The sequence below is a fragment of the Podarcis raffonei genome, chromosome 1, assembly GCF_027172205.1.
Source record: "Podarcis raffonei isolate rPodRaf1 chromosome 1, rPodRaf1.pri, whole genome shotgun sequence".
Classification (NCBI taxonomy): Eukaryota; Metazoa; Chordata; class Lepidosauria; order Squamata; family Lacertidae; genus Podarcis; species Podarcis raffonei.
Window position 1 is genome coordinate 18,454,789 of NC_070602.1, and position 72,089 is coordinate 18,526,877.

The 72,089-nt window shown below is 43.6% G+C and overlaps 1 long non-coding RNA gene across 1 annotated transcript; it reads right to left on the bottom strand.

Annotated features, from left to right (window-relative positions):
- Positions 1-18,020: 18,020 nt before the first annotated feature.
- Positions 18,021-42,415, bottom strand: LOC128407324 (uncharacterized). Its single transcript, XR_008328768.1, has 3 exons — positions 42,203-42,415; positions 40,323-40,446; positions 18,021-18,289 (listed from the first exon to the last, which is right to left on the bottom strand). It is a non-coding gene; the product is annotated as an uncharacterized LOC128407324 (long non-coding RNA).
- Positions 42,416-72,089: the final 29,674 nt, after the last annotated feature.

The following is a 72,089-nucleotide window of genomic DNA, read 5'->3' on the forward strand; positions in this document are numbered from 1 at the left end:
AATATATTAGAATAGATAAAGATGCAAGAAGCAATAATTCCCCCCACAACCTACCACCTTGCCAGGATTTTCCCTTGAACTAGCAATAATTAATGGGACTTGAGGAAGGGAAAAAGAAAAAGAAAGTATTCCACCCATTAACTAAGGCTCCAACATTGGCTGAGAATAATTGTAATATTGAATAATAATATATCACAGCAGATTAAGCCGTTTAATTTTTCTTCTAATGAAATATAGAGTCAAATTTGGAAAGCCGGTTGGGGAGTGGGTTCCAAGCGACGGTGTCCACATTTCTGTTCAGCTTTAACAGAGAGAGGATTCTCAACTTATCATGACCCTCGTTTTGTGATACTGCCAAGTCTCCTACAATCGCTCACTTAGTTTAGCGGTGAGGAGATTTACACCATCACTTGTAGAAACTGATGCTTCCCATTCCCCCAAGAGTCTCTGATATATCAGGTAGTATGCACCCTTGTTTAATTTCCACCATCCTCCCATGTATAAAAGGTTGAGTAGGATTGCAAAAAAGTGGGCATGATGCACATGCCGTCTAGCGCATCCTTGGTGTGGAAAGCACATCATGCAATCCATTCGGTATCGCAGCATCAGCCGTTCTGTCTTTGCAACCCAACACCAGGTACAGAACCACACATTCGGCTCTGAGATGGATTGTTTTATAGCAGACTGACCTGCTGGTCGATAAATCACCACCAGGTCAGGGGGCAAGAGGACAAGCCTACCCAAGATTTGCTGGTGGGATATGAGTGGGCTGAGAGAGGATGAGACCTTTTAGCTCTCTGTTACCTCCTCTCCGCTTCTGACCTTCCCATATCATACTCTTCCCTGCTCATGACCCCGTCAATGGCAGTCTCTTGTACCTTTTCCTGTCTTCTCCTTCCTAGGAACATAATTCAGTATTTGCCCACACGATCCATTTGTCTTTTCCAAGCAGATGCTAATTACTATGCCCCCCACAATGAAGAAGTGCTTTGAGCCAAACTAGATTTGGTAACCCACTGGGAAAATATGGGGTATATGGATTTAGGGGATTCAACCATTTTCAAGACAATTTGGGGGGAATGAACTAGGGCGCAATGGAATGGCTGAGGGTATCCTGGCTGATTTCATAGATCTATGATCAGAGCTTTTCAATTGATAGACTGTGGCATTGCATTGCATGTTGGATAAATTAAGATGGTGGGCAGCCACCATAGGTGGGAGCCAGGTTTTGCTCCCATTCCAAAGTGGCACTGCCCACCCAGAGCTAAAACAGCCACCCAGAGGCTCAAATGGACTTGGTGGAGAGTGACAGTATGGCCAGGTCAGTCTGGCCCTCAGCCAGTGTCCAATCTAGTTGACCACCGGCCCCAGGTCCAAGCCTGAATTCCTGTTATCGGGGCTGCCAAATCATTGCGCTGTCTGCATTTTGCAGAGAAGAGCGAAGAAAATAGAGGCAAACCTGAAAGGTCTTTCAAACTTAGGCAAAAAATGCAGGAGAGCCAGTCAGAGGTCCTGTAGGTCTAAACAGGGCAGCCAACAGAATGGCATCATGCAGGAAGCATCATGCTGTCTGCTTCAGCCACCCAGCTAATTGGAGAAGTCGCTCCGTCAAGAAAATGTTGAAAAACTGGAGAGCTGACTACTGTTCAAAGTGCTTGTTCAAAACTATTTTATGCTTGCAATTTGTTGTCCAGGTGCTCTTCTCCTGCAGGCTGGCGTAAGGATCCCTTTCCATTTGAAGAACAGAAAGTGATTAATGGGATGATTTCTCTCCTGGCATGCCACGAACCCTTTCACAATTTGGATGCGGTGGTCGGGGAAATGAATAGGAAATTCAGATGAGCCTTCACAAGCTCAGCATAGCAGCCCAGGATAACATGACCGTGGCTGGTTTATATTTAATGACTCTAACATTACGGTACTATTTGTTTATTTAAAGCTGAACTTCTGTGCTCAGTCAAACTTTAGACACATTATTTAAACATAAGTCAATTTGCCAATTGCGTAGCTATGGCTATTTCCTTCCATAAGCGGTTAATTATTAAAGAGAAATGTTTGTAAACAAGAGCTTTTCCTCTCAGCATTCATATTCTTCTCCTGCTCGCTCATACTGAGATGTCAAGGCACACCTCAGTTCACTGTGACTTAAACAATTCTTTTCTGGTTTTGCTGGTTGTTGTAGCTTTGGCAAGGTCAGCATACAAATGTCAGAAGGAATGGGTAACTTTTGTTTAGTATGAAGCAGGAAAAAAAACCTCTCTATCACTGGGTTGGGCAGAGTTTACACCGAACTGATTAAGTAACAATATCCTGAGGCCTGGTAAAGTGTAATAAATAAATAAATGTCGAGGAGCATTTTGTCTATGTATTATCTTTTTCAGCACTGTTCACTTCTCTCACAGTCAGTACCAACCCATTGGCAATATTACCCCCTCCCTGGTTTTTTTATTTATTTTTAAGATACATGCCTTTTTGTAAATACTCAAGCTTAGGAATCGTACTTTAAAAAATTCTTTGACTTCTACATTGTTTCCCATATATTGGCAATTTGCTGAAGTATCTGGGAAAGGAATAGTGAGACTGCGCTAATGCTTTTAATATTAACCTTTAAGCATGGTCTGAAATGAAATGAAAACATAACATTCGTATGTAAATCCGGCTACATTTCAACTTGTCCCTTTCATTCCATCTGGTTCCCCTCTTTTTGCGAGACAAAGAATAGCAGGTTATTAAGAATAATGTCTATATGTTAGGTGTGCGTGTATATGTTGGACCAGGGAAGAAGGTGAAGATCTATTTCCCTTGTTAAAGTCCTACGGAATTTAATAGGACTTAGCTCATCTACGGTACATTATGTTATTCTCCAGAGGATTATTCTGCTACTCTGAATTTCTAGACCATGCTTCCAACATGCAAAGGAAGTGATTTGAATGAAACTTTCTTGAATTTTCTAAGCTTTTTTTTAGGGGGAGGGGACAAGGGAACCTATAGAAAAAATGTATCATTTTCACAACCCAAGAATGATCTCAGGGAATCAAGGGCAAAGATGGCTGCTCTGAAATACTAGCATACAATAAGTATGGACGGAGCCTATAGCCTTCCAGATGTTGTTGGACTCCATCTCCCATCCACCCAAGCCATCATGGACAATGGTTGGGGTGATGAGAGCAGAAAATCCATCAACATACAGATAGCCACAGTTTCTGCACCCCCTGCTATAGCAAATTTTGAACGGGTTCGGTTGAGTTCACTTAAAATAATAATAATAATAATAATAATAATAATAATAATAATAGGCCTCAAACTGCTGAACGAGAAAGAGTTAACCATTTGTCCCTAATTTTCTTTCACGAATGTGTGATTATTAGTCTGAATTATTGCGAAGACACAATGTCTTTATTCTTCCTGTCAACTCTGTGTGAGGAAGAAGTCAGGATTAGCGATTCCTAGGGATCAGCAGCAGATTTGATGCAGGCAAGCAGGGGGACAGCTAACTTTTTGAACCTAAGAGGGCTTTCCCGGGCAAGGGTGACAGTTGTCGTGTCTTTAGCCTGGATTTGAATTTGAATCCTATCTGCCAGAGCAGCAGACGCTGTGACTTGGCAATATAATATAATAATCTTCACGACACAAATGTCGGGCGTTTTTGTTGTACATCCTAAAAGAGATTTAGGTAATTAATGTTAAATTGATGATATTTTTTAAAAAACCCACCCCATTCTCTCTCTCTCTCTCTCTCTCTCTCTCTCTCTCTCTCTCTCTCTCTCTCTCTCTCTCCATACCCACGTAGGCCTACTGTACTAACTAATTCGTATCTGCAATAAATATGAGCAAATATTCAGAGGACAATCTGCTTGCGGCTGCCTGGAGAAGATTTGGATCTGTATTAACAGCCGCTGCCCAATCACGTCAACTTGTATTCCTACACACTTACTTAAGGATGTTTCATTGGATTCATTGGACGTACTTCTGAGCAATGTGCTTCAGAAACTATTGCAAAAGACCACTTCCTTTCATTATGGGTGTCAGAGAATCATGGGAACTGGAAGGGAAATTGATCATGTTCGCTTATTCGTCCCATGTCCAGAGCAGAAATTAATTCAGCAAATCTGAAAATGATATCTCGTTTATTACATCCCTCCTCCTGCATTTGCATTGTACTTCTTCTGCATTGAGATGAATGGGGTGGAATAAAGTAATAAGAGCACAATTTATATAGTTAATTGTGCAGGTTGTGCAAGTTATGTAATTATGGTGGACATAGCTTTTGGCAGAAGGCAAACTGCAGCAGATTGGAAACAGTGCTGCATGCGAAGAATACAGGGTAAAACGGAAAGCCTTGTTACATCTCTTATTGTGGGAATGTCTAGGGTGAACCTAAAGGGGGACATCTATGTCTGTCTTCTAGTCCTTGTCAATTCTGCATGTGCTCATGTGTAAGTCCACTCCTCCCAATTTCCGAGATATTTTTTTTAAAGACCCATATTAAGATTCATATTTAAGTATCTGTGTGCATATTTTATCTCAAAATACTTATTTAAGTATGTGTTTTATCTCAAAGTACACAGTTCTAAATGTATTTTGTTCAGATATACACTTTTTTTATTTAAAAAAATGTATTATGGTTCCCCACCACTGCATTAAAGTAACTGAAATGGGAAGGGGTGGACAACAATCCTAAGGATTTAGGACTTTCAACTAGTTGAAGAATTTTCAGTAAATGAATTTGAGGAAGGGTCATAGCTTGAAGGGGAGGGTCTGGAGTTTTGCATGCAGGGTTTTAATTCCCTAAATGCCCAGGTAAGGCTGGAAAAGAACTCTGTCCGAAAATCTAGAAACTCTGGAGAGCCAGGAAGTGTAAGGTAAAGGTAAAGGGACCCCTGACAATTAAGTCCAGTCACAGACGACTCTGGGGTTGTGGCGCTCATCTCGCTTTAAAGGCTGAGGGAGCCGGCGTTTGTCCGCTTCCGCAGACAGTTTTTCTAGGTCATGTGGCCAGAATGACTAAGCCACTTCTGGTGATACCAGAGCAGTGCACAGAAACACCGTTTACCTTCCCGCCGGAGTGGTGCCTATTTATCTACTTGCACTGGTGTGCTTTCGAACTGCTAGGTTGGCAGGAGCTGGGAAAGAGCAACAGGAGCTCACCCCGTCACAGGGATTTGAACCGCTGGCAAGCCCAAGCAGCACAGTGGTTTAACCCACAGCGCCACGTACCTTCCTATGTTCCCATGATTTCACAAAGGACAAAAACTCTACATGTGTGCTCTTTTGCTATATTGAAGGGTGTGTGAGATCCCTTTGAAGTGCCTTTTATTTATTTATTTTTTAAAAAAATCTTTATTATTATTATTACAGTCATACCTCATGTTACATTTGCTTGATGATATCTTTTTTCAGGTTGCATCCCGTGGCGACCTGGAAGTACCGGAAAGAGTTACCCTCGTGCATGTGCAGACGTACAAAACAACGTCCCGTGCATGCGCAGAAGCGACAAATCGCAACCTGCGTGTGCGCAGACACGCCGCCGTGGGTTGGGTTCTATTCATGTTGCGAATGGGCCTCCGGAATGGATCCCGTTTGCAACCAGAGGTACCACTGTATTATTATTATTATTATTATTATTATTATTATTATTATTATTACTACTACTACTACTACTACTATTATTATTACTATTATTTGAATTTATATACCACCCTATACCCTGGGGTCTCAGGGCGATTCACAGAATAAAATCAAGATATAAAACCACAAAATACCTAATAAAAATAAAACAACAACCCAGTAGTGCCCCCCACAATTAACAACAAACAAACAAAAAATCCCTCCCCCAGTTTAAAAGGCCACAGATTCCTGGAAGAAGACGAATGTTTCTGCTTGGTGGCTAAGGATACATAATGAAGGCACCAGGTGAGCTTCTCTGGGGAGAGTGATCCACAAGTGGGGAGCCACTGCAGAAAAGGCCAATTCTCATGTTGCCTCTCATGGAAGGTCTATTGATATGGGGAGAGGCCATCCTTGAGGTACTTTAATCAACAGATGCCACCACTAATTGATGGAAAGGATTTATTTAATATTTTATTTTTCAGCCGAAAATGCTTCAGTAAACAAATAAGTGTTCATGGCATAGGGGGACGTTACATCACCCAAGGAGTTTATGTAATAATCCGAATATTCCACTCACAAGTATTAGAGGCAAAATGCACCAATCCATCCAAGCACAAGTTCCTCTCAGCACTATATCTATTTTTTCCCCTTCTTTCCCCTTATATGCTGTTGTAAGAGTGGCCTGTTTTCCATTTGATCTCAGAAGCTAATGAGTAAACTGATTAGGTAAAGGTAAAGGTAAAGGTACCCCTGCCCGTACAAGCCAGTCTTGACAGACTCTAGGGTTGTGCGCTCATCTCACTCTAGAGGCCGGGAGCCAGCGCTGTCCGCAGACACTTCCGGGTCACGTGGCCAGCGTGACAAGCTGCATCTGGCAAGCCAGCGCAGCACACGGAACGCCATTTACCTTCCCGCTGGTAAGCGGTCCCTATTTATCTACTTGCACCCGGAGGTGCTTTCGAACTGCTAGGTTGGCAGGCGCTGGGACCGAACGACGGGAGCGCACCCCGCCATGGGGATTCGAACCGCCGACCTGACGATCGGCAAGTCCTAGGCGCTGAGGTTTTACCCACAGCGCCACCCGCGTCCTGAGTAAACTGATTAGCTGTCTGCTAATCTAGCATATATTAGTTCTATCATTTCCAGTTATCCTGTTGTAATGCTTATTTCGGCTGCCTTCCGTCTTATACTGCTTGTCTGCTACAATAGACTATTAAAGTTCCACGCTGCATCTAAACCTAAATTCTTCCATCTCCTGTGTGTCAGATCTCGTCCTACATTCAACATATTCTTCTGTGGTTTGTAATTCTATAATTTGCGTTAATAACTTTTAAAAGCACATCTCTGCCACCTCAGTCTTCGCTGGTATCTCTGTTTTATCAGCCGTGACCAGGCCAAAAACTGGAATTTATTGATCTTTATAATATTGATCTTAATTAGGTTTATGGTCAGGAAACTTTTCTTGCTATGTTTAGGAGCAAAGGGACACAGGAAGCTGTCTTGTGCTGAGTCAGACCATCTGTCCATTGAGTTCAGTATTGTCTACAGCGATTAGCAGAGGCTCTCCAAGAGTTTAGGTAGGAGACTTTCCGATTTCCGACCTGGAGGTGTGTGATGGCCTGGGATTCGGACTTGGATGCTGAACCTGAGGGATCCCAGCCTGCACAGGATTCTCCACCTCCAGAACCAGCTGAGCCGGGGCTGGGGCTTGAGCCTGAAGGGTCCTCACCTGTGCTGGATCCTCAGGTGCAGGCATCAGCTGAGTCTGCTCTGGCTCCTGAGGTGATGGAGGACCCATTGCCTGCAGGTGCTCCACTCTCAGCCCCGTCAGTACTTCAGCTACTATGGACTGCCTCCATGTTGCACTGAGAGCCAGTGTGGTGTAGTGGTTAAGAGCGGTAGTCTCGTACTCTGGGGAACTGGGTTCACGTCTCCTCTCCTCCACATGCAGCTGCTGGGTGACCTTGGGCCAGTCACACTTCTTTGAAGTCTCTCAGCCCCACTCACCTCACAGAGTGTTTGTTGTGGGGGAGGAAGGGAAAGGAGAATGTTAGCCGCTTTGAGACTCCTGAAGGGGAGTGAAAGGCGGGATATCAAATCCAAACTCTTCTTCTTCTTTGACCACGATCCGGACTCGGACCTCACCTCTCGGGTAACCCACGAGACCAGCACAAGGACCGTCAGCATTCAGAGCAGGTGCTCTACAGCTGGACTACAGCCCATCCCCTCAAATTTAATACCACAACTTGCTATTAACTTTAACTGGAAGTTCCTTAGGGCATAGACCTGTCTTTCCTGCATTTCCTACTTCTACTCAGTTTTATTATATAGCACCTTTCCTGTTACGACACCTACTATTAATCGTGACCAACTGATCAACTACTTTTGTGATTCCTCCCGTCTTGCTCCAAGGCCTCTTGATTTTATGAGAAACATTGCATTGGGATTGCTGTTGTGTTTTTTTTTTTTTTTTAATAAAAATGTTAAAAGCTGCTATCATGTACTCATTTACCTGACATGGCAAAACCCCCCTGTATACCTCCTTGAATAAAAGATCCCTCTGTGCCAAAGAGGGATTGTCAAAGAGAACAGCTCTGGTTTACCTGGTCTCCCAGGACAACAGACTTGATGGCAGCCAAAGAGATCCAAATGCAGTCAAGCGTGACAGCCAACATCAAAGCGGGAATGCCACACCTTGATCCAGAGTTTGCTCTACCTGCCAGGGCAAACCTATTAACATGACCACCCTGAGAATTCAAAGGAGCACACACACACACACACATATATATACACGCATACAGTCCTACCCTTCAAGTCTTGAAACAATTTTTAATTTTTTAAAAAAATCCCAGTCTAGACAGACTTTTCTTCAGAAATCACCTACACTGACCTAATTATTCAGATCATGGGCTTTAAGCTTTGCTCTTTCCAAAGTCCCAAGAAGAATAGCTAATTTCACTTAATGGAATAATTGAATGTCATAATTACGTTCAACCCCCACCCCCTTTTCCAACAATAAGGTTTTAGCCAAGTTGCTGTCCCTCTTTGTAAATCTGTTAATAAATAGGCGGCTCAAACAATATGCTGGCTCCTTTATTGTTTCCTCACTTGGCTATTTGGACTAGCTTAGGCTGACAGGGCGTGTGTGTGTGTGTGTGTGTGTGTGTGTGTGTGTTTGTGTGTGTGTGTGCATGTTTCTCTGATGACTGTTTTTGTCTGCAATTGTCTGGTGGGATAAGGGGAGTAAGGCTTTTGTTTTCATCCGCGAGTTCGTTTGCCACGATTGGGAAAGCAGGGATAGTCCAGGTTGGTGTCTAGAGATAGGTCTTGAATGGGCAGAAATGCGATTGTGGTCTTAAGTTTACCGACCAGTCAGTGCCAAGCAGAAAAACTGACATTGCACTAGATTCACCTTTGAAGCGAATCAGGTCTGGGTGTCAATGGGAGAGCACCTAGGAAGATCATGTAGAGCTCCCTCCCCAAGCTTTATGGATGGAGAGCTCAAGAAGCTGTGCTGTTCTGGAGGTTCTCCTAACTCCCTAGACAATTTTAGGGGAGGGCCAGTGGGAGGAGGATGGAGAACCTATTGTCCAAGTGGAAGCCCATGTGCAGGGTCTTCCTTAAGCGATTCCTGCCCAACTCTATTTTTACATTTGTACAGGTTTTATGCCTCTAACAATGAAGCTAGGACAAAGCCATGGTTCTATTTTTTCAATTATTATTGCTAAAACTGTCCCACCAGAGTGGTGCATGCTCTAGTTATCTCCTGCTTGGACTACTGCAATGTGCTCTATGTGGGGCTACCTTTGAAGGTAACCTGGAAACTACAACTAGTGCAGAATGTGGCAGCAAGACTGGTGACTGGGCGTGGGCACCAAGACCACATAACACTGGTCCTAAAAGACCTACATTGGTTCCCAGTACATTTCTGAGCACAATTCAAAGTGTTGGTTATTATTATTATTATCGCAACATACAGGGATTGGCCACTAGGTCAGCTGGCTTGACAAACCAAGCCCAAGGAATAGTAGTCCATCAGTATCAGGTATAGCATACCTCTGAACGCCAATGGCCAGGGACAACAGTGAGGGAGAGATGTTGCCTTTGTGTGCTCTTTCTAGAAGCATTTGGCTACCCAGTGTTGGAAACAGGATACTGGTCTGCATCGACCCATTTGTCTAATGCAGAAATGTTCTTCTAATATGTTTGCTTTGGGAAATGCCAGCGCACTTGCGGAAGTCTCAGCAGGCCTCTTCTGAATTAAATTTTAAATGTTTGCCAAGAACACTTCTGTGCCGCCAGGTTCATGCAGACCATTAAGAATTTCATTTTTTTCCTGGAAAAGTTAGCCAGCTGGTCTGTTATCCTAGTTTTTTTTGTGTTTTTTTTTTTGTATATGTAGCTATAGTATAATACTCTGGTGTTTGTTTTGCAAAATGAAATTGCATTTTGTTTTATGTTGTTTTAATTTTATTGTTTAATTTTGGTTGAGGTTATGTATGTTCTCACCCTGGGGCCTTCAGGTGAGGAATGCTTCCAATCTATAAAATAAAGAAATAGTTCAAAATCTCTGGCGAGCACCAGGTTGCGGAAGCTTGAGTTGGAAATTCCAGGCCTCCATTGTGTTTTATATGAAAATAAGCAGTAGAGTTCCATTAGCTGTTTCCCCTCTTCCTGCAAGCCTATTACAGCAGTCCTGTAAAGTGTGGAGCAGCCTTTGTGCCCTTCCCCCTCCTTATGTTTTCCTCTAACAGCATGTGGGGTGAACCGTATCATCACCATCCCTATGGGGAGTGCATAATCTGATTGACCCATTTTCCTTTTTCTAGCGTGAGATTTTGAGACCCTCGCTCTCTCCTCCCAACGCATTGCGAGGTTGCTCATATATACTGGCTAGCAAGACAAGCCTAAAACCTTGCATGATGGCAGAATAAGCAATCTCAAATCTGCTGTAAAATTTTATATATATATATATATATATATATATATATATATATATATATATATATATATAAAAATCAGGCACCCCTCTGGCCACATTTGCATAGAGCCCATGTTTGCTGCAGATTTCAAACATGAAGGCATGCCTAATGCTGTGAAGTCCCAGACTTATTCATTTCCTGACTTTAATGTGCTCATATGGCATGTAAAAGTTCAGAAAACAAGGCCTGAAAGGATCACAGGCCATGTTGTCGGCATCTGGGGCCACTTCCTTGCCGTTTGTGAAATGCAGAGACTTTTTCCTATGGAAGGTGCTGTATAAATGCCATGTATTATTCCTATTAATATACAGGCAGAATTTCCACCAATATGAAATCGTAAGCCAAGAAGTAACACCCAAGACAAACCATATAGATAGGAGGGAAAACAACATTCCGCCCTCCCCAACCCCCTGCTAGTACTAAAAGATTACAAGAACAATTTTATTTTTTTTAATGCATCACAGATACTTGGTTTTGGTTCCAAACCAAATATCCTTTTGGCAATGGGATTTCAGTGATTTCATCTGGGTAGGGAATTTAAATCTCTAAAAACCTTAAACCTATGTAGTATCTAAGACACATTATATTAGAAATTTTGTGTGTGTGTGATGCAAATTGTGCATAAATACACATGTGTGAGGGACAGAGCACATCAGCTATCACAAAAGAGCACAGAAGGTGCGAAGGGAGCTAGCCTGCATTTTCTAGCTAAAGAGGAAGCTCTGTGGTGGGCCTTCCTGGAGGGCTAAACTGGACCATCTGTAGATAATAAAAATAATTCCATCGCCATGCATTGACGAGTGGTTTACAAAGGGCTGGAAGGCTTATCGGGGAAGAAGAATTAGGAAGGAAGGGTATCTGGCAAAGATCAGAAGAGGGCAAGAAATATCTTCCAGTAAGTCAACTACAGTAGATGGAACGATTTGAACACTTTAGAAAATGGATGTGGCACGTTCTTCCTTGGACTGCATCATGTCGGAATGCAGGTATAGGATTCCCTATACCTGGGATTGAAAGATGGGAATGACTGGTACATAAGAACTTGAGCTCATGCTCTACCAGCCTGTCGACTGGGGCTGGCCAGTCATCCTGGACAACACTTGTTAGCACTGGAAGAATTTAACTGGCTTCTGGTTAAAGGACATTCCAGAGTGCTCATGCTCACCTTTAAACTCTTATGGGATGATTTAGGCCCTAGGTACCCGATGCTCCCATGACGACCTGCCCAAACACTGATGTCATCTCTGGAAGCTCTCCTCCAGGTGCTTCTGCCATCTGAGGTCAGGCAAGTTGCAACCTGAGATAAGCCTTCTGAGAGTTGGCAACCTGTTTCTAGAATGAATTTCCCAACCTTGTTATCCTTTTGGTACCAGGCAAAGTCCTCACTAGTCTCTCAGTCTTCTAGCTTCATAAACAGCCCCAGAAGCTCTACTGAAGGTGTCTCAATCTCTCTCTCTCTCTCTCTCTCTCTCTCTCCCACTCTCTCTCTCTCTGAAATAAATAACTAATTCTGGGTTGAGATAGCTTTGAATTTACTGCTAGGCAGCAAGCGATGCACTTGACCAGTTGTGAAAGTCATGGAGCAATCTATTTGAACTAATGCTCACCCTCCTACGGAAGAGTTCCAGTGGATTTATAACCTCCCCCCTGCCCCCCCCAAAAAAAGAGAGGAGGAAAAATGAAGCCCATGCCAAGGCATTTTAAATTGGACTTCACGAGAAAACTGAGATTTGATATTCTTGGATAATTACTAATGAGAGCACTTTCCCTTTAATTATCTTGTGGTCACCATTTCAAAGGTGATTAAAGCTGTTCTTCCCTAGATGCGGTTACCGATTTAATGCAAACCTGGTCTTTCTTGTGGTTTTTATCACAGCAATTAAATCTGGCTTGCTCACAGACTTTGTGTGGCATGAGGGATTTCACCAAGCAAAATGATTTTCCCCTTCAGGCAATGTTAAATTTAGGGAAAAATATAATTAATTATATCAGACAGGTATCTATTATACATCATGCACACATTCTTCACAGACTAGGGGCCCCATTTCAGAACAGAAATCTTCATTGCCTTCTTCTGCTCTGTATTACACAGAAGCTGCCAAAGCCTGTCTTGACAAATCCTTATATGATTATTGTTTTCTGCCAAATTAAAAAAAAAGTCCTTTCCTCAAAAATTAGCTGTGTGAGGTGGGTAGGTGGGGGAACCATCTATGTTTGGCATGTAACTTCCTTTTTTCATCCCTTTGATTCTCTCTGTGGCCTTCTTACAAGCTGGTGCCTATTCAAATGCTACTAACTTCTCTGTGGGGCCAGAGCCATCACCCTGAATGAACTGAGACTTTGGTCTAGACATGCAACTGCATGGAATGGCAGAATGCTGTCGTGGCAGAATGGACGACACCAATTCTGCCTGCCAATAAGAGATACCATTTCTGTATGCTCCCATTTTCCTTACAAAGGCCCTTACCATCCCAATGTTTTTAAGTTAATTTTGCAAGTTTTTTTTAAGATGGTTTGCAAGTCACTGCTATTAGAGGGCAAGAACAAGGTTTTCCTTTGCACAATTGTGGCCTGAATTTAGAAAAGTTTCATGGCTGAAGGTTTTATATCCTCTCGTGTTCCTCCAGCCAGAGCTGCGACCATGCACACAGGGATAGCTGAGGAACTTTTGTGTTCCCTGGGATTCAGTATGAACATCACCGATCAAGATCATCACTGATTGGCAATGGCCCTCTAGGGACTCAGGCAGAGGCTTTTCTGAGATTCTGAAAAGGGGACCCCAGGGATGCAATGCGTGTGCTTTCCCCATTCCGTCATGGTAGCTGATTCCCAGAAGTCATTGGTTGAGTCACTGCTTTAGAGACTTGACATGGTTACTGGGTTGTTGTTTTTTTTAAAAAAATCTAATCTTCAAGCATCTTTCTACCTTTGCTGAGGACCAGAACCATGTCTGTCTGTCTGCCTGTCTTTCTATCTATCTGTCTCAAGCCATTCTACAGACCGCATGAAAGTGCCTTGGGCTGGATATACAACTTAGATATTTTCTTTTGTAATGGCTTAGGCTATATAGATAAATAATATTTGTAAAGAAGTCATAAAATAGATATGGAAGGAAGACCCAGTGTGCGCACGATGTTATGCTCACATTTGTGCATTTATGTTTATATTGTGAGTTATACATTGCAACTTGTGTTGTGGTTTTAATTTTGTCTCGTTGCTGCATTTTTTGTGAGCCACCCTGGGTGAGACATCATCACCACCACCATAGAAAATGACAAGTGAAATCATTTGGGAAGGTTTTCTTAACTCATCTTTCTTTCTTTCTTTCTTTCTTTCTTTCTTTCTTTCTTTCTTCCTTCCTTCCTTCCTTCCTTCCTTCCTTCCTTCCTTCCTTTCTCTCTCTCTCTCTCTCTCTCTCTCTCAAATCCACAAATTCTTGGAGGAGTCTTGGCAGGATTACAACATTCAGAGCGCGACTTTGTAAAATACGGGGTACTAATCGCAAGGAAGCTGTGCAACATCCAGCTTTTTTCTGCTTGTCATATTTAATAACTTGACTATCATATCATATGATTCTCAGGTGCCAGATTCAAAGCCCTGCCTCTCAACAATTTGGAGCTGTGACAAAAATAATATCGGCCAGGCAGTCTTGCAATTCGAGTGACCTTGGCCTTTGACCTAGTCAGATCTTGTCAGCTCTTCACAGGGTCAACTTACACCTGTTTTCAGTATTTTACTTTGGCTTTCTTTTTCTTTTAGCCTTAAGCATAAAAGGGCTGCAGGGGACAGACAGTGCTTTGAGGAAGTGGCAGAACTGCATTTTCTTCTCCTTTCGGTGCATTTTAAATTATGCAATATGTTCTTTTAGAAAATGCCTTTTAGCTAATGCCTGATGAATATTTCTTTCTTATGTATGGAATACAAATCAACTCCATTGTCTCATTGACGCTTTATATACATAGCACAAATGGACCGTGTTGCTGTTGCTGATTTTACTGGGTCACACTTTAATTAGGACTATAGTTCCAAAACTCAGTGGGATCCAAATGTTGACATAGATCTCCATGTGAGCTGGGGCTGCTATGGATTCTTCATTGTTAAAGCCTGTGGATGGCTTGATGCATACACAGAGGTCTCCAAGTGAGCAGTGAATCTAGTGGGTCACTGCACAAATCGCTTAAGTGTCTGTGAAAGCAGAAGAAGCCTGTTTGCCACATACTAAACTGGTTATTTTGCCACAGAAGTATGAAACAGCAACAACAATATGTTCACCTCTTTTCTTTTTTCAATTTTTCTGTCCAACAATGAATTTCTATAATTAAAAATACAATAAATTATCTGTTACTCACAGTGTTATTGTGTTATGCATTTTTAAAAGATCCTGATGGCCTAATTCAGTTTGTGTATGTGTGTGTGTGTGTGTGTTGCTTGTATTGTCAAACTGATATATTTATATTTGTTATTTATGGATTTAAGGTATTTTTTTTTGCCACCCTTCAGTTATGTTTCTAGCGCAATTTACATTTTAAAAAATACAATGAAACAATACAAATACAAAGGGTGAAAATCTTACATGGTCCATTCACTAGTGGAAGAAGCTCGATTAATGGAGTCCTTATGCCCTGTAAGGCCCTGCACACCTACAAAATCTCTGCATCCAGAAACTGGTCTAATGCTTTCACAACCTCTCCTGATTCAGATATTATGGAGAAATTAAAGTTCCCAGGATTCTTCGGGGGAAGCCATGTGGTTTAAATGGGCTTTAAATGTATGATTTTGATGTACCTACACCTTCTTCTTCTTCTTCTTCTTCTTCTTCTTCTTCTTCTTCGGCGATCACTCATAGCTGAGTAAGATTGTCATCCATAAACACAGTTTTAACAGTGAGTCCATAAGTGACTGTGGAGGCCAATTCTGGATTCACACGTCCTTCCACAGTGGGGACATTGGTTTCCGAGCGGGAGTTGATGACGGTGTGGATTTGCCAAGCGTGCCTTCCTCTTGGCACGTTTTTCACTTTCGTTCTGAGCGTCCTCAAAGCCCATGACACCTTTGGTAAAGGCAGTTCTCCAACTGGAGCACTCGCAGGCCAGTGTTTCCCAGTTGTTGGTGTTTATACTACATTTTTAAAGATTTGCCTTGAGACAGTCTTTAAACCTCTTTTGTTGATCAACAGCATTACGCTTTCCATTTTTAAGTTTGGAATAGAGTAGTTGTTTGGAAGACGATAATCAGGCACCCGAACAACATGACCAGTCCAATGAAGTTGATGTTAAAGAATCATTGCTTTGACACTGGGGATCTTTGTTTCTTCCAGTACACTGTTATTAGTTTGCCTGTCTTCCCAAGTGATGTGTAATTTTTTTTGGAGACACCGTTGATGGAATCTTTTGAGTTGGAGATGGCGTTTATAAGTGGTCCACGTTTCACAAACATACAGTAAGGTTGGTAGTACAATAGCTTTGTAAACAAACATTTTGGTTTCCCTGTGTATGCCCCAGTCCTCAAACACTCTGCACTTCAATTGGGAGAAAGCTGCCCTTGCAGAGCTCAGGCAATGCTGGATTTCAGTGTCTGGCCTTGTGGAAAGATAACTGCCCAGGTAGGAAAGGTGATCGACATTTTCCAATGTTACGCCATTGAGCTGGATTTGTACGTACACCATACGTTGGCTGGACCCAAATCTGCAGGAGAAACTAAACCTCTCTATCCAAGGAGACCTGCACCCAAATCTTCAGTTTTGAAAATGGGATGCTCTTCTATTGTATTTGCGAAAGAACTCACCCATTTCAAGGAGATGCTTTCTGTCACATGTCATATTCCAGATGCAAGTATTATAACGTTGATGTGAGGTTGGTGTTTTTCTTTTTCTTTTTAGCCTACTAACTTTCTAAAACATTGGCGCTGTCTCAGCAGACTTGAATCATGTCAGAATGAAGCGGTTAGGATTATGTTTCTCTTCTGAGTTCTTTTTTTTAAAAAAGTCTGCATTTGTTGATGCTTTCGTCTCTCCGTGTTTACCAATAAAAAACACTTTCTCTGGTTAAGTGCTTTAAATTGGTGTACTCTTGCACATCATGCAATAATACTCCCACATGCCTAGACATTTGAGTAATATTGCTAGTTTGAAGAGGAAGGGGGAATGCGTGAGGTTGGGAAGACCCATTCTCAGATGGGAAATTATGCAAAGGCGCTCCCCCAGTAGAGTGGAATTATTGGGTGTGATGACAGATAAATAGCTCTGCAATCTAGCCTGGAGCAGCAGCTGCAAGGCAGAACTTGCTAGAACTTGTGTAAAAAAAGTGGGTGGTCAAACTACCTTGGGCGATCAGGTCTGTGGCACCAGCGCTGGGATTTCACCACCCACTGGTTGGATGAAGTAGACACACATTTGGGGAGGGTTATTTTAAGAAATCCTACGAACCTTTGAAACATCAGAATGTTGGGAAGCTGTAGCATGTGTAATTATAATATGACAGAATGACTAAAAGTGTTGCCTTAGCGGTAGTGTCTCTTTTATGCTTCTGTTTAAGGGGAAAAACACATTTTTTTAAAAATCGCTGATGACGTGCTTTTCATTGGAATGCTTTTTTTAAAACAAATACACAGCGCTGATTAATTTGGATGCATTTCATGGTAGAAATATACAGTGGTATTGTTGCCATCACACAGGCTATGGTTTGCAAATGCATGCTTTGAGTCATTTCCTTAACCTTTCTGCCAATTCTTGTTTCAGCCTTCCTTTATATGTCACTGTGGCACCAATCTGGAAAGTTGGTCCAGATCAAGGATCTCTCAGCCTTCATGATTGTATGCAGAACATGCCTACCCTGCAATGGATAGATTTTGGGCTGGTGTGGGACAAGGAGATGCAAGCACAACATGGGGTTGGGTCAAGTGGCTGGTTTGCTTTTGATTCAGAAGCACGGTGATTACTCCATAATCTTTTTCCTGCTGGGAGCCGGAGGGCCTCGTTCCTGCCTCTCTCCACCTGGCCCAGGGCGGGGCCTGACAGCCTTCATAAAAACTGCTGCTGCCCAGCAAGGACTGAGGTATTTTGGGGAAGGTTTCATCAGGAGTTTTTGTTGTTATTGATACTAATTTTTTGTATCTTTATTTTTATGTGGAAATTGTTCAGTTCGGTTATGTAGTTTTTGATGTGTTTTAGTTATTTTTATGACTACTTTACTCCCTGGGAAAGACCCTGAAGTTGGGAAAGATGGAGGGTACAAGGAGAAGGGAACGGCAGAGGACGACAAGATGGTTGGACAGTGTTCTTGAAGCTACGAACATGAGTTTGACCATCTGCGGGAGGCAGTGGAAGACAGGAGTGCCTGGCATGCTCTGGTCCATGGGGTCACGAAGAGTCGGACACGACTAAACGACTAAACAACAACAACAACAAATGACTACTTTGCTATGTTTGCAATTATGTAAACCTTTTCATATATTGTAAGCCGCCTTGTTTTAACTGTGGAAAGGCGGCGTACAAATAATATGATGATGATGATAATTTCAGCCAATAGCTTTCATGTGTGAAGCTGGGATTTTCATTTGCCATTCTGTTGCGCAGTCATCTACTTCAGAGAGATTGTTTGGGAGATCTCCAGAGTCTGCTTCGAAAGTCTATGAGCCAGGGGTGTTAGATGGCACCACCCAGAGTACAAAGACTCATTACAATTTCTCGCTTTATATTCCTACAAAAAAACAACACCAAAACAAATGGGTGATAGCAGTGCATAACACTTAACCTTCTCTGTGTGCTTCCCACATTTTCAACTACACCCCTGAATATGTGGTTGAGATTCAGCTATTGTACTTGAGGATCTCTATATTAACCTCCTATAAAATCTTCCACGGTTAAGCCAGCTCATTCAAATTACGAGTTTATATAGCCAAGCACTTGAAAATATAACAAATAGTATTCAGCTGCCACTGCTGGTTTACCACTGGCAACCTCTCTTAATCTCCAATAATTTGTTTGTATGCTAAATGAAAACCGAAACAGCTCATTTTATAAAATGTTCTTGGGGTATTTCTGTTTTGGGCAATTTATCCGGATCAGTCAATACAAGAGCTTTTTGAAATTTTCTTGGGGACCTATTAATCAGTTTGCCATAGGAAAATTTACCACTACGCCCATTTTCTTTTCACTGGGAAAATGCACCATAGCCACTAATACTGTAAAACTGTTCCCAAGTGCTTATTATATGGCAGATCTACTTTACAGCTTACAAACCGTAGGAGTGCATCCTAGAACCAACCCAATATGTTATTATTTTTATTTAATTCGGAATATATTATAAATTATGTGTAGAAGGAAAGAAGGAAGGAAGGAAAGACAGAGAGAAAGAAAGAATCTCAGGCCTGCTGAGTGATTTTAGTTGCACTGATACTGTTAATCTATACTGTGCCTATTTTAAAGCTCTGCTAAAAAAAGAAAGAAAAGAAAAATCCCACAGACAAGCCCCTGACAATCTGAGACAGCATAAAAGATTAATGGGTCATTTTAGGCTTTCTAATGAGAATGAGGCTACATCTCGGACACAGGTCATAAAACTGGCTCAAGAATGACAACAGTGCATAATGACTGTGTTTCACAGTCCCCCATTATCAGCCTAATAGGCAGGAAAAGATAGATTAGGATAGGTCTACAGATTCAGGCAACTCCTTCTCTATTAGTTGCAGATCCCTTAGCAGGCCTCCATTTTATAACATCTGCTGATGCCCTTCTATTTAACGTGTTGTTTCGGGATTCCCATTTCCCTGAATTGTAGGAAGTTCCAGGGGTAGCCTTTCATGTAGCATTGCAAGGAGATGTCTTGTGCCCGCTCTTTATTTGCAAAAAGAGAAAGAAAGAAATGGGCAGCAGGTGTCAAGGGTGCTTCACAGCCAAATAAATGCCCATGGCAGATAGTTAACTCCTATTGTCAAAGAGAACACTTACTTTCGCTTCTACAGCTCTGGGTACCTATGCACACCAATCTAGCATCTAGGCAGCTACTCCCAGGTCTGTGCTTAATGGAGCAGTTGCAACAACAGTTGGACCACACCCCTCCACCAGTTTATGTACTTTCCCCCAATGGGCTGTGCACATGCAACCAGAGACTGAGCCTGCATGGAAGTTTGTTCATCTATTTTCAATCCGCTCCTGGTTCTGGGAGACAGTGGTTCAGGAGAGGGTGGAGAACCACCTGGCCCTTCACTGGACTGCCCTGGCTCTCCCTTCTGAACCATCCTGTGCTACACTCTCCAGCCCTGAAGCTTCCCCTGCCTCTTACCTCCTGGCTGATACAGTTCCCCACAAATCACTGACCCCCATCTCCCAAGTCGGTCTCCAGCCCTTCTTCCCCTGGTGCATGCTCATCAGCAGTGCTTTTTTCTGGGGGGACGTGTTGCCCCAACTGACCAATGGATCAACATGCAAGCTATCTCCACAGTAGCAGCGCAGACTGCTGCTCCATCATTCTCCCCGCCGATGCCTGGGGAAGGGAGTCTGGGGCGGCCGCGGTGGAGGCAACAGTGTTGCTCCTCCTCCTCTTGCTGGGCTAGAGCCAGCTGATGAGCGCTCACCCCTCCTCACTCAAGCCAACCCCACCGTTGCCATCGCCTTCCCATTCTCTTAGCGCCACTGCCACCACCTTGAGTCCCTTGACTGGGGGTTGGGGGGAGGAAGGTTATGAGGATGAGGGGGGGCAGCCAGAATGAGAGCATCCCGAAACATTTTTTTAAGGAAAAAAAACACTGCTCATCAGTGTCCTCCCAGTTCCTGGCAGCAGGTGGACACACAGACTGCCAGTCCTAGTCTTTAACCCAGCATTGGTCTCTCAAGATAAGGAACAACTACTGGACATTGTTGGACTCTCAACACCCATCAGCTCCAAAGGTGATGAAAGCTGTGGTCGAACAATACCTGGAGAGCCCTACCTTGGTTACCTCTGTTACCTCAGTTCTCTTCCAGTCAGAGCCATCTTTTCCATAGGGCTTAGTGGTGAGTCGCGCCAGGGCGCTGGCCTCTCAGGGGCACCTCAGCAAGTGGGGGAGCTGTGAGGCTTTGCCGGTGGCCTCCCCTTTCCCTGCACGCCCGCCAGCTGTGCCCCGCCAACCATAAGGCTGGCGGATGTGCAGCTTGCCTCCCAAGCCTCTGCGGGGATCGCTCTCCTCCCGAGGAGGCTTGGGAGGGGCGCAACTTCAACTCTATGGGGATTGCTCTCCCACAGCGGCATGGGGGAAAGTTGTCCCCCCCCCCGGATGGCTGGCAGTGTGCAGCTACAGCCACCCCCACACTATCCGTGGTAATTTGGGGGCACTGGGCAGATATTTGCACCCCGGCGCCACATCTGCTAAAGACGGCCCTGCTTCCAGTGCTCCCTTCCCCATTGAACCATAAATTGCTCTACCTCCTGAAAGCAGCAGCAATGTAATGCTTATAGTTTCTTTGCAGCTTTCCTTCCTTCACAGACAACAGCTCAGGATAACTGGATCGGGAACTATTCTCTCGTTGCTGTGTCAGCCCTCACTCAGGTTTCTCTTATGGAGTGCAACTCACTGCTAAAAATTAGATGGAGCCAGGCACTCACACACCACTTGACAGAAGAAAATGAGAAGAACCCAGTTGGACCATGACTCAACTATTCCAGCATCCTGTTCTCACAGGAACCAACCAGGTGCCAGTGGTAAGCCCCAAGGCAGGACCCTGAGTGCCACAGGGCTCTTCCCACTTGTGATTCCCAGCAATTGGTATTCAGATGGCAGAAGCAGAACATAGCCGTTGTGGCCAGAGGCGTAGCATGGTGGGGCTGGAGGGGCCATCGCCCTGGGCACTTTATTGCGGGGGAGCAACCAGGTGCCCCATGGCAGGCTCCATCATTGAGGCCAGAGCCATGGGGAGGGAAGCCACGCCCAGGCTGGGCCTTCGGGCTGGGGCTGCTTCAGTCCAGTGAAAGCAGCAGAGAGGATGAGAGGCTGCCACTGGGCTCCGGTGCATGAGGGAGCTGCCCAGTTCACCAAGGAGGTGCAAAGCTTGCCGCGCCCCAGGCACCAGCAACCTACACTACGCCACTGTTTGTGGCTACCCTTCCTCTTTCCTTTCCCTGTTGGAGTTCAAATGATTTCCCAAAACCATGTCCACCAAGTCTGCTCCAAGGGCTGTAGCAATGAAAAAGGCAAATTCAGTGTGGAGAGTTAACAGGAAAGAGGCTGAAAATAAAACATTATGCAGCATTATGTAACATAGGCAAGCTTTTTATAACTTTTTTTTTTTTTTTTTTTGCTAAAGGCAGCTCCCACTTTGAATCTGCCCCTATTATGATGTTTTAAGATTATTGGTGTAATATTTTTGGTGCTCATTTTTTCTTTCTTCAACAAAGTGGCTGCTGGAAAGTGAGCACAAAAAAAGAAAGAAACAAAAAGCCCTTCCAAAAATAAAACGGAATAAAAATAACTTCAGATTGCATCTGCATTTAGGAGAGTGTGATGTTCTGGCATAGTCGTCGTAATAAAAGGAGGGCAAAATAATATTATCAGCTGAATGGGGAAAGACTGCTGATTTTATAGCACCAATTATTTAAAACGGGCCTTGTCTGGAACACTGGCCCTTTAAGAGGCAGCAACCCAACTGCTCTGCTTGTGGTTCACTACCCTGCGAAGAACACTTACAGGAAAATGATGATGTCCAGCTGGCAAGGCTGCTTTATAGCTGAACCAGTTGAGCCTGGTTGAGGACTGGCTGCAAAAGGGAACAGACGGCCTTACTGGAATCCTGGCCAGGGAAGAAACGTGGGCCAGGAATTTCAGGAGTGGAAATATGGCCTTTAGTGTAATCCTAGTACTGAAGAGCTGGTGGAAAGTCCGATTCAAGAGCACAGCAAATCACATTCCTGGAGGTTCTTCCTTTTGACATAATTTAATGGCTTCCACCACCACCCCTTCACATTCTCATTTCATGACAATTATCCTGTTGCCTTGTTAACGCCATCTCTGTTGGTTCTCTTTGCTTCTCCAATGTCCCGGTGGTCTCTTTACAGTTCCTACCAGGGCAGGTAGACTTCCCTCTTGTCGGATCTACTTTGTGTGTGTGTTTAAAAACTAGGACTCCCAAGGTCTACCAACCAGGGCTAGGTGCAGAAGAGATAGGGCTAGAAGGAAAGGACAGGGTACCTCTGAGCATGTTCTGAGCCTGGGAATTTGTTCTCTAAACCAGAACTGAGCCCACAGACCCTGCCCTCAGAAGTCCACTCCTGATTAGCCATTTCTTCTTCATTTCGGCAGCCTCGCTTCATTTTCCTGTTGGTATTGTTAAACACACTATACAGCTGCAAATGAAATGTTTTAAGTGTGTTTTAAGTGCAACATACAATGTGACATTAGATGAGCCTTATGGAAAATTCAATGTATTTTTACGAACACTTTTTTTAAAAAATCATTTTCAGAACGTTTTTTATATGTGTGTAGATTCTATCTTGGATGTCCAAAACGCTTGATGATCTACTCCAAATCAGCCAGAGATCTACCAATAGATTCCAATCTACCATCTGCCCACCCCACAGTTTTTATAATGAGCATATTTGAGTGGTAAAGCATTTTTTCTGAACTTTACGGAGTTCATTTATGGAGGAGATGGCTATTGATGGCTACTAGCGTGGCACTGTGGGTTAAACCACAGAGCCTAGGACTTGCCGATCGGAAGGTCGGCGGTTCGATTCCCTGCGACAGGGTGAGCTCCCATTGCTCGGTCCCTGCTCCTGCCAACCTAGCAGCTCGAAAGCATGTCAAAGTGCAAGTAGATAAATAGGTACCGCTCCGGCGGGAAGGTAAACGGCGTTTCCGTGCGCTGCTCTGGTTCGCCAGAAGTGGCTTAGTCATGCTGGCCACATGACCCGGAAGCTGTACGCCGGCTCCCTCGGCCAATAAAGTGAGATGAGCGCCGCAACCCCAGAGTCGGTCATGACTGGACCTAATGGTCAGGGGGTCCTAGCCATGATGGCTACCCTCTGCCTCCTCTATCAGAGGCAGGATGCTGAACTAAATAGGCCACTGGCCTGAGCCACCAGCCTATTCTTATGTGGGCTATACATTACGTTCTAATGTGTAGCCTTCAAACAAGGTGCAAAAGTAGATGGCAATATTTAGCTTTCTTGTTTCCCGTTGGCATCTGTCTGTCTCAAGAGACAATCGCTTGAGCCTCTGGATGTGGAGTCAAACCGCTGGAGAATCACAGTGCCTGCTGTGGTTGCAGAGAATGGAAAATTGCAACTGCTGCCCGTGGCATTGTTTTTCCTGTGTTACCAGAACCAAAGTGACCTCTCCCAGGCACAAGCCTGGGCAGTGTGAAGGGAGGTCCTGGGCTGCCCAGATCAAAAACCCTCCTCTCGGCCTTGCTGACGTGGTCCAAAGGAAAACAGAGCAATACATTTGGCGCCAGCTTCACTGCAGGAGCTGCTGGAATGAGGCATAGAAGGTGCCATCCAACCAGATTTCTGTAGGGTTATTCCTTATTCTCCCAAAGATGTCCCAGAAGGCAGTGGTATGTTATGAGGTTTTTGAAAATTTAAGAAAAAGATCCTCGAAGAGGATTTTCAAAATTTTAAAAATTCAGACGTGTTCAGACTTCTAATTCGGAAATAGTGCAGTCTTTCAAAATGCTACACAATTTAATTGTTAAGCTCTGTTTTGGACTACCGGCGATCATTGCCAGGATTGGCAGAGTGCCTATGTCGCTTACAGGTGTTAGGCAAAAGTACAACAGAGTGTCTGACCCTTGGGGGGAAAAGTCACCCTTTGCAAGGGTCCTTAGATGACCTATTGGGTCCATTCCAGTGCTCAGATGCTGTGATTTCATTAGCAGTAAAACACACCAGTGTAAATCTGAGCCGCGAGAGCAGGGCAGTGAAACAAAAGATTCCCACCTTTGCAACTTCCGCTGCGAGTTCATTCATTCCCCTTCCGCGGATTGTAATGATATGGGTAAGTACAGTGAGAAGCAGAGGGCCTGGTATTTTTTGAGTCTGATTGCTAGCCACAACCTGCTGACAGTGGAATTAGAAACAGCCTGCACACACTGCTTGCTATTTGGCTGACAAAATACTAACAGAGCAAATTATAGGTTGTTATTCTTTTGCAACACGGCCCTCAGGAATTTGTCTTTTGCAACAGAGTCTACCGGCCCCCGAGTCTCTTGATGGGCTGGGCACTGGTCAGTGTTCCCTCCGCTGAAGGCTGAGTGAAAGGAAACGAAGGAGGCGGCCAGGGAGGGAACGTTGTCTTTTCCATGACAGCTGGGTACTTAGTTTGGCATTTCCCTGCAGTGCTTGGTCATTAGGATGATCGCTACCTCTCAGCTTAGCATCCCTACCTGCTGGGGCTGCTGCTTGCCGAAACTGGGGCTCTGACTTAGGAAACTGGGCTACTTGCTGTCGGCGGGGGCGATGTGTGTGTGTTACAGTTCACCTGAGCCCTTGTAATGCATATTCTGTGAGCCAACGTCAGCCCTCAAGATTAAAGCAACGGCTCTGGGAAGAAATACACCTTGCGTACATTTGTTTTATTCTGTTAGTTTAAAATTCTATTCTGCACCCTCCGTACAGCTCTGTGTTGCTTAGCGGAACATCCAGAAAGGCAGCACAGCAAAACCAAAGCAAAACTACCCATCCACATCTGTCTATTGGCAAAGTTAAAGGCAAAGTTGGGAAGTATCAAACGAAACCACAAAAGAGGTAGAATCCAGCATGCAAACAAAGACTCCACAGGACTAACTGTACCTGCCACATACTGTAATATCTGGCTATGTTAATGTCTTCCTTTAATAATAATAATAAATAATTATTTTATTTTGTATAACCCACCCATCTGGCTGGTTTGCTTCAGCCACTCTGAGCAGCCTCCAACACATATAAAAGCATAATAAAACATCAAACTTTAAAATTTTTATATTTTACATCAGCAACCTTTGGATTCTCTCCACTTCAGTGGTTATAAGGACTTTACTATTATTTAGCTCTGAACTATGCCTTCAGGTTGAGTAAAGGGCAGAGGAGAATGGGGATGTTAAGTTTGGCACTTTTCTCTTTTCAGTATTACCTTTTTTTAAAAAAAACACAACAACCCACATATAGTTAAACCATAAAATAGTGGGTGGGTCAATTTACTCCTCTGAAATTAGATCATTTCAACAACATGAAATTAAATAAATGTAGCCTTTGGCAGCTCTGTGGACACTGCCAGCAAGAGCTCTGGCATCAGCTGATTAAAAGGAGAGAAGCTATTATTTATTATATACCTATCCTGTCCTTCCTCCAAGGAGTCTGAGGCAGTGTGAGTGCCCACCTTTTAATCCTCACAACTTTGTGTGGTAGACTGTGCTGAAATTGAGCTTATTCCAAAGTCACCTTGTGAGTGTCATAGCTGAACAGATATTTCAATCTGGGTGTCCCCAGTCCTGGTCTGACTGTACAAACACACATAATCTGTGAATGTATGCATACATTCTTTAAAAAATAAATAAAAATGCAGTGTAGGGAAGGAGATAAAAATCACCCCACATCTGTTTAGCCCCTGTTGTTGTTGTTTTAAATGAGCCAAAGGCAAAAAAAGAAAAGAAAAAAGTCTATCTGTATTTCTGGAAGAAAAGAAATCAAGTTGAGATTGTAATGTATTCCTTCTCATTCATGTCCATTTTTCCTGCTCCCATTCCACACCTCCTAGAACAAGCCCTCCATGCGGCAATTGTGTAAAGGTAAATGAAGGAAAGAGCTGTCAGCCAATACATTATAGAAACATATTACGCCGATAGGCTGTTAACATCCATTCTATCACAAAAAGTTACAAGATGACAGCAGACGACTCATCCTAAAGCTGGAAGAAGAGCGCAAGCTGAAAATGTTAATTTTCAGCTATCTTGAAAACCATAGGTGGTCTTGGCATGGAAAGAATATAGTGCCTCCAAATATGAATCTCTATGGCATAGCAGGAGGCAGGTCTAACCAGCACTGTCACCATATGTGTTTGGGATTTCTCACACCATAATTAATATTCATTCTGCAGAAATGAATAATTTAATGCAACTTCTTGCGCTCAGAGATACAACCAAATGGGCACACCAGGAGAAATAGATTTCTGCGCTGAGTTGTTGTTTTTCTAATCTGGATCAGGAAAACTAGATCAGCTCCTAATAATCAGGACACAACTTTTGAGCAAATGGAGCAAAATGAAGAAGACCCGTTTCTAGTGGTCAAAAACGGGCAACATTTCTCAAGGGGGTAGACTCCCCCACCTTTTATGTTAAGTATGGGGGCATACTCTTGGAGTTAGTGACATTTTTGTTGCATTGGTGGGGAATTCAGCTTTGCTGTTATTTTGAATATATCCCTATCAACTTGATTCCTTCAAATCTCCAAGTGGCACATCAAGTAGAAGCTTGAGATTATGTTATGTTGATAACTTTGGTCATGTCTTCCCACCCATTCTGTATACAGGGTCAAAAAGAAATCTCACCCCAAAACTGTGTAAATGAAGGGGGACAGGTTTTTGTGTGAAATTCTCATGTGTGCTGGGATATGACACTTAACTTAATTAACTTAATTAAGTGTGGAGGTGGCCTGAGGGTGTGTGTTCATCCCCCACCCCAAATTCGGGACCCAGTCATTTTTTTTCTGGGGGTATGCAGGGGTACGCATACCCCTAAACATTTTGTGAATCTTTGTACTTTTGTCCATTTATTGAATTTGTTTTTTCTGATTTGAACTATAAAATGGTGATTTTCTTGAGTCAAAATGAGAGTACCCCCCAAACATTTTTTTTTGAAAAAAAGCACTGTCAGGACTTCTCTCTGGGTACTCATTCATTCATTTAGCACATTCATTCCTTCAAATCTGTTTTCGGGCTTCCTCCAAACAAGATGAATTTTAACAGGGAGAAATGTAAAGTATTGCACTTGGGGGGAAAAAATGAGAGGCACAAATACAAGATGGGTGACACCTAGCTTGAGAGCACTACATGTGAAAAGGATCTAGGAGTCTTGGTTGACCACAAACTTGACATGAGCCAACAGTGTGACGCGGCAGCTAAAAAAGCCAATGCAATTCTGGGCTGCATCAGTAGGAGTATAGCATCTAGATCAAGGGAAATAATAGTGCCACTGTATTCTGCTCTGGTCAGACCTCACCTGGAGTACTGTGTCCAGTTCTGGGCGCCACAGTTCAAGAAGGACACTGACAAACTGGAACGTGTCCAGAGGAGGGCAACCAAAATGGTCAAAGGCCTGGAAACGATGCCTTATGAGGAATGGCTAAGGGAGCTGGGCATGTTTAGCCTGGAGAAGAGGAGGCTAAGGGGTGATATGATAGCCATGTTCAAATATATAAAAGGATGTCACATAGAGGAGGGAGAAAGGTTGTTTTCTGCTGCTCCAGAGAAGCGGACACGGAGCAATGGATCCAAACTACAAGAAAGAAGATTCCACCTAAACATTAGGAAGAACTTCCTGACAGTAAGAGCTGTTCGACAGTGGAATTTGCTGCCAAGGAGTGTGGTGGAGTCTCCTTCTTTGGAGGTCTTTAAGCAGAGGCTTGACAACCATATGTCAGGAGCGCTCTGATGGTGTTTCCTGCTTGGCAGGGGGTTGGACTCGATGGTCCTTGTGGTCTCTTCCAACTCTATGATTCTATGATTCTATGATTCCAACCCTCCAGTGCAGATCTGAGGAGGTCATTCCACAAGAGGAAATCCTCGTGCTGACGTGACACGTTAATTGGCTACTACCTCATGTTTACATTTTGGCTCTGCTCTCGTCAGTGAGTCCTACACCATTGCAAAGAACCATGGTAGCTGCTATAACAGGGGAATTTTTCAGTCCCCTTCAAGCCTGCTCTGACATTTTGGAAGACTATGGGAGCCCTCCTCTTTTTCAGCCTAGGTAGTTTCTTAATATGGTGCTGGAGGAGACTCTTGGGAATCCCATGGACTGCAAGAAGATCAAACCTATTCATTCTGAAGGAAATCAGCCCTGAGTGCTCACTGGAAGGACAGATCCTGAAGCTGAGGCTCCAATACTTTGGCCACCTCATGAGAAGAGAAGACTCTCTGGAAAGGACCCTGATGTTGGGAAAGATTGAGGGCACAAGGAGAAGGGGAAAACAGAGGACGAGATGGTTGGACAGTGTTCTCGAAGCTACCAGCATGAGTTTGACCAAACTGCGGGAGGCAGTGGAAGACAGGAGTGCCTGGTGTGCTCTGGTCCATGGGGTCATGAAGAGTCGGACACGTCTAAGTGACTAAACAACAAGAAGTTTCTTACTCTTCCCTCATCTCAGTTCCTTAGCCACCTGTTGTTTCTCTCTCTGATTAGGCAAGGCCCCAACAAGGAGCACAACCCAGTGTTATCCCCAAAGGACACACCCTCCTCCCCACTTATTTTTGAGTCTTATTGGCAGGGTTCCAAGGAACTCAGGTTTGTCAGTGGCCTTAGATAAGGGCTGACCCAGGAAGACTCGCCTGCCTTCAGTCAGCAGATCATAGCCTGAGCCTGCTGGGCTTCCCTTCAGAAGACAAAAGGCAACTAAATGTTTGTGCCTGCTGAAAGGACCCAGCACTCAGTTTTGAACTGGTGCTGAAGAAAGCTCAGATTCAGCCATGACCTTGCACTTGAAGGTTATGATGCAACTCAGGAAACCCCATCTTTCCCCCTTCTTTCCTTGGGACAGGTAATTATTTGCACTGTGCTCCTTCTTCTTGTCTCTTCCCCGGCATTTCCCTAATCTTGCTGTCCCTGATATCTCAGTTTACTCCAAGCCGTCTCGTTTGCACTTAACTCCCCCCCCCCCAGTGTGTCTAGACCTCCACTGTTGTTGCGCCTGGTTAATGCCCCTCTTCATTCCACATAAAGCCACCCCTCCACCTTTCTCTACCTCTCTGTTTAAGCTTAGGGTCCAGACGGCGTGGGTTTTTCCGAGTAGCCCATTTAACGTGTAACAACTAACCATCTCTCTGTTTTCTGTTTCTGTGCAGCTGCAAAGCCATTTTACTTATTGCCTGCCATTTTGTGTAAATACACATTTGCATTAATTAAGATTGGCAATTGTTGGTGCTTCCACATTTCCCCAAATAAACAAGGCAATATTGGTATTTACAGAGTAATTGCATCCATTCCAATACTGTCTGTAGCATGCAATCATCTCCAGCAAGGATTCCCCACATAGTTTTGTCTGCAAACATGCCTGCAAAATGCGTTCGTGTTTCTAAGATACATGGGCAGATCTGGTACTACAGGGGAGAACATTACATTATGGGATTCTACTGTAGGCTTTCCAGGAGGCAGGGAAAGTTGGGGAGCCCATCTGTGGAGCACCTGGAGTCTTCTTCAGCATGTTTTATATGGAAGTAACCTGCCTCTGACAGGTTACTTCCATATCCAGAATTCATGTTCACAGAATATCACCATCCTTTTGTTCAAGAAAAGCCTTTTAGGTTCAAGACACAAAGCCGCATGCATCTTGGGACCAGGATACCTAAACGGTCAACTCAGTTGATCACTGTGTTCTGCAGAAGAGGGAATCTTGCAGATGCCATCCTATAAGGCCTTTAGTCTTCTAAACTGAAATCTTTCTCCCAGTTGGTATCTCTATTAGATCTGCATTGATTTTATAGATGTGCTGTTGCTGTTTCAAAACAAACACACACATACAAACACAGTTTTTATATATGTAATTGCTTCAATTGTTTTTGTGTACGGGACTGTTTTATATATACTTTTTAATATATTGTAAATTGCTTTGGGGTACCTCATGAGAATTGACTGAAAACTGTAATAATGCTGTGCACATATATCTTGTGATGTGTGTGTGTGTGTCCCAATTAAACCAATACACTTAGACTGAAGTTTATATTTAGGGCCTCTGCAGTTCAGCTGACCAAGTTAGTTTAAATCTAAGTAGCCTGCTGCAAAATAAACCACTGGATCTGTTCCCTTGCCATCTCTGATATTTGATTGTTTATGTTAGCCATTTACACACACACTCACAAATGCTGGGTAGCATAGTGTAACCAGGGCAGTGGGGGGAGGGCATTGCCATTCTGCAAGGTCTCCGGTTTTCTTACTCCTGCAAATGAAGCTGCAGGCTGTTCTGTCTGTCCCTGGTTTCCTGTGTCTGGATTGGTTTGAGGTCGAGAGTGGTTTCCTGTTTCTTTGAAGCTCAGGGTTAGTCTAATTGAAAAGATATGTCTTGCGAATATGTGTCCAGTATGGTTTTAAAAAAGAGGAGTCCAGCGTTTGGTGCTGATAGCCACTAACTAAACAGAGAAGGCTCTGAAGGATAATTAATTAAAGGAAATGACTGAGTTAATGTCTGAGAGGTGATCTACAACATTCCTCCATTTCTCCTGAGATGGTTGGGATGGATTATTGGCCCTTGGTAAGAAGTTAGGCAGACAGGGACAAATAGGGAACATTAATGGGGGCAAAATATACTACTGATTCTTCCCTGTTGTTTGGTTGAAGTTTGGTGTATACTGTATGGATGCAAAGGGAATGATGCACAGATGTGTTCACTGAGAATACATGTCTTTGATTCAAGAGAGCTACCAACAGGGCCAGCCCTACCATTAGGCAGAGTGAGGTAGCTGCCTCAGGCATCTGATGCTGCAGGAGGAGGAGGAGTGCCAGCAAGGCGTTGGAGGACAGCACTATGTGTTGTTGGCTAAATATTGCAGGATTCAGGATCAATGAAAGGAAGCACTTTTTTCCAGGATAACCATTCCAGGAAACCAATAATGAGTATTCCAGGTTCGGTCAGTCAACCAGCTACAAATCCACCTAACAGTTACCTCGTTCAACCCACATTTTGACCAGCTTCTTCGCGAGAATATCATGGGGGACTTACGTTCTTACATTATTTTCCTCAGGCAGCCAAACATCTTGTGCCAGCCCTACCCATCAAGCATATATCCAATTACTATGGAAGAAAGGTAGATCCTAAGACTGTTTAGATGCGAAGAAGTTTCATACTTGTTTAAGGAAGTTGTTGTCACTGTGCTTGGTATGGAAGCTGCAGGGTGTGCAACTGCTAGGTATTTAGGGGCACACCTGGCTTTACACATGTTACTCTGGTGTAGAAAGATCTCTTAGCTCCTGAGCTCAATTCAAGGTTTCGTTGCTGATGTTTAAAGTTCTAAATAACTTGGAGCTAGGGTCACTACAGACACACCTCTCGCAGGCCAAAACAAGCCAACGTTTATGTTCTTCCAGGGAGAACCAACTGGTTTCTCCAAGACCAGTGAATTGTCAGTTGGTGAAGATGTGAAAACAGGCCTTCTTGGTGGTAGCACCCACCCCCTGGAGTTCTTGCTTTCAAGAAGCTCATGAGGTGGGAACAGTAATGAGCTTTGAACCCCCGTTTTAAAAGTATAATTGAACAAAATACTTCCCTGACTCTTAATTTCTAATTATCTGCTTTATACATTGCTCAGTTTTATCTGTAGTATACAATTTTTTCATTCTGCTTTTTAGAAGATTTCTATTGAATTTGCTTGAATTGACATTGACTTTTTTCTTGATTATGTTCCATGTAAACCACTTAGAAAGTTTTATTGCGTTAAGCAGTATATTTATATATATATTTTAAAAACCCAACCAACTAACTAAAACAGAGCAATGTCTCAGCAAGAAAGCCAACACTCATTTGTTGTATTTCATCTCATCCCCTTCCCTCAAAATTATTTATAGCCATTGGTGTTGCCTTATTTATATGCTGGTTCCCTCATTTGTCTGTTCCCTGCTGAGTGAAGATTTTCCTATGCTAGTGAAAGCTATACCACTCTATACTACTAAGCCTAGGAGGTCTTCCATGTTGGGGTTATTCCCTGTCGCTTGGGGGATTTCCCCACAATTATTCGTTTAGCAGTCAAACCAGCTGTGGTGCCTTTTTAATAACAATAATAATAATAATAATAATAATAATAATAATAATAATAATAATAATAATATCTTTATTGTCATTGCCCCCTCTCAGGGACAACGAAATTACTCGACTGCTCCATAAAAACACTAATTAAAACAATACAGCATAGTACAGCAAGGAAGATTAGATGACTTTCAAAGTCCAGGCTTCCCATTCAGGGCTGAGATCGCTCTGGAGAAGAAGCTGTTCTTAAGACGGCTCGTTCTTGTCTTCATCGTCCTGTATCTCCGTCCCGACGGCAGGAGCTCGAAGAGACAGTGACCAGGATGCGATGGATCTTTTACTATGTCCAGTGCCTTCCTATGGCACCTTGTGGCATAAATCTGCTCTAAGGTGGAGAGTGGGCAGCCAACAATGCTCTCTGCTGCCTTAACAACTCTGCACAACCCCATCCTGTCCTGGGTAGTACAGCTTCCGTACCACACACATAAGCCATAAGTGAGCACGCTCTCAATGGCACAGTGATAGAAGGCAAGCAGCAGTTTCTGCGGAAGATGGTTTTTCCTTAGAATTCTCAAAAAGTACAGTCTCTGCTGCGCCTTCTTCACAAGCCCCCTTGTGTTGACACTCCAGGACAGATTATTATTACAGATAATAACAGATAAGATATAGGGAGAAATGAATCACAATTCGGGAAGAAAGTTAGCAGCCAGTCAGAATCTTGTGGAGAACATTAAGTAGATCAAATTCCCATAGCAAAGCATCAAACGGGGACCTACCACAAGCCTGTGTGTCGCTAGGGGAGGACTGAACAACTCAAAACACAGCAAGCAAAAAGAAAGGTCTCCCAGAAATTTAACATGGCCTGTCATAACCAGGCTCTTTGTAACCCTCCTGCTTTCGAAGTTCTAGACATGCTACAAAGAAGTTTATCAAGACAGACAAAGCAAGCTAGTTTTCTGGGCCCAGGAGAGGTCAGGTCTCACACAACGACTAAGTAGCTCAGGAACAACAGCCAGGGACCTGCCACCACTGCCCAATAAGACCTGCTGTTGGAGGTTTTAACCCACCTTGTCAAATGATAGGACCGGCTCTGAGTGTTAGGGGGTCCTGAGGCCCCTTTGGGCGACTTTTATGGCCTATTGAGTAATCTCATCCCTGGTTTTCCAGGGGCAGTCCCAGAATTACAAAAGCCATCCCGCCCTCGGATTTTATCCTGGAATGTCCCTGTTCTCCCCACCAGCACTGCCAGCACTGAGCTTGGGGAGGAGGATGAACCAGCGCTTGTTTCAGGTGAGGATAGTGGCTGCTGCTGCTGCTCCGTGGGATCATCCCATGATAATAATAATAATAATAATAATAATAATAATAATAATAATTTACTATTTGTACCCCGCCCATGTGGCTGGGTTTCCCCAGCCACCCTGGGCGGCTTCCAACAAAGATTAAAAATACATTAAAATGTCACACATTAAAAACTTCTCTGAACAGGGCTGCCTTCAGATGTCTTCTAAATGTCAGGTAGTTGTTTATCTCTTTGACATCTGATGGGAGGGTGTTCCACAGGGCGGGCACCACCACCAAGAAGGCCCTCTGCCTGGTTCCCTGTAGCTTTGCTTCTCACAATGAGGGAACTGCCAGAAGGCCCTTGGCACTGGACCTCAGCGTCCGGGCAGAATGATGGGGGTGGAGATGCTCCTTCAGGTATACTGGGCCGAGGCCGTTTAGGGCCTCTGCTGCTGGCCTCCTCCCTCGGGCAGCTTGTAGCAGCTGCTGGAGAGTGGGCAAAGAGGAGGAGAGACTGCTGCCACCTAGGCCCAGCCCCATGTGGCACGTTGGCTCTGAGGGGCAGGCAGGGGGCAGGGCTGCCCTGGGTGGGAAGAAAAGCGGAGCAGAGAGGAGCGCAAGGAGCCTTGGTTGTGTTTTTTTTAAAAAAAGTTTCATGCATCCACGTCTAATCTTACCAAACCTTTCCCAAAGTTATTTATTTGTGTGTGTTTTTCTTTTCATAAATCTACCAAATACAGTGGTACCCCGGGTTACATACGCTTCAGGTTACAGACTCTGCTAACTCAGAAATAGTACCTCGGGTTAAGAACTTTGCTTCAGGATAAGAACAGAAATTGTGCAGTGGTGGTGCAGCAGCAGCAGCAGGAGGAGGCCCCATTAGCTAAAGTGGTGCTTCAGGTTAAGAACAGTTTCAGGTTAAGAACGGACTGGGATTAAGGGGTTTTGTCAGGATGGTAGAAACAGTGCATACTGTGCCCTGTATTTGTGTGGTGGCGGCACTCGCCCTTCTTCTGGTAGGAAATGCTCTGGGGAGGGGGGACGCCAAAAAACGGGGGCCAATGAGGGTCAGTTGCGGGGGGAGGTAAAAAAATGTCCCTATTTTCATCTGAGGAATGTTGGAGGGTATGTAATCTAGCGGTTGGGAGATCAATATGGAGCGGATCTAGGTCATTTAAGATTTAGTGCGTTGCTTAGGGATGTTTATGTGCACTATTAATCCTTCTAAGACATTTCCACAGTATAGGCGACACACACAACTTATGCACATTTAACTTGTGTGCATTCAGTTTTATGTGTTTGGCAAAAAATTAAAATAAATAAAAGGGGGAAAGAGGGCAGGCGTCTGGGGAAGACTTTGACAATCGCACCCACCATTGAACCCAATGTGTGTTGACTATGCACGATTTTGGCTTTATGCGCTAACCCCGGAACGTAACCCCAGCATGAGCTGAGAGTCGCCTATAGTGCCCTTGGCAGACTATGCAAGTGAGTGCTTTGCCACAGCCACATTTGGTCAGGCAAAAACGGTGTAGGTGATAAAGCTTTAAAAGTGGTTGTGCCCCTTCGGAAGATGTGATAGGGACAGGATCTTTCATTTTAATCCACTGGATGAAATCTATACATTAGGACATGGGGAGCCAACATGGTGCCCTCATTGGCCATGCTGGCTGGGGCTGATGGAAACTGGAGTCTTAACAACATCAGGAGGGCCACAGGTTCCCCTTCCTGGGTCCAGATAATCAGAGCATGAGGCCCTTGGCTTCTGTGTTGCACCAGATAAAGAGTAGCCAGTTGCCTATAGTCCTAACGCTGACGCAGTGCGAGATGTGCCCTTTTGATTTTAGCAGCGTTAGGAGCTAAACTTGCGCTAAGAAACAAGTTTCCATTGGCTTTGGCTGCCGGAGTTTTTAATTTCCGTGTCTTCATTTCTCTGTTTCGCTTAAGTTCACTCCCTACTCGCTGGCCTAATGGGCTTTTGCAGACGTCCCAGAGATTTGCTGCTTATGATAACTGGCCTTCTGAAGGTCAGGCGAGTCCTTATCTCTCTCCCCACCCCCACCCCTGCCCTCTTAATGCTGCTTCTTTTTTTTTCCATGAGAAGCGCTGAGGAGCAGGTGCAGCTCTCTCAGCGTGGACTCTGCAATGTTTCCACACAGTGCATCCAGAAAATGCATGCCTGCAGGGTAGAACAAAATTATCAGTGTTCCCCCATGAGGGTCCGGCACCTCGAGAGGCTCCCGTCAACTACAGAGCAGTTAGCTGCATGGCTGAGCACTGGCAGTAAATGCTTACTTCAATTGTGGCAACTGCCACTCAGAAGGTATGCATTTAATCTTGAAGGATAGATGTCTCAAGACATCCTCCCAGAGTGGCAAAGAGGCTTGGGGTGTAGAGGAAGCAATACTGGAGGGGAAATGCCCTTCTCTTAAAGGGATGCCAGGGCAGTTAGCGATATGTCTGTATGCATATCTATACAGTGGAACCTCGGGTTAAGAACTTAGTTCATTCTGGAGGTTCATTCTTAACCTGAAACTGTTCTTAACCTGAAGCACCACTTTAGCTAATGGGGCCTCCCACTGCTGCCATGCCGCCGCACGATTTCTGTTCTCATCCTGAAGCAAAGTTCTTAACCCGAGGTACTATTTCTGGGTTAGTGGAGTCTGTAACCTGAAGCATCTGTAACCTGAAACGTCCCTAACCTGAGGTACCACTGCAAATCTACATGGATATATAAACGCTTTGAACCAGAAGCTTCTGTCGTATTTTTGAAATCTTCTTGACAAAGGGGACAGAGAGAGGAAAGATGGGGCAGTGGTTTTGTTCTGAACAGGCAGGTGGTTTGCCTCACTGTCTCCCCACTAAGGCCATGCAGGGCATTGCTGTTGCAATCTGCTCTCCGATTCCACCCCCCTTAAGGGGTCAAATGCATTTTCAGTCACACTAGGTATCCGCCAGCTCTTCTTCTTTTCTCAGAGAGGTGGTCATTTCTAACCTTGCTACGAATGTCCCACGACTTTGAAAGTTCACCGTGAGTGCCAAAACCCGTTTTTTCTCCAAGAAGAAGAAGACTGGCCATGTCTATACAGTCACTTCCTGCAAGTTCTGCTCTGGAAGGAAGTGTGATCACATATTGTTGTTTTTTACTTCATTCAAATCATTCCTCAAAACCTTCCCATTCTAAGAAGCTTATGTCACCCCCTTAGTTCCTCTAACAGACTGAATGGAACCTGCATATATGTAAGTCAGGCATGGTCAAAAAATATCAAGTGTGTTTCAACTAAGTTTAACTAAGTGCTGTGCTTTGGGGCAAATACAGTGCTATTTTTCTAGAAAAAGAGTTGCCAGAACTCACCATGGACACCTCCCTTGTTCTCTTATAATGGCAATAGCGCCCACCAAAGAGGTGCCGGAACTGAGTTCCAGTGAGTTCTTGCTGGGGAAAAATCCGCATATCTCCTAACTCAACTAGAAGAAGCTGTCTCTTTCCCAACCATAAGTTTTGCTGTGGTGTTTTAATTCCCCTACCAAACTATGAAGAACTGCAGCTCTCATGTGTGTGGATATTACACATTTTGGGCAACTTTGTTGAGAAGTAACTGGAGTAGAAGGGAGGACCTGGTTGATTTGGTGATATGATGAAACAGGGAACTTGTGTCGAGAAGCAGAATGAACCACCTCACCTGAGGCCTACCTGCTCAAAGCATCAGAGCAGAGAAATCTCACACCACCCTAAATCTAAATATTTTTATATGCCTTCGATTAAACACAGCTGCAGTTGAGATTGCAAATATAGGGAATCTACATGAGAAGGAAGAACTTACATCTCGCTCTCTTGGCTTTCCAAATATGGGTAAGGCATGTGCGGTATAGCTTTACATTGTCATTATTCTACAATCATTAATATATCTATTATTTTGTGTGAGAGAGAGAGAGCAGAAGAGGAAAGAAACAATTTAGAAAAGTTTTCTTCAATGAATTGCATTTTGACTCTCACAATGAATTATCCAGGGAGGTGGAAAATGCATTCAAAATCACTATAATATTTTCAAGGGTACTAGTCTTGTTTCTTTACGGTAGATGCCAAGAATGTGAAATAAAAGGGGAATGGGGGGCGGGGAGCAAAATACCACCATAGTAAGTAATTACACAATGTAATGGAATTTCAGTTTGCAACTTCCAGGGGTAGGCCGTTTTATTGGCCTGTAATCGGGGCAATCTGTATATTAACTCTTTCCCTTGTTAAGTACTGCTGCTGTCATTTCAAATATAAACACTAGCTAGCAGCTATCCGGAAGGCTTGCTATAAATCAAGCCTTCACTGAGGGTGTGTGTGCGTGTGTGTGTGTGTAGGGGGAAGCAGGAGGAGGGAACCTCTGTTATTTGTGTCCTAATGGGTCAAAGAGAAAAGATGCCCTCTCTGAAAGCTGGAGACCAGCTTCCCCTTTCATTGATCGAGGTTTCGACTCTGGGTGCTTGAGTTTATGACAAAGGAGTTCACAACGTCACTGTCAGGAAGTCGATAGTGTGATAGATACCCTATGCAGTTGGTCCCTTCTCAAGCACTTTAACCACGCTTTTCCTCTGACAGTTATTACTGCTGCAATAAATTCTTCAGTAAAACAAATAGGCTCTCAGTAAATGTATTAGTTCAGGCACTCTGTTTTACTTAATATAACTGCGGGTCTTAAACAGGTAAGTACCCTAGTAAATAGACCAATATATTTAGGCGGAGGGCATTGTGGGTGGGTGGGTGGGTGTCTGCATCTCTACTTTTTACAGCAAGTTATCTAAAATTAGGCAACTCTAGCATTTACAGGTTGGCGTTTTAAAATCCAGAATAACTGACAGTGTATGCATTCTTTTTCCTCTCTTTCCTTTTTTTTTTAAAAAAGGAAAATTGTGCATTTAACACAAGTCGGTTTCTTATAACCACCTCTCGGCCAATTCTGACCTAATGTTTGGCACTTGTTGGATGTGATCCTATAACATGCATTAATAATACTTTTATTCTTTATACCCCGCCCATCTGGCTGGGTTTCCCATTCACATGGAAAAGTTTGGAACTGGTTGCATAACTTTCCAAGAACAGTTCCATGAGTGGGAACCTTGAATTGCACTGGGCTCAGCAAAATGTCGTCCCCCCCCCCCCCTGAGAAGTTATGTGGGTCGCCAGTCCCATGGCAACATTTTCACATGTGTGAGCATGCAAAGGGGCTGCAGAATTTGGGGCACATGGGCCACTGCCATGCGCAGCTGAACAGCAAGGCCTCTTGTGGGTTGTTCTCCCCCCCTTCCATCTTGGGATTAGAAAGAAAACACAGTGGTGTTTAAGGATCACAAAATATATTTTAATTTAATATGATGCTTTGTAAAAGAAACTGAAAGTGGAACACTAAGACATTAATACAACACAATAAAAATGGGTCAGATTATAGGGCTGACAAAATTTGAATTTGTTTTCATTTTAATGAGAAACTACTCAATATGCACTTCTCAATCCAGCACACAAACCGAAATACAATTGTCCTTTGAGATTCGCAGTTTTCTGAATATTGCGATACAGATCTCCACCCAAACAATATATGCCAAAATTGCACTATTAATGGTGTTTTCAACTGACTATCTCTTTTATCCACTCTTAACCCGTTGTGTTTATATTGTTTACTTGTTTTTTATTATGGATTACATATTCTTGTGGATTGTGAACTGATGTCAGCTACCTGGGACATTTTATTTCTGAAAAACTGGGGTTTCAATGCAGAAAATAAAAACATGACAAACTTTGTTTTCATGTTTTTAAAGCTTTACAGACCACTTGGGATTGAGATTTATACTTCAGAGCCTAAGCGTGAGACTGTGCTACAATAGTGTTTTGTGTGAATAGACCCTCTATTTATCAGATGAGTGCCAGTGCACAATGAACCCTACACACATGCACGCCACTTATCTGCACTAAGCAAGGCTGCAGTCTTGAGTTCGATTCAAGAATCCGTCTGTGTTCACTCTCAGAAGCACTACTGGTGTGGAGTTATTCCAGGCTGCATTGTTTTGGGTTACAGAAATATTATTTGTATTTGTTGGTGCGTGGAGACTTGTAAACCACAACATAGCAACATGAGAAGCTGCCTTAAAACAAGCCAGATCACTGGTCTACCTCTCTCAGTACCTTCCAGTAGCAGCTCTCATAAGATTTCAGACCGGGTTCTCTTACCTGGAGATGCTGGGGTTTGAATTTAGGACCATCTGCGTGTATAGGAGATTGTCTACCACTGAGCTATGGTGTTCTGCAGAGGTCAGGCCCCTGTCTCAAGAAACTTACCATGAAAAATTCAACACAGGAGAGACAACAAATGAAGGGGCGGAACATAGGTGGGGAAATAGGGCAAAAATGTGCATTTATTTCACTTACATCAGGGCATGGCCAAACTTGGCCCTGCAGATGTTTTGGGACTACAACTCCCATCATTCCTAGCTAACAGGACCAGTGGTCAGGGATTGTTGAAACACACTTGATCACTCACCCATAGTTGAAACACACTTGATCACTCACCCATTGTTTTTGGGCTGCACACAAGAACAGCGGACTTCCATTTCTTTCCAGGACCAATACTAAGAAACCACCTTTGTACTTTTCCTTAAGTGCAGTGCAGAAAGTGTATTGCTCTCGTTGGAATCTACAGGGAGACATAATCTTACTTTACCTTTCCGACACAGAAGATGATGATGAAAAATTAGTGCAAGCAGAACAGAAGGGTGGTCTCCATATAAATGTCTTCTAATGGTATCATAAAAACCCACTTCATTTTTATGTGTTGCTGTGAATGGCCACAAATAAAGAATTATTGCGAGAGCCCAAGCACCTTTCAGAAGTGTTGCACGAGTAACCTATTCGGACTGGTCTTCGGGTCTCAGGTTAAGTTGGGGGGAAAACTGGGAACATTTCAGCGCATTTAAACAAAGTCAAATGAGGTATGCAGACAACTCAAGCCTAAAGATGCTGTCATATTTTGACCCCCAAAACTGTTGCACCTCCTCTGGCTTGTTTTAAGCATTGCCTGATTTAGGAAATGTTGCACTCTGCCGAATTAGGTTTGATCCAGTCCCCTAGTGTGGGAAACTTCACAGGAAGGTTTCTTATGTAACCCTTGGAACACCCAAGGGCCGGGTTCATGCACTGCAAGGCTTATTTCGTACTGACCAGGATGCTCATCCCAAACCTGGAACCTTTTTGAATGGGTGCCTTGCGTGTCGAGGTCCCCTGGGCCACCCCAATAACTCACACATCACACAGAATTTTTTGTTTAAGGTTTTTGGCATAATTTTGGCCACAACTTTATTAAAATACAAAAATGTGAGTGGTTGTTTAGGCATTGGTTGCGACTATCTGCCCCCACCATGGGGGACAGACTGACATTCCACACGATGCGAAAGTCAGAAAAGGGGAATACACTTGGGTAGCGACGGAGCAGGGAACCTGCCCTCAGCCCTCCCCAAATGCAACCAGGAGCTCATTGCTATGGCCTGAGCCCCTTTGACAGAGTGGACAAGCAATAGTTAGCCCCCAATTCCTTTAACGGAACCCCTTGCAGCAGCAGCATTAGAGGGGCAGGCACAGCCAATCCATGCCCCTCAATCAACCAAACCATAAACCAATGCCTAACCGCAACCTTACAAGTTGTGACGATTTGCTACGCAGTAGGCAAAAACCAAATGGCCCCAGCTAATCAGCCAAATGGACAAAATTCCTACCGGGCCCCTGCCCCAAGAGCAGACAACCCCATGACAGGCATAGCAAGGTCAAAGCGAACAACCCTAATTCTAGGGAGGGAGGGATGGGCAATCTGATGCACGGGCGAAAAGAGGAAGCCCTAGCCTCGTGCAAGGAGTTTTAGCATTTCTGGCTGTCAATCAACAAATGGCAACATTAACTTCTTCCCAACAACAAGGGAAGCCCCAATCGCATCAGTGGCCAAAGATCAATTAGCCCGCCCCCAACTTTGGAGTGTCCTGGTGGCCCCCACCGCAACACGTGCTCTCCATGAAGGAGAACACGCTTTGCCATACCATATCAACCTAGTATTGCACACTAAGCAAACAACAGCATAGTAAAAGTGTGGAGAGGGATCCAGATGTCTTAGAGACTGCTACATTTCTTGCTTGTATACAGATGCTGTAGTCCTAGTGGTAGCTCAGCAGCCTGCATGTTCTTACACTTCAAGCAGTAGCCTGGCCAGCATGGAATATGTTTGGGAGCAGACGGGACCAGCCCTACCATTATGTTATGTAACTATTTATTATGCCACTTTTCAGCTGAGAAAGTTCTCAAGGTGGATCTCAAGAATAAAAAGATGCATACAAATACAATAATGCAAAAACATAATAATAATAATAATAATAATAATAATAATAATAATAATAATACAGTCGTACCTTGGATCCTGAATGCCCTGGAAGTTGGATGTTTTGGCTCCCGAACGCCGCAAACCCAGAAGTGATTGTTCCAGTTTGTGAGCGTTCTTTTGGAACCTGAACGTCCGACGGGGCTTCTGCAGCTTCTGATTGGCTGGAGGAACTTCCTGAAGCCAATCAGAAGCCACAATTTGGTTTTCGAACGTTTTGGAAGTTGAACGGACTTCCAGAATGGATTCCATTCAACTTCCAATGTATGACGACAACAACAACAACAACAACAATAGTACCCTGCCCTTCTTACAGGGTTGACCCAGCCACTCTAGGCATCTTCCAACAAATATAACAGCATAATAAAACATCAGCCATTAAAAACTTCCCTATACAGGGCTGCCTTTAGATGTCTTCTAAAAGTTGTATAGTTATTTATCTCCTTGACATCTGATGGGAGGGCACTTCACAGGGTGGGCGCCACTACCGAGAACACAGATGATACAAATTCGAAACCTTTCATCAGTATTAAAAACCAAACACATCTGTGTTCCAAAGCAAAGAATATTCTCTACAAAAAATGTTCAGAAAATACATGAATACTTAAGCGGCATCTTATAAGGATCCCAGGCCGGTGGGTGGGGCAAGAAGTTTCCAGCAATATCTCCCATGTAGCAAATGAAGGTGACCTCCTCAAGTCGCACATGCTAGGGGACAGCCATGGCAACTTCTCTGGCTGTTGTTCCTAAACCTCCTTCCTGTTAGGTATAATAGTTTAATTGACACTGACATAGATAAGGCTGTGTGTTTCGGTGAAAAGCTTTAACATGGGGATTTTCCATGGGGCTATACTGAAGTCAAGAATGGGCTCCCTCAGCTCTAACTGAATTCATAATAAACTCTTGTTGTTTTCTGCTAGCTAACATGTGAGTGTTTAACCTTAGATTTTATGAGAGGTAAAAAGGTAAAGGTAAAGGACCCCTGACAGTTAAGTCCAGTCACGGACGACTGTGGGGTTACGGCACTCATCTCGCTTTACAGGCTGAGGGAGCCAGCGTTTGTCCACAGACAGTTTTTCCAGGTCATGTGGCCAGCATGACTAAGCCGCTTCTGGCAAAACCAGAGCAGCGCGCGGAAACGCTGTTTACCTTCCTGCCGGAGTGGTACCTATTTATCTACTTGTATTTTTGGTGTGCTTTCGAACTGCTAGGTGGGCAGGAGCAGGGACTGAGCAATGGGAGCTCACCCCGTCGTGGGGATTCGAACCGCCAACCTTCTGATCATCAAGCCCAAGAGGCTCAGTGGTTTAGGCCACAGCGCCACCTAGGATGTCCCTTTATGAGAGGTATTGAATGGCAAATCACCATTCTGAAGGGAGTTGCCATTGGTTCTTTGTTCCCAGGCTCCATGGAGTAAGGACATGAAAATGGCTCTCCCAGAGCACACAGCCTGGGGGCTGGAATGCAGGCAAAATGGAGCCTGTGTGAAAGAGAACTATGTTTATCAGTTCAGGTTATTTTGTTTCTAAGAAGGTACTGAGCCTTGGACTGGCATATGCCTTATGAAACTGTTTGGGTGTATCTGTTGGACAGCTACTTTTTCTGTTATGTTTTGAGGAAAGTTCTACAAGCAAAGTTTCAATTTAACTCACAGGTCTTGAGTCAGTTTTCATGCATCCAGTTGCTTCAAACTGCACAATATTAATATCTGCAACACTTCCTTGGCGATTCACTTCTGTTGGGGCACAAGTTGCAAATGCAACATGGTCTGGACTTGAGCATCCATGACCACTATCGGCACCTTCTGAGTTTTCATATGGTAGTAATAACTCTTGTTTTCTTGCTTGTTTACTTTAATAGGAGTGGATAAAATATTGCTTGGACACTCACGTGTAATATTTCTTCCTCTGAGCTTGAGGTTTTTATGGTTTGGCTTAAATGTATTCAGTTAAGAATCAATAAAACTTACTTTGGGCTCAGTAAGACTAAAATTAATTTAACAAAATCATCTGTAATTCAGGCTCTCTGTAAAGCAAGCCCTCCTTTTAATGTCTCCCATTAAATCACTGTGGGAGATGGTGAGGGAAAACAAGCCCATAATCAGAACTGCCAGATATTCGTGGATTTCCCCTCCCTTTCTCCTACTTAATCTGCTGCAAATGAGATACAAATTGTAAAGCACTTTGCACACTAAAAAGAACAACCACTTCCACCCCCCACAGACTATGAGCGGAAAAGGAGTTGGGGAGGTGCAATTTTTATAACGAAAAAGCGAAAATTCTCCTCAAGTACCACTGTTGAGATTAAGGTTGCTTACACACCATATATTTAAAGCACATTCCTCCCCCCCAAAAAACCCCCACAGGAACTGTAGTTTATCACCCACAGAGCTACAATTCCCAGCACCCTTAAGCTCCTGAGGGCTTTTGGAGTGTGTGTATGCTTTCAGTGTGAAGTGTGTACACATCCCAAATTTGCAGCACACTGCTTGAAAACCACTGTCCTATGCTATTTCTGTTGATCATGGCCCCTATCTGCATGGTACATTTAAAGCAGTAAAGAAGAAAACCTTACTGTGATTATTGAAGGGATGTGTGCAGTTTTGGTCTGATCTGTGCTGTAGGTTTTAAAACAGTACCATGTTCCCCCCCCCGACATTCCTGGGAAATGTAGTTTGTTAAGAGTCCTAAGAGTTGGTGGAAGACCATTGTTCCCCTCAGCTGCAGTTCCTCGAGTTCCCCGGGAAGAGAAATTGATTGTTAAACCACTCTGTAAATTGTAGCTCTATGAGGGGAATAGGAGCACCCTAACAATTCTCAGCACCCTTAACAAACTACAGCTCCCAGGATTCTTTGGGAAAAGCTGTGACTATTTAAAGTGGTATGATACTATTTTAAATGCATAGTGCAGGTGGTGCCCAAATCTCACGTTTCCTTCAAAAATCAGAGTCACACTTTTCTTCTTCTTCAAAAAAAAATAAAAATAGAATTGTATACTTTCAGAGTTTGGGATGACATAACAGACCCTCCAAGGACCCCTATTTTCCAGGGCCTTCCCTGATTTAGAGAAGCCATCCTAGTTTCTGATTTGATCATGGAATGTCCCGCTTTTCCTTAGGACGTCCCTATTTTCATCAGAGAAATGTTGGAGGGGACGTCTCTATGTTCACTGGAGGAATGTTGGAGAGTATGGAATAGGATGCCCCTATTTTCACTGGCTGCTTCATGGATCACTGCCTTGTCGTGGTGAAGGGTGTCGAATAACTCAAAGAAGCTATGAGCTATGCCGTGCAGGGCCGCCCAAGACGGACAGGTCATAGCTGAGAGTTTAGACTAAATGTGATCCACCTGGAGAAGGAACTGGCAAACCACTCCAGTATTTTGGCAAGAAAACTCCATGGACATAAAAAAGGAGAAGCTTTGAGAAGAAAGTGAAAGTTTCCAAGGCATGCTCTTGTTCACGGGGTCACAGAGAGTCGAACACAACTAAACAACAACAACAAAAAATTTCACTGGAGAAATGTTGGAGGGCATGCATAAACAGGGAAACTAAGTTCTGAAAGAATGTCAGAGAAGAAGGCCCCATAAGGTTGCACTTTTTATTTAAAAGTGTAGAACACTTCGGATTTTACTGGTACAAAATCCCACATAAAGTGTCAGACTCCCATTCCGTGATTGTGTCCTTTGAGTTAGTGAACGTCACGGCCACAAGGTAAAAAGAAAACTATTCTCTGTGTCCTTTTAGAATTATGCCAAACCTAATAATGTATGACAGTTCGGCATGTGTTTCTCCAAACATATGATACCAGCCAGTTCGAGCAGACTAATGTATAATCAATACATCTTTTACCGGTGACCAGAGGTCTAGTCAGGCATGCAGAGAAGCCAGTCAATAAATAATAGCTGGAGGTCATTGTCATGGCGACGCTAAGCTCTAGGGTCATATTGCCTCACTTTGGACCTGACCATGACTCTTAGGACTTCGTGACAGCTAGAGGTCAGAAGCAGGTCAAGTTTATGCCCAGCGGGGTATTGGCCTCTTAGTGCTTTTTCTCTCTCTTTTGCCCTTTGACCCCCATCCACCAATTTTGGTCTGGAGCTAAAGTTAACTCTTTCCCTCCTAGCAAATGTTTTACACTCCCCTCCCCATATATTAAGTGTTTGAATAGTAATTACACATAGTAAATTAATATTCATCAGCCCCTTTCTTGCACCTAACTAGGGCTGGGGCAGAAATTTGACTCAGTTCATATTTAAAGCTGAGTCTATCAAATCTGCACTTTCCGGAACCGTACAGGAACTGAAACCCAGGGACCTTTTGCAAATTTGTAATTAGCTGGATTGACGCATACAAAAATACGTATGCTAGAGAAAAGGGTGCATGACTATGTTAGTAAAAGTAACAACCCAAAATACATTATAATAGGGGAAATTGCTTGCAAAAATGTGCACAGTCATAAAAAAGGCAAATAAAAATGTGTTCCTTAGGAGAAATTAGCACTAAAATGCTGATTCATTGTCATGAGGATTAAAAAACAACAACCGTGATTTTCTGCAGAAATGTGGAGGGCTGAATTTACAATCGTAAAGAAAGGAGAAAATCACAGAATCATAGAGGGACGCCAAGGGTCATCCAGTCCAACCCTCTACAATGCAGGAATCTCTTTGCCTAATGTGGGGTTCAAACCCATGACCCTGTGATTAAGAGTCTCATTCTCTACCAACTGAGCCATATGTTTGTATGCTTATATGAGAGGACTGAAATGAAGAAGTCCTTCCAACTGGACCCCTAACACAGACAAGTGATATAAGCCAAGAGACTGGATGCATGGAAATCCACTCTTTCTCTGTATTAGGCTGTAAGTACTTACCATGTTTGTGAAAAGGAAAAAAAAAAAGAGCCTCTTTGATGACCATGAAATATCAGACAAGTTTCAGCGCAGCAACATGGAGCCGATTGGCAGAACGCGGCACTGCAGGAGATAATCAAGACAAACACGTTGCTGGGATTAAACAAGGGCAGCTTAATTTTATGGTCACTAATAACATTTTAACAGCTATGTATTCGGAGGCAATAAAATAATTGCAGGCAGTCAGAGAAGATATTAATGACTGCAGAGCATACCTTCTCCCCCCCCCATCTGATCTCTACGCAACACCTTTGCTGAAGGAATCACACTAGCTGTCAATGTGCCATTGGGCCAAGTTCAACATTTTATTGTTGGCCTATAAGGTCCTATGCAGCTCAGGACCAAGTTACCTGACAGGGTGTCTCCCCCTGCTATACCCCATCCCTGGTGCTGTGGTCCACAGAGTGGGTCCTGCTTTGCTTTGTTTTACTTATCTATTTATTAAAGTTTAAATACAGCTAGCAGAAGACAAACATGTAAATACCAACCACCAAAGGTTGCAAGGTTGCAGTAGAAATTATCTGCATAGGCATCATCATCATCATCATCATCATCAAACCTTTTATTGGCATCACATACAAACATCCAAAACAAATCAATACAGAATTACCACTTCCCCAGTGGCACAAAACATTTGCTAAAAGAAAGGAGGCAGAGCAGTCTATCGTCACATCTCTTGGTCTCCAGGGAGATCAGACGTCTGCAGTGTATTTTGATGACAAAAAACCAAATAGAGATATTTAACCACTAACTTGGTGAGCTCCTGATCATTCCCCAGTAATAGAAAATGTATGACCTCCGACTCTGGTTTCCATTTGGGGATAAAGAGTTGATCTAGAAATTGCTGATGGAGATCAGCATATAGTTTACAATTGAGAACCATATGTGTAAGGGTTTCCACCAGGTAGTCTTCACATGGGTAAGTTCTTTCTCCTTCCACCCTGCCTGAGAACCCTCCCCAAGGGAGGTTTGATGGGTTTGAATTAAACCTGGCCAGCGAAAATGAGGGTTTCCACCAGGTAGTCTTCACATGGGTAAGTTCTTTCTCCTTCCACCCTGCCTGAGAACCCTCCCCAAGGGAGGTTTGATGGGTTTGAATTAAACCTGGCCAGCGAAAATGAGGGTTTCCACCAGGTAGTCTTCACATGGGTAAGTTCTTTCTCCTTCCACCCTGCCTGAGAACCCTCCCCAAGGGAGGTTTGATGGGTTTGAATTAAACCTGGCCAGCGAAAATGAGGGTTTCCACCAGGTAGTCTTCACATGGGTAAGTTCTTTCTCCTTCCACCCTGCCTGAGAACCCTCCCCAAGGGAGGTTTGATGGGTTTGAATTAAACCTGGCCAGCGAAAATGAGGGTTTCCACCAGGTAGTCTTCACATGGGTAAGTTCTTTCTCCTTCCACCCTGCCTGAGAACCCTCCCCAAGGGAGGTTTGATGGGTTTGAATTAAACCTGGCCAGCGAAAATGAGGGTTTCCACCAGGTAGTCTTCACATGGGTAAGTTCTTTCTCCTTCCACCCTGCCTGAGAACCCTCCCCAAAGGAGGTTTGATGGGTTTGAATTAAACCTGGCCAGCGAAAATGATAGGCATAATCTATGATGGACCATAAAGCAGATCAAGAAGAAGTACAACAGACAGGCAGGGTTGGAGTCCAAAAGAACCTGCAAGCACAGTGGTAGCCCATCGACAACACGGGTGAATACCCTAATCAAAAAGTTCAAAGGCGGGCGTATGCAGGAGGTGCAGTGCATCTATGTTCCACTACATTAGAAACCCAAATAAAAGGCATCCAGACAGCTTCAAATTTGTCCCTCTTCTATTGAGCTAATAGAATCAAAGAACTATAGAGTTGGAAGGGACCCTGTGGGTCATCTAGTCCAACCCTCTGCAATGCAGGAATCTCAACGAAAGCATCCATGACAGGTGACCACCCAACCTCTGCTTTAAAAACCTCCAAGAGGGAAAGTCCACCCCCTTCCAAGCAAGTCAATTCCACTGTCAAATAGCTCCTACCAATAGAAAGTTCTGCCTGATGTTGAGTCGGAATCTCCTTTCTTGTAACTTGAAGCTATTATTTTGGGTCCTGGTATGCTTATTTTCTCCATGTAGGGATTCCTCCATGTGAGGAAAAGCACATTCAAGCATGCAACCTCTACTTGCCGTCTGAAGTAGTAACAGTCCCAACAGAGAAGTGTCACCTGAACGGATTACCCTGAATGTGTAGATTGGCTCTTAGTGACACAATACCAAGTTGTTTTTTTTTTCATTTCCCCCAGTCATCAGTCTTCATGTTTAAAAAGATGTGTTATTTACAAACCCATCTCTACAGAAACATTTTCCATGGGGTTGACTTTCAGGTCCACTCACTGCTTAGCCAGTAGCTCAATACCACAAGTTAGTTCCAAGTGAGTTAGCGTTTGCAGACACTTGAACCACAAGACTGAAGGATGCAGCCACGTACTCTTGCCTCCAATCCAGCACTTACTCATACAATTAACTTTAAGAGCATTAATAATCCAGTAATAGACCCTTGTCTGTAAAAGGGAAACTTTATAAGACGGTTTGTTATTTTGTTTTTCCTGTTGGGTAGGCACTGGGAATCTTAAGAGCACTCTCTGAATACAAATGTACTGTGTCAAAAAGAAGTGTTTATACCATTTGATATTGGTGCTTTTTTTAAAATTTTCAGCACACAAGGGACAGTGGGAGGTGTTGAGCGGCCTGCATTTCCCAGGTTGCTTTGACCTGGCAGGGAACTTGTCCCTCTCAGGAGAGGTTGTACCTCCTAGAGCAGAAAAACTGGTGCACACAAGGACCCCTGCCAATATCTTTCTGGCTCCTGTCAAAATTACCAACAGCAATTACATTTACCAGACATGTCGGGCTCTTGCATACATTCGGTTGTTTTTAAGTATGCCTGCCTTGGACTGTAGTGGTGAAATGCAAGGCAACCTAAATTCAATATCTGAGAAATAAATGGAAGCAGATCTGGTGGGAGAAGAGAGTAGAATCTTTTAGGTTGGACAGGGTTAAGAGTTTGGATTTGATATCCTTCTTTATCACTACCTGAAGGAGTCTCAAAGTGGCTAACATTCTCCTTTCCCTTCCTCCCCCACAACAAACACTCTGTGAGGTGAGTGGGGCTGGGAGACTTCAGAGAAGTGTGACTGGCCCAAGGTCACCCAGCAGCTGCATGTGGAGGAGCGGAGACGCGAACCCGATTCACCAGATTACGAGTCTACCGCTCTTAACCACTACACCACACTGGCTCCAGGGTTAAGAGACGTGAAAGGGTTGATTTGGCAAGGGAGAGAGGACTTGTATCACTCTCACCTTGCTTTGGAGGTACCAACTGCTATTTATTGCCAGATCCATCTGAACAGTTGAATAAGCACCAAGCAATTGCTGCATGAGAGGGACGCGGGTGGCGCTGTGGGTAAAAGCCTCAGCGCCTAGGGCTTGCCGATCGTCAGGTCGGCGGTTCGAATCCCCGCGGCGGGGTGCACTCCCATCGCTCGGTCCCAGCGCCTGCCAACCTAGCAGTTCGAAAGCACCCTCGGGTGCAAGTAGATAAATAGGGACCGCTTACCGGTGGGAAGGTAAACGGCGTTCCGTGTGCTGCGCTGGCTCGCCAGATGCAGCTTGTCACGCTGGCCACGTGACCCGGAAGTGTCTGCGGACAGCGCTGGCCCCCGGCCTCTTGAGTGAGATGGGCGCACAACCCCAGAGTCTGTCAAGACTGGCCCGTACGGGCAGGGGTACCTTTACCTTTACTAATTACCTTTACTAATTACATTAGAAACCCAAATAAAAGGCATCCAGACAGCTTCAAATTTGTCCCTCTTCTATTGAGCTAATAGAATCAAAGAACTATAGAGTTGGAAGGGACCCTGTGGGTCATCTAGTCCAACCCTCTGCAATGCAGGAATCTCAACGAAAGCATCCATGACAGGTGACCACCCAACCTCTGCTTTAAAAACCTCCAAGAGGGAAAGTCCACCCCCTTCCAAGCAAGTCAATTCCACTGTCAAATAGCTCCTACCAATAGAAAGTTCTGCCTGATGTTGAGTCGGAATCTCCTTTCTTGTAACTTGAAGCTATTATTTTGGGTCCTGGTATGCTTATTTTCTCCATGTAGGGATTCCTCCATGTGAGGAAAAGCACATTCAAGCATGCAACCTCTACTTGCCGTCTGAAGTAGTAACAGTCCCAACAGAGAAGTGTCACCTGAACGGATTACCCTGAATGTGTAGATTGGCTCTTAGTGACACAATACCAAGTTGTTTTTTTTTTCATTTCCCCCAGTCATCAGTCTTCATGTTTAAAAAGATGTGTTATTTACAAACCCATCTCTACAGAAACATTTTCCATGGGGTTGACTTTCAGGTCCACTCACTGCTTAGCCAGTAGCTCAATACCACAAGTTAGTTCCAAGTGAGTTAGCGTTTGCAGACACTTGAACCACAAGACTGAAGGATGCAGCCACGTACTCTTGCCTCCAATCCAGCACTTACTCATACAATTAACTTTAAGAGCATTAATAATCCAGTAATAGACCCTTGTCTGTAAAAGGGAAACTTTATAAGACGGTTTGTTATTTTGTTTTTCCTGTTGGGTAGGCACTGGGAATCTTAAGAGCACTCTCTGAATACAAATGTACTGTGTCAAAAAGAAGTGTTTATACCATTTGATATTGGTGCTTTTTTTAAAATTTTCAGCACACAAGGGACAGTGGGAGGTGTTGAGCGGCCTGCATTTCCCAGGTTGCTTTGACCTGGCAGGGAACTTGTCCCTCTCAGGAGAGGTTGTACCTCCTAGAGCAGAAAAACTGGTGCACACAAGGACCCCTGCCAATATCTTTCTGGCTCCTGTCAAAATTACCAACAGCAATTACATTTACCAGACATGTCGGGCTCTTGCATACATTCGGTTGTTTTTAAGTATGCCTGCCTTGGACTGTAGTGGTGAAATGCAAGGCAACCTAAATTCAATATCTGAGAAATAAATGGAAGCAGATCTGGTGGGAGAAGAGAGTAGAATCTTTTAGGTTGGACAGGGTTAAGAGTTTGGATTTGATATCCTTCTTTATCACTACCTGAAGGAGTCTCAAAGTGGCTAACATTCTCCTTTCCCTTCCTCCCCCACAACAAACACTCTGTGAGGTGAGTGGGGCTGGGAGACTTCAGAGAAGTGTGACTGGCCCAAGGTCACCCAGCAGCTGCATGTGGAGGAGCGGAGACGCGAACCCGATTCACCAGATTACGAGTCTACCGCTCTTAACCACTACACCACACTGGCTCCAGGGTTAAGAGACGTGAAAGGGTTGATTTGGCAAGGGAGAGAGGACTTGTATCACTCTCACCTTGCTTTGGAGGTACCAACTGCTATTTATTGCCAGATCCATCTGAACAGTTGAATAAGCACCAAGCAATTGCTGCATGAGAGGGACGCGGGTGGCGCTGTGGGTAAAAGCCTCAGCGCCTAGGGCTTGCCGATCGTCAGGTCGGCGGTTCGAATCCCCGCGGCGGGGTGCACTCCCATCGCTCGGTCCCAGCGCCTGCCAACCTAGCAGTTCGAAAGCACCCTCGGGTGCAAGTAGATAAATAGGGACCGCTTACCGGTGGGAAGGTAAACGGCGTTCCGTGTGCTGCGCTGGCTCGCCAGATGCAGCTTGTCACGCTGGCCACGTGACCCGGAAGTGTCTGCGGACAGCGCTGGCCCCCGGCCTCTTGAGTGAGATGGGCGCACAACCCCAGAGTCTGTCAAGACTGGCCCGTACGGGCAGGGGTACCTTTACCTTTACTAATTGCTGCATGACTACATTATCTGAAAACTATGTAAGCAGAGATACCAGATTCATGAAGCATTTTCCATATGAAGTGCCCACTTTACACCCAGGGCAAATGTAAACTTTATGGAGTTGAATGGAAATTAATAATAATAATAATAATAATAATAATAATAATAATAATAATAATAATAATAATTTATTTGTATCCTGCCCTCCCTGGCCGAGGCTGGGCTCAGAGCTGCTAACATCATAAAAACAACACAAAACATAACTTTAAAATAAGCAACCTACATCACAAAAGGAACATTCAGCAATCATTAGGATTGTATAAAATAATATCAGCATATAAAAGTTAAACAGAAATCCACTCAACAGTTACAATAAATAATTTCTAAACTATAATCAATAAAACAATGGCAAGTCACAGTACATAAAATAATACAATACAAAATGAGAAGCAGACTTCCGGGGTGGCGCCATCGGAAAATGGCTGATTCCCTCTAACTCGGAGGGGACTGGCTCCACAGAAACTGGGTCTTTTCCGCTACGGCGCAGCGGGAACCCTTTAAAAACCACGGGCGGGTGAAGCCTGTGGCCGTGGGACTCGGCGGGCACCTTTTTGCGCCCCCCCCAATCGGCAAACGAGTCCAGTTTTGGGCTCCGGAGCGGAGCGGGAAAGTGGCGCTGTGCTGTGAGTCGTCTGCTTCTTCCGTGCAGCGAAGCTGCGAAGCTGTTGCCGGAGAGCGCTGCCTTCTTTGAAATTTGGCACCAAGATCAACGACCCGTGAGTAGGTCATTTGGCAATTAAAGGAATTAAATTAAAAGATTTGGCACCGAATGCGGAGAGGTACAAAAAGGAAGTCTGCCTCCCGTTTTTGTAAAGGAGTAAAGCAATGAACTTGTAAGCGGAAACCTTAAAGGTCGTTTTTAAGGATTACAATCTGAACATCAAACAAGCATTAGCCCCCCTTTCGACACAGGGGAGAAGGGGGGAAAGGATTTGAACAGTATTTCCCTGCAAAAAGAGAGAGCTAGAGCAGCTAAATCCACTGCTCAAACCCCTGAGACCGGCTCCTGTGAACAGTTAAAAATGTCGTACTGGGAAGTGTGTTGTCACTGAAAGTCCTTTTTTTCTGCAACAGTTAACTTTGCGCTTGAAGATACAATTAAGACACAATATTACTGACTGGTTTCTCCTGATTTTAAAGTATCAGGCAATAAATAAACTGAAAAAGGAACTGTTGTCCTTTGGAGACCGGGGGACGAAAGGGAAAATAAGTTACTTTAAAAAAAACATTATTGACCGTTGTTGATACTGTGTCCCCCTAGAGGAACTGTGAAATTGCTGCAACTGCAGCTGGACTAAGGGAATTTTCCATTTCAAAACAATCTTTGTCTCTTTGTCTCTGAGTGTGTGACTGACCTTGACAGACTCTGACTCTGACTTTGAGTGTGTGACTGACCTTGGCTTTCATCTGGAGGGTTATGGCGGATGGGAAAGACAAGTTAGAGTCCCAACAAGCAACCAGATCTGGAAAAGTATTACGTACAGACATTGGGCTACAAAGGAGAGCTTCGACATCCAGTCCCTCTGGCTTGCCAATAACAACCCCATTGGCACAATCTAAGCCTAAAGGTATGGCCACTGATGATGCCTTGGCCCAGGCTCTTAGTAAAATAAATGAGTCTTTGGACAAAATAAGTAAACAACTAGCCGAGACATCGAATAAAATTGACCAAAATACCACAAGTATTAATCAAAATACTACAAGCATTAATAGTTTGGGTCAGAAAGTAAACATTAACACTGAGACCATCCAGAGATTAGTACAGGAATCAACTTCAATACGAAAGACAGCTGACGAGGCAAAAGAAATTGCAACCTATACAGCCACCGTTGTAGAAGAGAAGATTCCACCAATACATAAACAACTACAAGAACACAAATCAACTCTTTCTTTGATTGAGTTGAGGGAAAAACAAGCAAATTTAAGGGTCAGGGCTGTTCCTGAATTGGAGAAAGATAATTTGATTGAATTTCTTACAAAGGAATTTGCAGACTTTTGGAATCCAGATTTGGAGAAGAACAGCTTCAAGATAGTGAGTGCTTTCAGACTTGGGAAAGGAGGGAAAAAGAATAGAGCAAGAGATTGTCTGATCACCCTCTGAACAAAAGAGGAGAGAGATAAAATCTTGAGTCTGCACTTTCAGAAGACTTTGGTAATACATCAATCAAGAGTGGAGATATTTAAGGATATTCCGAAACATCTTTTGGAACTTCTTCCAACATAGAAGCTCTTTGACGCCAAGTCTCCGCCTAGCCTCCCTGCGTGGAAGTCTCCTGCGCAGAGTGGGCGTGCCCAACGGAGGTCCTGGGCTCTCCCCGCTGGTCTCTGTGGAAGAGTCTTGGAGCCCTCTCTCCGCAGTCCCCCCTTGCTTCCTGGTGTCACTCCTCTTTCCTTCCTCAAAGGAAGTGTTCTCTCTCTCCCTGCTGGTTCCTTCTCCTGCATCGTTGGGGAGCCTTACCTCCACTCTAGGCTCCGATGGCAGTTCCCTGACAGACTTAGGCCGATTTTTGAAGAAAAATGGATTACAAAAAATCTCTCAAGAAAATAAATTAATGTTGAGTTATAAAATAACTGAACAGGAGATAGAAGGTGCCATTCAGAACATGCAATTGGGTAAATCTCCAGGACTGGATGGACTGACTTCTAGATACTACAGATCTTTAAATGAATGGTTAGTGCAGCCTCTGAAAGAAGTCTGTAATGAAATAATGCAGGGGAAAATGGCACCAGAGTCGTGGAAAGAAGCATATATTACACTTGTACCGAAAACAGAGACTGAAAAGACTCAGCTCAAGAACTACCGTCCCATATCACTGCTTAATGTGGATTATAAAAATTTTGCAGACATTTTAGCAAAAAGACTAAAAAAGGTGTTAGTGGAAGAGATACATAAAGACCAAGCAGGTTTTCTCCCAGGAAGACATCTCTCTGATAATGTGAGAAATATAATTAACATTATAGAGAAATTGCAAGAGAATATAAACACTAAGGCAGTTTTGATATTTGTGGATGCTGAGAAAGCCTTTGACAATATCTCTTGGACTTTTATGAAAAAGAACTTACAGGGTATGGGGGTAGGCCAAGGTTTTGAAAATGGTATAAGTGCAATATATTCAGAACAAAAGGCAATATTAATTGTGAACAATGTGGTGACGGAAGAATTTAAAATAGAAAAAGGGACACGACAAGGTTGGCCAATTTCCTCATTGCTTTTTATATCAGTTCTAGAGGTTTTGTTGAACATGATCAGAAGGGACCAGTTGGTTAAAGGTATACAGGTCGGAGCTAGACAGTACAAACTGAGAGCATTTGCAGATGACTTAGTATTGACTTTACAGGAGCCAGAATCTAGTACTAAAAGGGTTTTAGAACTGATTCAAGAATTTGGTCAGGTCGCTGGGTTTAAACTGAATAAGTTAAAAACCAAGGTTTTAGAGAATAACTTAACACAAACCGAGAGAGAGAGGTTTCAGAATATGACAGGTTTAACAGTGGTCAAGAAAGTTAAATACCTGGGGATCAATATGACAGCAAAAAATGGGAACTTATTTAAAGATAACTATGAAAAATGCTGGGGTGAAGTGAAAAAAGATCTAGAAATATGGTCAAATTTGAAACTTTCTTTGCTGGGCTGTATCGCAGCTATAAAAATGAATGTATTGCCGAGAATGCTGTTTTTGTTTCAGGCATTGCAAATTGTGGACAAGATGGATTGTTTCAAGAAGTGGCAGAGAGATATTTTAAGATTTGTCTGGCAGGGCAAGAAGCCTAGAATAAAATTTAAAATATTAACGGATGCAAAGGAAAGAGGCGGATTTGCCCTGCCAGACTTTAAACTTTATTATGAATCAGCAGCTTTCTGCTGGTTGAAAGAATGGCTACTTCTTGAAAACACAGACATTTTGGATTTGGAAGGTTTTAATAATGTATTTGGATGGCATGCATATCTGTGGTATGAAAAGGTCAAAGCGCATAAAGCATTTAAAAACCATATTGTTAGGAAAGCATTGTTTAATGTTTGGATAAGGTACAAGGATCTATTGGAAAATAAAACCCCAAGGTGGCTGTCACCGATGGAAGCGAAAGCTCAGAAAAAGCTCAATATGGAGGCTAAATGGCCGAAATATTGGGAAATTTTGGAACAAGATGGAGATAGATTAAAATTGCAGAGTTTTGAGAAACTAAAGAACAAAGTGCGAGATTGGCTCCATTATTATCAGATAATGGAGGCATATAATCTGGACAAGAAAATTGGCTTCCAGGTGGAAAAATCAAAATTAGAAACAGAACTGCTAGAACCCAAAATTAAGAATTTGTCAAGGATGTATAACTTGCTGTTGAAATGGAATACTCAGGATGAAACGGTTAAATCTGCTATGATAAAATGGGCACAAGATGTTGGACATAATATTATGTTCGCTGACTGGGAACAGTTGTGGAACACCGGTATGAAATTTACGGCATGTAATGCCTTAAGAGAGAATATTATGAAAATGATTTATAGGTGGTACATGCTTGCAAAAATTTATCATTTGCCCGATAATAAATGCTGGAAATGTAAAGAAAATGAAGGCACAAGGATTAAGGCTTTCTGGGAGACGATATATAATGAATTGAAAAAGGTATTTAAATATACCTTCTTGAAGAAACCAGAGGCCTTTCTTCTGGGCATAGCTGACCAATCGGTGTTAAAGAAGGACAGAACTTTCTTTATGTATGCCACAGCAGCAGCAAGAATACTTATCGCAAAATATTGGAAGACACAAGATCTACCCGCTCTGGAAGAATGGCAGATGAAGGTGATGGATTACATGGAATTAGCGGAAATGACCGGCAGGATCTGAGACCAGGGGGAGGAGTCAGTGGAAGAAGACTGGAAGAAATTTAAAGATTATTTACAGAGACACTGTAAAATTAATGAACTTTAGAATAATGTTGGATTGAAATTAAGTGGTTTCTAGCTGTAATGGGTTAAAAGAATATGAAAAAATGGGTTTATAAAAGTAAAATTTCAAGATCACAACAATTTAAGAATAAAGATTTGGGTAGAATAAAGAGGGAAACAAATTGCTGAGCTAATAAATTGAATTGGAATACAAAAAAGAGAGGTATGAGGAGGTCCGAGAAACAAGTAAATGAAAAATAATGTGATGGAAAGATTGATGGTTTTTTAACAATTTTTATTCTGTATTTGTTCTTTTTTTCCTTTTCTTTTATTTTTTGTAATGTAAAAATCTTAATAAAAATCTTATAAAAAAACAAAAAACAAAAAACAAAATGAGAAGCAGAGACTAGCAGGTGGAGCTGTAGTCTTATTAGACTCTTCCGACTGGTGGGGTCTGCGTTGCTCCCGGGAGGGAGAAAGGAAGTCAAATGACACCAAGGATGATTCAGAGAAAGAGTTTATTCTGCTCTCCGGATAGCAGAAGGCACTTGCGTGGTCAGTCCACAGCAAGTCCAAAGAAATGAGAAATTTCATGCAGTATATATATCCTCCAGGCACCCTCTCCCCCCTTCCCCAGGAATCCAACCACATCAGCTTATACACGTAAGTTGACATCCATGCCCATAAACAGATATTCCTGTTTCGGTACTCTTGACCATAAAAGGTTATTCCCCCTTCAGAGCAAAGCAGGTGGAAGAAGGCCTTGGAAGAATTTCTACCCACATTCCTCAACTGGGGAACTGCATTGTAAAATTCAGAGAAGTGGGCATGTTGAAGGATGACTGCATGTTTTGTTTGCATGTTGTTTTGGAAAGCTCAAGAAAGGTAGGTTTGCCTTAAAATGTTAACTGCATGAGCTTTCTCCCTGAACTCTGACTGGGGCCTTAGTTCTAAGAAACCTCTCTGTCCTGACAAGCATGTTCTGACTTTCCATAATTTATGCAATAAACAATGGCTACAAGAGGGACATTTAAAGGAACGAGGGCATGCTCTTTAAAATTTCCATTCAGAACTTAATTGAGTACAGGAAAGAAGAGGCCGAAAAAGTAGCTTAGAGTTCTTGATGGCTATCTCAAAACAGATGGACAGTTTTATCTCAAAAGTGATGACCAGGCAGTTCAGCAGTACATTGCCGGCTATCACACATAATCTATATCATGTTTATCCTGGCTAATCAAGAACAGGAGGTTTATTAAGATGATATCACAGGAAGTTATCAACAGCTTAGCTCTCTAATCTCAGTGCACTTTTTGTGTGTGTGGTATAGTCTTTAATAAGCCTGAGAGTTAACAAAGGCTAGGGATTGAAGAGTATCATTTACGGAACTGCAACAACACTCTACTCAAGAACAAGTAACTTTAAAGCTCCGTTTAAATTGATGGCAATAGGTTAGAGCCACTACAACTCTTACATGCTGTACCCGAGTGCTCCAGTTGCTGCGTAGCAGGTGGGATATATTGGAAAATAATCAGTTCGTTGTGTTTTGCAATAACCCCTGGCCCTGGGCACCTGAGTGACCTCTTGTTCTCAACTGGCATAAAATAGTGCAGTTCATTGGGCATTTTTAGAATTAGAGAATCTAAAGAACTGGATGTCCTTCACATGCACAGAAAAATATAAACATGTTCATCACAGAAGAAATGATGCCAGTGGTATAGGAAGGAAAATATTCAAGTAAATTAAACTTATTTCTATCTGCATTATTGAACGGTACATCCCAAGAAGAATTCAATATGTGTTTTCCCACCTCACTTGTGTCGTTTGCCACTACCCTAAGCCAATGCCAACTCACTGCAAATGAAATATTACTTTAGCTTAGTTATGGGGTACTGGATTGGCTTTGCCAGTGCATCCGAACCACCCAAAGCTTGCCCCTCACCCTGTTTATCAACATCCTGGTACACAGCAGGGATGCCGTGATATGGAGGCTAGGTCTGCAGTGCTGCCCCCTTCCCACTGGCTGCTCCTGACAGGTGCCCATCTAATTCCCAAGGAGACAGAATTCCACAATGCTAGTGGAACCACATTGAAGGTCTTGTTGCCATTAACCCCAGAGCTGGTGCACTCACCAGCAAGGCTTAATCAGTGGACTGCATGGGCTAGTCAGGGTACGTTTCCAATCACAATTCAAAGTGTTGGTGCTGACCTTTAAAGCCCTAAACAGCCTCGGCCCAGTATACCTGAAGAAGCGTCTCCACCCCCATTGCTCAGCCCGGACACCGAGGTCCAGCGCCGAGGGCCTTCTGGCGGTTCCCTCACTGCAAGAAGTGAGATTATAGGGAATCAGGCAGAGGCCTTCTTGGTAGTGGCACCCACCCTGTGGAACGCCCTCCCATCAGATGTCAAGGAAATAAACAACTATCTGACTTTTAGAAGACATCTGAAGGCAGCCCTGTTTAGGGAAGTTTTTAATGTTTGATGTTTTATTTTGTTTTTATGTCTGTGGAAGATGCCCAGAGTGGTTGGAGAAACCCAGCCAGATAGTCGGGGTATTAATAATAATAATAATAATAATAATAATAATAATAATAATTGGACTAAGGTGGTCCCTATTACAATTCCACATTATTTCCATTCTAGCAAAGCTCTTTTCTTCTATTGCAGTACAGCCTTTTCCTGAGTCTTGGAGGCCGCTCTCTGCCCCACTCCCTCTCTGCCCATGGCTCTTAAAACCCTATCGCCACTAAGTTTGCTCTCTGTGCTGTATACATAATATTCATCTGGGAATGAGAGTTGGACCCGATGATTCTAGTGAAACATTTCCTTCTCCCTGCCCCCACAAAACCCCAAAATCATTTATTTCTCCAAAATTGAGAAGCACAAGGAGTCTGCATGACCATGCATGCAGCGGCGGAGGAAGCTGCTTGGGCACCTGGGGCAGCATCGCCAGGGGTGGGGCAGAGGTGGGGTGAGCTGCCCATAGGGGTGGGGTGCACCATGGGGCGTCCAGAGTCTGCCTGCCTGCCTCCTCCCACTCAGCCACCCTACAGCTGGGGGGGGGGGCAGCGGGCGGACCATTTGGGCAGAGTGGAGCCTGCACATGCCCAAGCCACCGCATCTCTCCCAGGAGAGATGCGTGGCTCGGGCGCGCTGCGGGCCCCGTGGTGAGTGCCACCCGACATTTTGTCATCCCCCTCAGCGGTGACACCCGGGCCGGGCCCAGGGCTGGATTTAGATTTGATGAGGCCCTAAGCTACTGAAGGTAATGGGGCCCTTTATATGTCCAGCTGTCCTTTGTCAACAACAAATTGTCACTGTTTGCTGTTGAATATATGCTATATGGTATTTTAATGACCTAATAGGTATCTAAAGCCATTTTCACATAACAAAATACGTATTTTATCAAAGTAATTGTTGAACTGAAATACAATTAAGAAGAAGTATATGGATAGTGAATTTTTTTGGGGGGGGCCCAAGAGAGTGGGGCCCTAAGCTATAGTTTGTTTAGCTTATACGTAAATCCAGCACTGGGTGGGCCACTCCCACCGCACCCCTCTTCCTCCGCACTTGCATGCATGCAATATGCGCTGTGTAAACTCCTACAGCCTCTCAATATTGATTTTGCTCATTTCTTTCGTAAATTATTAAAGCAGCCAAAGGCTTGGTTTGGTCAGCCATGCAGGACATTCTCAAAACTTAATGATGTCAAATGCTATTGCCCAGTATATAGCACAAGATTCGTGGCTCTTTTGGTTATATCAGTGCCTTTCCATGGGAGAGGTTATCCCCAGCACCTTGAAACAGCTGCGGCTGAATTATAAATATCAAATGTAGAGGTTGCCAACGCAGCTTCGGCTTCAGCAACAGAAAAGTATTTTCTCAACCGGTCAAAAGCAATGGATAACTTCCGAATGAAATGCTGCTCCCCTTTTTTTTTTCATGACTGGATGTGAATCTGGTGCTAAGTTCAAAGACAGCAGTAGGAAATCAGTTTATTGCACTTGGTAAAGGGAGCCGAGATTGCAGGGGAAGGCTGGTCATCTCTTTTGTGGAGGGTATCTTGACCAGGTTTCTCGACAAGTTTTACCTATTTACAGTGGTACCTCAGGTTTAGTACTTAATTCGTTCCGGAGGTCCATTCTTAACCTGAAACTGTTCTTAACCAGAAGCACCACTTTAGCTAATGGGGCCTCCTGCTGCTGCCGCGCCACCGGAGCCCGATTTCTGTTCTTATCCTGAAGCAAAGTTCTTAACCTGAAGCACTATTTCTGGGTTAGCGGAGTCTGTAACCTGAAGCGTATGTAACCTGAAGCATATGTAACCCAAGGTACCACTGTATATTTTTTATTTTTTTATTAAATATTTTGTTGATTTACAAAAGTGTGCAGTGTCTCTCTCTCTCTCGTGTTTTTTTCCCATGTAACATTTTTACAAATCGGTTTCATTTGTTGTGACATTAGGAAGAAAAGGGGGAAAGAGTGGGGGGGAGTGGGGTTGGGTGGCGATGTTTATAACCCACCTACTTTCAGCAGCCAGAAGCATCATAGCCAGACACTGGAGAGACCTGTCAGGAGTAAGCATGGACCAATGGTACCAAATAGTATGGGAAACAGCCCTAGTAGAAAAATTAACCAATAAAATGAAACTGACACGGGGACAAATAGAAGAAGACACCTTCACCCCGGTATGGCTCCCCTTTATCACATACACAGCCCAACAACACAATGACAAAAATCCACCAACAGCATACAAATCAATATGGCTAACCTGATCCAAAACACCCACCCACCCCACTCACACATGAAAACAAAGATCACCACAGCCAATCACAAATGAATAACCACACCCTAGGCCAACCTCAACCTCTCTCACCACCAAAGGAACACAAGTGAACAGCAAAGAACCTGCACAAGCAACACTGACACCAAACCCTACATATAGTAAGTGAAATAGAAAAAACCCACCCACTTTGTCAGTGTAATGACATAAGGAGATGCCTGCTAGAATCATAGAATTGTTGAGTTGGATGGGACCCGGAGGATCATCTAGTCCAACCCCCTGCAATGCAGGAATCTTAGCTAAAGCATCCATGACAGATGGCCATCCAACCTGTTTAAAAACCTCCAAGGAGGGAGAGTCCATTACCTTCCAAGGGAGACTGCTCCACTGTCAAACAGCTCTTACTATCAAAAAGTTCTTTCTGATATCTAGACAGAATCTCCTTTCTTGCAACTTGAAGCCATTGGTTCGGGTCCTAACCTCTGGAGCAGGAGAAGACAAGCTTGCTCCATCTTCCATGGGACAGACCTTCAGATATTGGAAGATGGCTCTCATATCTCTTCTCAGTCTCCTCTTATACAGGCTAAACATACCCAACTGTTCAAACCTATCCAACTCCTTCAATTGTGGGAACCCAAAAGGTCCCCTATCCCTGATTTAGGGGGTGGCAGTCAAACGCCATTGCATTTCATTACATCACCAGGAGTGCCAAACTGGGAAAACTGGGCTCAAACAAACCTGAGCTAATTCTTCTTAACTGGGAAGCTGGAGAGACAAAGAGACAAAAAGGGCATGCTGGTTAGGACTATAGGCCTTCCTTGTGTGTGTTTTTTTGTATTGCAAAAAAACAACAGCACCCAAATACCCGCTCCCAATAATCACAGATGAAGCAAATGTATTTTGCAATGGTCATGTTGTAAACAGATTTCTTCTAAAGTATCTCTTTGCTATGATACTTTTTTTTTTTTAGGTGGCGGGGGGAGAAGAATCAAGGCTTATTATAACTTGTTAGCTTTGCTGCTGTTCCAGTTCTATTGGGGGGGGGGCAGCTTCATATTTCCCTCCCACTGATTTTCAACTAAAACACAACTTAGTTGCCTGCTGATCCTGCTGGCTTTTTAAAATGAAAAACTTATTCTTCTTTAAACTACTGGAAAATTATGTTTAAAAATCAGCATAATTTCATTGCCTTTTATTTCTGTCTGTCATGAAAACGGCTAGGCTGCTTTCTGGAGCAGCCCAATGTAATTTAATGCACAAATTTAGTTACAGTTATGAATATACCGAGTGAAAAATATATTAATGATCCAAAGATATTAGTCACTCTATAGTAAAACTGGCTGTGTGCATACAATGGAGAGAGAGAAAATCTGTTTCTATAGGTGCCTCTATCTTTATAACAGATAATTGTGGAAGACTGAGACTTGGCAGGTTTTGTAAGGCACGAATGTGCTCAAGCAATGTACCAGCTGTAGATCAGCCGCTCAAATTGCAGAGGGGTGTAGAAATTAATTCAAAGTGATGATATCACACAGCCTATTAGTTTTAATTGGGGGTGGGAGGGATTCAAGCCCTTTTGCTCAAGGTCTGAGGGGAAAAAATGACAACAGTTTTCTAAATTTCTAGACCACACGGACAGATTGAAGCAGTTCCAGTGTAATTTCCTCAGGGTCTAAGAAGGTGCCCGGGAATGAGGGTTGGAAATTTTTGTCTGTGTGGTGTGTACACACACACACACACACACACACACACACACACACTGGAATTGGAGATCAGGTTCAAGAGAGGTAAAAACTATTTTGGTTATTTCCCAGTTTCTAGCCTGGAATATTAATGCATTTGCTTTTCATGAAAAAGTGTTCAGCAAAATGCAGTAGCATTCCTGGTATTCACTAGTCACGTCTGAAGGTGGGTTTGGATGGTTTTAACATTACCAAGTTTTTTTCTAGATGACTTTCTGACAGGAGCAAGCCAGCAGTAAATCACGCTGAGCGAGCTGGAGTTAACTCTTTATTAGCAAAACAGGTTGTGTACCGGAGTGTCAGGCCTCATGAGCACAGCAACTCAGGTCTTGCCCCCATGAAGCAGTTGCCAGGACTAAAAGTCCCTGCCTCCCTACAGTCAGCTATGCCTCCTCCTCTTCAGGGTCTTTTCCAAGGAATCAGAGATGGTGCCTGCATTGTTCCTGTCTCCTCCCGTTTCATGCCTATCTTGGTTCTGGGAGATCTGGAAGGAGGAGGAGACACCTGTGCCTATTCACAAGCCTGAGCCATCTCTGCTTCTTGGCCTTCCTCCTCTCCTGCTTCAGCTTCTGTTTGTGGACTCCTCTCTGCCACAGACTCTCCCAGCTCACTAAGCACTGTTACCTCTTCCGACACCTCCTCTTCCCAGTCTTCTCCCTCTGACCAGTCATCAACATCCCATCACCACTTCCTGGGCTCTGAGCCTTCTTCCTTTGATGGTTTCCCAGCTGCTTCCTTCCACCATTCTTCTGCATCCAACCAGTCCCTGACGTTTCTGAACAATGCAAGAATAACGATGACTATCTAGAGGTCTGCAGTCAAAGGTATGGCAAGTGATTTCTTATCAATATCTGAAACTCAGCCCCCTTCTCCCCCCATTTAGTAATTTGTGCACCTGATGCCTCCTCAGCGCCCTTCTCTCTCTGTGTGGAGACATTTATTCATTTGTTAGCAACACAGCAACCAACCTCCCTCCAGTCTTTCCCTATCCCCATCTTTTCGTCCTACACCCGCTTCCCGTGACCTTGTGTCTTTATGCATCTGTGTGCTACAATAACCCCCCTTTGCCCAACTGTCGTCCTCTCCCCTTTCTCAAGAACACATGGAAGACGGAACTGCAATGATGAGTGGAAAGAGGAAAAACGCCAAGGAGGGAGACCTGAGGCTGCTTGTATCTGTCTCCAGTCATATAACTCTAGAAACCATGACCCAATATGATGGAAAACATCCCAGGTTTCTCTCCTCTGGTAGGTAGAGGAGCTACCTTTTTCTGTCAGTTCTGCTTGTCCCCAACAGCTGCACAATATGCAGAAATCCAGCAATAGCGGGAATCCTGAAATGAAGATGCCACAGTAGCAGAAACTGTGGCTATTGATTTTCTCTTTGAACCACTGGTCAAAGGCCACAGAACCTTGTTTGGGGTAGGCGAGGGATGGCTGCAGTCCTAACAGTAGTTAGGGAGTTGTAATCCAAAACATTAGGAAGGGGTCAAGTTGGCACAGACTGCACTGTAAGGGTACCTTGTTCAGTATCCTGGAAATAGTTCTGCAGGATTAAATTAAGAAACTTGTGGGTAGGTCATTTGCAATGCTGTCATAGGGGAAAGGATGGCTGGTTCTCAGTTTGGGGTGTGGGGTTGGGGTGGGGTAGATGGAGAAACCCAAACCTAGATATCAGTCCTCAAAGGCTGAACTAAGAGATCTATCACACTGGAGATTCCCACTCTATTATAGAGATTCTAACTATAATTCACAGCAGAAGATGCACAGAAAGATGGCCTGGACTGTTGTGCTTTAGATAAGCAAGTCATTGGTGTCCATCAACAGCTCACCAAATGGAATGACAGATCCTGACTCTGCAAGCTTGAAAAGTTAGGAGAAAGTCAACGAGGTGCCCCAAGTTTCAGACTGAAAGAGGAGCACGCACATGTTCCGTGAGAGAGAAATTTGGGAAATATTTGAGTTTCCGTGCCATGAAAATTTTGAAAAGTACAAAACTTGAGGGTTTCGCCCAGCTTTAATCAATTATTTATGACACGCTCATTAGTACACAGTCAAAGGGTGGTGTGTCCTAATTTGAATGTTGCATCTGTAAGGAAGAATGAAAGGAAATGTCATCTTCTAGGCACTGTTTGCCTAGATCAAATATGCATGTGTTAGTTTTACAGATTGGTGTCAATGTTGCATTTATTTATTTGGGGCAAGTGGTAATGATGTGTAGGGCTTCTCTGCGCCTGCCCTCCCCCCCCAAAGAAAACAATGCACTTTGAGATTATTTGTGTCATATATAGCAAATCTGGTTTACTTAAGGCCTTCTCCACCCACTGTAGACGAGGGAGGGGAAAATATATATCTTGGCAAACGGATGCTTTGAGGGGGCACATGGAGGCGTGCGTAATCATCTTGCCAGTTTAATTAACAGTGCTTTTGACTGATATGTGTTAATGAGGATAATGTACAGTATGGAGGAAAGAACCCTGTGTGCTATATTAAAGGGACAGGTGCCAGGCTTACTGGAAAAGTTCACGCGACGGAATGGAAATAAAGTGACAATGACTTTGAAAGAGACGGTGATGGGAACATTTGCTAGGGTGTGTTTGAAAAAAGAAATCTGTTTGTGCATCTGATTCGCATGCCTGAAAATGGCAATCGCTTTTTTGGAGATTAATTTATGAATCTATCGGGTGTTATAGCCCACCTGATCATATAGGCTCTGGGGGAATAATGACAAAAATAAAATGAGAGGGAAATCCCCGAAATGTGCAGTCTATAGCTTAGTCCACTGTGTTGTTAATTTTGTTACTGGTTACTTCTGGAATTTTTACTTTATAGATTTAATGATGGTACATCTTGCTTTTTAATTGTGGTATGTTGCAACCTGCCTTGGGGCCATTTGGCAAAGTATTATTACTAATAAAATAACATCTCATGAAATTAATAAAAATAATTAATAATATAACCCCGAAGAAGGAAGAGCATAGCCCTTCAAGGTGCCCATCAACAGGCTAGCAGACTGAAGAGGCACAGTCTTCACCACTATGGTGAGAGTTGTTCTATTTCTATTGACATTATAGCATTCATTTCTCATTTTGCATCGGTACTTATATACATTTGCAATGCAAATCTGTCTCCTCTTTTCTCTTCTCCTTTCATAATGTGTTTCTTCTTTTTTGGTGATGCAGGGTGTCATGAAGTCCACAGCTATTGGACTCGGGCTAGCAGTGGCAGGCTCTGATGGAGGAGAAAGAAAAAATCAAGGGCTGAGGGGCTAAATTATTGGAATTTGGGTTGGAAGAAAGGGGCTATCCCCATAAACCTTCCTGTGGAGTGGGAAGGTATTATTTTATTATTATTTTATGTTCTGCGGCTTGCCCTTGTTTTATTGATTGAAAAGCCACTTCCAAGCTTGGGAGGAGGTGGGGTTGCGGGCTTCACACCCACCCCACGTGCTCAGGGGCTATTCCCTGCCCCTGAGATCAGGGGAATCCTCGGCCGCATCAGCCAATACCGCTCATTGCTGTAATCAATAAAGTTGTGGCCTATTTTGCCCATTAACCTTAATTCTTGGTGTCCTGTTTCTTTATTTCTTCCTGGGGGGAGGCGGGAACTCGCCAGGCAATTATTTATTGTAATTGTTAAGAGTGGATTTCTGTTTCATTTTTATATGCTGATTTTATTATTCTATACTATTCCAATGATTGTTGAATGTTACTTTATTTGATGTAGGTTGCTTATTTTAAAGTTATGTTTTATTATTATCACATTTTTGTCTTGCATTAGATTGTTATAAGATGTATATTCTTTGTTTCTTCAGCTTGTAAACCACCTTGGGTATTGGAAGATAGAAATGCGGTATAGAAATTAAAAGTGATGATGATGATGATGGAGTCTTAGTGGAGGTTGGAGAAGGCTTTGGGCAGCCAAAGAGGGAGACTGAGCAGGAGGGTGCAGTCTGATCACCTAGAACCTTTTCAGATGGGAGCAGACCCACCAACCTGACAGAGCAGGTCCTTGAAATCTTGACATTCCCACCAGGCGAGAGAGCCTTGCAAGACATGTCTAGTCTTTAAAAGCTTGGTGGGAGGGGCAGGGAAGAATAGAATCGTAGAACTGTAGAGTTGGAAGGACCCCAGGCATCATCTAGTTCTCTGTAATCTCAGCATGCACATCAATGACAAATGGCCATCCATCTTAAAAACCTCCAAGGAAGGAGAGTCCACCACCTTCCAAGGGAGTCCATTCCACTGTCAATCAGATCTTACCACCGGACTGTTCTTCCTGATGTTTGAGTGAGAATCTCCTTTCTTGTCACTTGTAGACATTGGTTCAGGTCCCAGCCTGCAGAGCAGGAGAAAACAAGCTTGATCAATTTTGCATGTGACAACCCTTTAGGAAGAAGAAGAAGAAGAAGCAGAAGAAGAAGAAGAAGAAGCAGCAGCAGAAGCAGCAGCAGCAGAAGCAGTAGCAGCAGCAGCAGCAGCAGCAGCGTTTGGATTTGATATCCCGCTTTATCACTACTTGAAGGCTAACATTCTCCTTTCCCTTCTTCCCCCACAACAAACACTCTGTGAGGTGAGTGGGGCTGAGAGACTTCAGAGAAGTGTGACTGGCCCAAGGTCACCCAGCAGCTGCATGTGGAGGAGCGGGGAAGAGAAACCCAGTTCACCAGATTATGAGTCTAACACTCTTAACCACTACACCACACTGGCTCTCATATCTCCTCTCAGTCTCCTCTTTTCCCAGCTCCTTCAACCATTCCTCATAAGCCTTTGTTTCCAGATCCTTGATCATCTTGGTTGCCCTCCACTCCACATGTTCCAGCCTTCTTAAACTGTGGTACCGAGAACTGGATGCAGTATTCCAGGTGGGGTCTGACCAAGGCAGATTAGAGTGGAACTGTTACTTCCCCTGATCTGGACACTGTACTTCTGTTGGTGCAGCCTTGAATAACATTATTTTTTTTCTCTGTTACACACTGTTAACTCACGTTAAGCTTGTGGTCTACTAAGACCCCTAGATCCTTTTCAGATGTCTTCTGTCTTACGTACACTTGGTTCTTCCTGCCTAAGTGTAGAACCTGGCATTTGTCTGTATTGAAATTCATTTTGTTAGCTGGGGCCCAATTTCCCAATCTGTTAAGGACATATTGAATCCCAATTCTGCCTTCTGCAGCATTAGCTACCCCTCGCAGTTTGGTGTCATCTGGAAATTTGATTAGCACTTCCTCAATTCCTTTATCCAAGTAGTTTATAAAGACATTGAACAATAATGGGCCCAGGACAGAACCCTGCAGCACCCCACTTGTCACTTTTTTCCAGGTTGCTGAGGAACCATTAATGTGTACTCTTTGGGTGTACTCTTTGGGTTCGCTCAGTCAACCAGCTACAAATCCACCTGTTACCTCACCCAGCTCATATTTTGCCAGCTTCTTTGCAAGAATGATCAAAAGCCTTACTGAAATCAAGATACACTATGTCCACAATATTCCCCTAATCCACCAAGCTTGTAACTCTATCAAAAAAAGAAATGAGTTTGTCCGGCATGAGTTGTTTATTAATTACAGCATCCTTTTCTAAGTGCTCACAGACCATCCATTTAACAGACCAACCGTCTGATTCTGAACTCATTGCCCCTCTTCCTGAACTCCTGAATTGTGACTCTTGAGCACCGTATCTTCTGCCAAGCCTGTATTCTTACTTGTCTGAACAAAGATATTTATCTTCTTTCTAAGTAAATGCCTTTGTCTCTCTGTGTTGGGTGGGAGCCAGGACACAGAAGTGGGCAACCTAATGAGAAGAAGCGTCTTAAGAGTCAAAGCCGTTCAGCAATTAGAACCAATTATCTAGAGTGGAGGGGAACTTCCTCAGTGGAGGTCTTCAAACAGAGGCTGGGCTGCCATCTGTTGGGGTATTTTGGCTCTGGATTTCTGTTTTCAAGCAAGGGGTTACACAGGAACATTAGAAAGCTGCCTGATACCAGGTCAGACCATAGTTCAGTATTGTCTGCGCCAACTGACAGTGACTGTCAGACGGGGGACATGACCAACCCTACCTTCAGATATTGCGGTTTGAACTTGAAGCCTTGTGCATGCAGTGTTGATGCTCTACCAGTGAGCCATTGTCCTACAAGTTGGGCTAGATGGTTTACAAGATGCCTTCTAGCATTTGGAGGGGGAAGTATGAATGTTCATCCATCTTTTTCATTTGCTGAGCTGTTTTGCAGAAGTGTTGCATTATTTCAAAAAACCTGTTTGGACAGAGGCAGTAGAGGGACCAAGAAAATATGACTGCCCATTGTGAGGAAGGATGTCTCGCTCTCAAATAACATTTAACTATCTTATCGTCTGCTAAATCTCTATCCACAACACACACACACACACACACACACACACACACACACGGGCTCCAAGACTAGCAGAGTTCTGACTCTTTGCATTCTTTCCAATGTGATATCACTTACTTTCAAGAGCAATCACAGCGAAATTTTCTTTCTCCACATAAGAGCTTGATCTTTAGATGTTCCGAAAGCCTCCTGCGAGGTGCTGAGGACCCTCTGCTCTCTCCAAAATCAATAGGATAGGGCCTTGGCATTTTACATTTGCATTCTGTGCATCCTCTTCCTCCCCATCCTGGCCCCCGATGTTAAGAAAGTTGAAACAGCGATGCACATATTCACAGGCAGCCTGAAAAAAAAGATAAGGGTTTAGCATGACAAGCTTATTTATCTGGAAGATATCCTTAAAGATTGGCAGCATCCTGTCAGGACTTCTAGACACTTAGAAAAACTGTTTATTTCTGTGATCTTTGCTGGAACAAAGTTGACTGAAATATCTTATTCTAGCTTGAAGGTTGCTCTTGTAGAGAAGCTGAGTATTAGTGTAGCAGCAGGTTAAATTCCCACTGAGTATTTCAAGTTGGTTTATCATACTCCCCTCCTGATGACCTGCATTTTTATTTTTATTTTTTTTATTTTACTTCTGTGGTGATCTGGTGAAAAACACAAACATTTGAGGTCTGTTATCACCTACAGCCAAAGGTGTCCAATTTTGTGCTTCTGAGACTGGCATTTTTTAAAGTGCGCAAACAGCAAACATTCCCTATTTTAGGGATCTTTTACTAAACTGTATAGCTTGGATGCACTAAAAATGTGAAAGCATTTGCATTTTATTCAACATGATCGTGTAGAAGGTTACATCATGGCAAGACTGCATACACATAAAAGACATTGAATCCCACAGTCTTTCCGATCACAGTAAAGTTCCCTTTCTTCTTGCAATTTTTCACTAAGGTACCTTTGGTTTAAAAATATGTTCAGATGTTTCTTTTTTCAGAAGTCAGTGGTCTGATACTGCACTATTTTCTTACTTTAATATATGATCATTTTCCTTTGTTCCTTTTCAGTCTTGTAGCCTACTCTGCACCTAACATCATCATCATCATCATCATCATCATCATCATCATCATCATCATACAGTGGTACCTCAGGTGAAGAACTTAATTCGTTCTGGAGGTCTGTTCTTAACCTGAAACTGTTCTTAACCTGAGGTAACACTTTAACTGATGGGGCATCTTGCTGCCGACACATGATTTCTGTTCTCATCCTGAAGCAAAGTTCTTAACCTGAGGTACTATTTCTGGGTTAGTGGGGTCTGTAACCTGAAGCATCTGTATGTAACCTGAAGCGCCTGTAACCCAAGGTGCCACTATAATAATAATAATAATAATAATAATAATAATAATAATAATAA